Raw genomic sequence first — 72,089 nt, 5'->3', positions numbered from 1 at the left:
AGATAATCCAAGGCAGCTCAAAATTTCAATATCTACTCAGGAAGTTTAATCCTTCACCTAATAGCTGTTAGTCTGATCAGTCTGTAAATATTTTCTACTACATAGATCCTCAGCCCAACTTCACAGTAGGCTGTACAATTTTCAATCCTCATTTTAGAGAAGTGATAGTGACAGAGACATACAAAATAATTGTGTTTCCTGTGTATTAATAACCTACTTTATGTAATAGAATAATTATAGGGAATCCTTGATTCTCAATGCTCTCAAGCCACTGAGGAGACTCTTATGGGGATCTATATAATATTTGCAAATTCTACTTCACAGAATGGGGTCTTTAATTTAGGAAATTCATGTTAATGTTTTAGGTAACTCTTAAAGCATTCCTCTTAAATTAACTGGTTTATATTGTTGATGAAATAGAAAGAAATCCTTTTGCTCGTGGGGGCCGAGAGGCTTCTGCTTAGTACCGATCTATATATATATAACTTCCTAGTGAGTCCATCAATATTTATATATATATATATATTTATATATATATATATATATATTTCTGCACATGCAGCAATCTAGGTGCTACCTTTGGAAGGAATAATTTGCAAAAGCACACAAGGATCACTAAGGAATTTCATCTTACTTCAGTATCACTCTGATGCTTCACAAAGCTTAAAGCTGTATTTAATCTTTTTTAATGTTGATATTTTCATACAAAGTTCAACTCCTGGCTCTGCACAGTGCAGCCCAAGAGTCACACAATGTGCCTGAGAGCATTGTCCAAATGTATCTTGAACCCAGACAGGCTGGTGATGTGACCACTTTCCTGAGGAACCTGTTCCAGTACTTAACCACCCTCTGGGTGAAAAGCCTTTTCCTGGTATCCAACCTAACCCTTTCCTGACTCAGTCTCTCATTTTTTCCTTGAGTCCTGCCACTAGTCATGAGATAAAGAGACCTTTACCTGCGTGTCTGTTTTTCCTCATGAGGATGTTGACCCCAGTGAGGTCTCCCCTCAGTGGCTTCTCTACACTGAACAATCCAACTGACTTCAGCCACTCCTCATAAAGCCTCCCTCCAGACCCTTCACCTTGCTCTTGGCCCTCCTCTGGACACTCCCTAGTAGCTTAATACCTTTTCTGTCTGGCACCCAAAACTGCACACAGCACATTGACATCTGATGGAGAGTCCTCCACACCAAGAAGGAATTTCCCCTTATTGAGGTACAGTAATTTCTAACACCTTTCTTTCAGAGAATCACACAGACCCTTTCCTGTGATCTGTTTCGATTAATTGAGGATGATTGCTATAAACCTTTCTTGGTATGACTGATTATCAAAAAAAAGTGCTAATCTTGGATCACTGTGCTATCTTCCAGAATGAAGTGCATTTCATGAAGAGCAACAGTTTCTTGTCTGCTGTAAATTTCAATTAGTGATGGAAAACATGGCAACCACAAATCATTTTACAGAGGCACATCTCTACAATGTCTTGAGGTGAGTTACTGCTCTAACATGAAGTAAATGCTTGTGTCACTTCACTGTAAATTGGCTCACTCCATGGTTTTGTGACTAAAAATGAATCCAATTAAACACAGAGACCTAGGTAGGACCAGATGAACAATGATGGACCATGAACCCTAGGAACTGGATCTGATGCCCCTAAAACCATCAAAGGACAACAATTAGAGCATTATCATTGGTGTGAAACTCTCCAAAAGGTCAAAGAAAGAAAGCATCTCTTTGAAACACCATGTAAACCAAATGGGATTACTGCCTAAAGGCTCTAGGATTTATTATGAAATTCACTGAGGAAACTAATTTTTGGTACTATATGCATCTTAAAATGGAGTGTCACAGATAAGGGCAAAAGGCAGTATATAGGAAAGTATATAGTAAGGTGGAATAGGGAAGAAGAACCATGGGAAAACACAAGGAAAACTGTTAAAAGGAATGGTTTAACTGTAAACATGGCCTGATCAGACAGGTCTAAATATATTTGGCAGAGTCCTGTGTTTGATTGACACATTCTGTCCTTCTTAATCATATTTCAAACTTATTTTTTCTGTATGTCTGAGCAACGTGATCTGAGTGTATGTGTAGAACAGTTAGTAAACTTCAAGTTGGACCATTCAGAAAGTAGTAAATGAATCACAGTTACCAACATCTGGAGAGAGGTACCCCTCCTCCCTCAACAGATTCCAGCTGCCTTGGCAGAAACCGGGGACGGGAAAATGCAGAAGACCACAGTCTGGAGATGTACTACAGGGTAGACACAAATATGTCACCACCAGGTAACTCAATATGGTGAGAGATCATGACTGTGTAGGTGAGACTTGAAATTTATTCTAGTATTTTAGAGATCTATAAGCGCAGATATGCTTGTGAATCAGGAAAATGAGGTTGATTGATCCTGATCAGCCTAAAAATAAGCCAAACATGGCCTATCCCAATATATGCTTGTTATACATGTTTTTATCAGGAATGTGTCCTCAGCTTCACCACCAGCTGCACTGAGGAGTACAGAAACATATGTATCCAGCATGCCATGGTAGAGTAACCTTGTGTGCCTAAAAGTCCACACAATTTTACTTTATTTTTTACTGCAGTGAACTAGGAAAGAAAAATCTTCTGAGTCTTGAAGTCTTCCAAATTCAATTATCCATAATAAATCTCATCTGCTGTGAATTCCAGCTTGTGATTCAAGGAACCACAAGTGCAGAGACCATTTTAGATGGAGGAATCTCCACAGTGTCTCAGTATAAGGTGATCACTTAACATGAAGAAAAGGTTTTTGTCACTTCACTATAGACCTGACATCCTACCCATCCGTCCCACTCCTGTACCCCCCACCACTACCAAAACTTGACACTCTATCCTGTCCTGTTGCACTATCACCTGCCTGTTACAGTCAAGGATTACAGATGCTAAAGCTCATTCCAACCAAACCTGGAAGAACTTCTTAACCTAAATTGAGATTCCATTAGTTTGGGGTTTTTGTAAAAGAAAGTTCTTATTCAATGAAAGGCAAAATGTTAAAAGAAAGACTTCAGGAGATAATCAATGAAAATATTTTATGGAGAAAAATAGGATTATTGAAATGCTTTTTCTTGTTTCTGAATCTCTTTAATAAACCACTTGATATGTGTATTGTACATGAATTATTTTAAAACATTATTTACTTAAAAATATTAGAATAGTTTCATGATTAAATGTTTAATCACTTGATCAATAGAAAATATGCTGTCACAGTGGCATTAGTATCATTTCTGATTGACCCAGCCTTGGCCAGTGGTCCATCTCAGAGCATTGGCTCTCCAGAGCCACAGAGGAAGCTTCTGGCAACTTCTCAGAGAAGCTCACTCCTGTACCCCAACCCCCGCCACTATCAAAACCTGGTCATGCAAACACAATACAATATACATACGTAAGGTTCAGAAAACTGTTGATGAGACTCACAAAAGGGCTTGTAGTTTTTCATGTACTCTAATTTACATATGGAAAAAATACCAACAAGATACTTTTAATGAAGTCAAGAGAACAAAAAGCTTTATTGGCAGCTTCAGAAAATCAGAGAACTTTGGCAGAAGTTTAGAGCAGCATTAAATCAACATAAAACACTTCACAAAGCATTAACTTAGCCGATTCAACTTAGAAAACTCCAAACTCATCTAATTTTAAGTTAATCAAAACTCCAAAAAGAGGGAATTAGAATGAGAGAAAGACAAAAAAAATATAGATAAGAACAAATATAGGTACTACTCCTGCTTCCAGTGGTGTTCAGCTGATACAAAACCCTAGAGGAGGTAAAGTAGAAACATAGGTTTTCCTCCTGTCTCGCTTTAAGTACCCTTTGGCTTTCCTGGGCCCCTCCCCCAGGTGGGACTTCTACTTATTTGGTCTCTCTAGTAATAAACTGGGACTCCAGAGGCAGGTGTGGAGCATTTCCTCTGGTATGCCAGCGATTGGTGGACACTGCAGGGTTGGGGTACAGGCTTGGGAAGGTGGGGTGAGCAGAGCAGGGCATTGCCTCACCAGAGCAAGGCCTGACCTGTCCCTTCCCCCATACTCACACCCAAAAGGTTTTGAGACAGTGATCCTTCCAGTTTTTCAGTCCATCTCATTTAGGGAACTTCATTGGATGTAGTAAATTAAAGGTATATTTTTTAAAGGGCATATGCTTATGTGAATACTCTAATTTTGTTGGGTTTTTTCCTTTATTTTTAGATACTTTAGAATGATCAATGATCCAAAATGAATGAGTTAAACAATGCTATATCACTTTGCATTTCTTAGGAAGAGACACAACAGTTATCAAAGCCTAGATGACAGGAACTAATTTGGTTGTCAGTCTGAATTTTCAGGTCAACAAAGATGAACAAGCAAGGGAATTCAGTTCTCTGCAAGGAACTCTGATCGGGAGGAACAGCCATAGAGACTAAATTTTAAAATTTATTTGTCTAGATTCCAGATGCATTATTGGATATACTTTTACACATAAACTCTTATCTTCGTTTGTTCATCTATTTATGCTATCATTCTTCCTAAATATCTGTATTTACTGTGTAAATTATGCATTATATATACACAGTTGAGTGTTTGCTTGTATGGAATGCAAGTCTGTTTCTTCACTGAAGCAGAATATCCAGGGTGACATAAGTCCATAAAAAAGCAAGGATTCAGTTTAAATAGGTTCACTATAGGAAGTTTCAAATAACTCTGCTTTAAGTGGGTTAAAGTTCATAGAATCACAGAGCGGTTTGGGTTGGAAGGAATTTTGAAAGATCATCTAGTTTAACCCCACATACAGGGAAAGGTATACCCTGAAAGGTATTCTGCAAGGCCAGGATACCTTTCCCTGTTCAAAGTCCTTTCAACCTCACTGAACATTTCCAATGGTGGGGAATCCGCAGATTCTCTCGGTAACCTGTCTCATTCCCCACCATAGCAAAATTTCTTCCCTATGTCCCACCTAAATGTATCTTCTCTCAGTTTAAAATAATTGCTCCTTTTCTTGTAGCTTCTGACCATGATAAAGTCTCTCTCTGCCCTTATTATAAGTTCCCTCTAAGTATTGGAAAGAAATAATAAAATATCTCAGGAGTCTTGTCTTCTCCAGGATGAACAAACCAAATTAACTCGGCCTCTATCCATAGGAGAGATGTTCCAACTTCCAGTGCTCTGATCTTTTTCATGGTGCTCCTCTGGACCTCTAACAGGACTTGTTCTAGCAAGCATTCAAAAATGGATACTTATTCTACATATTGATTATAAGTTGATACGTGTGTCATAATATATTTCAGATTTGACGGTGTACAATATCATAATGCATGACTGCATACTGACACACCACCACAGTCTGAAATCAGGAGTGCTGTGTGTTTCCAAATCAGGAATCAGGAGTGCTGTGTGTTCCCAAATCCAGGAAATACTAAAGAATTTGGTGGTAAAACGTGTGCCTTGATACTATCGTCTGCCTACATGATTTTTTCTTTTTATTGTACGAATTTGCACAACGTATTTTAATTCAAAAATCAGGCTCCATTTCAACAAGTTCTAGGTGTAAAATGAATGTTTCACACCACTCTGCTCCTTAGCTTTGGAATAAGAGACTGGGAAGCAGAGTGTTATTTACAGTGAAAAGAAACTGTAAAATAAATTATTTGTATGAAAGCTGTATCTGTAGAGAAATATCCTAGTAAAATGGACCCTCTTTTCACATAAGCCTGACTCATAACATTCTAGGACTTGCAGATTTTATTTTTTATTTATTCACCTACAGCAAACGCAGACGCATATGAGTAAATACAGACATATATGAGTCAGCAGCGCCCTGGCATCCAGGAGGGCCACCCGTGTCCCGGGGGGCATCAGGCACAGCATGGCCAGCCAAACAAGGGAGGGGATTTTCCTGCTCTGCTCTGCTCTGCACCGGGGTGGCCTCACCTCAGTGGAGCACTGTGTGCAGGTTTGGGCACCACAATAGAAGAAAGTTATTAAACTATTACAGAGTGTCTAAACAAAAGCAAGAAGGATGGTAAAGAGCCTTGAAAGAAAGCTGTATCAGGAGTGGCTGAGGTCACTGCATCTGTTCAGCCTGGAGAACACTGCAGGGAGAGTCATTGAAGTCTCAAATTTTCCTGAGGAGGAGGGGCAGACACTGATCTGTTCACTCTCCTGACCAGTGACAGGATCCAAGAGAAGGGCCCTGTGTCAGATGTTCTGGTTGGATATTAGAAAAATTCTTTACTCAAAGGGTGGTTGGAGTCTGGAACAGGCTCCCTAGGGTAGTGGTCACAGCACCAGTCTGACAGAGTTCAAGAAGCATTTGGAAAATGCTCTCAGGCACATAGTGCAACTCTTGGGGATAGTGCTGTGCAGGACCAGGAGCTGGACTCGATGATTCCTGGGGGTCACTTCCTATTCATGATTCTGTGACATTAAAAAAGAAAAGCATTATAGAAGGGACATTAACAGTCAACAAGAAAAACTGTATCACTGAATGAATCACAAAATCCTTGAGATGTATTTTGGTGAAGGTGGTGATACTTATATTTTACCATAACTTTTTCTATGACCTTCCAGTTTTTTCCCAAAAAAGGGCTGCATATGGAAAGCTGTACATGGAAAAGTACAGTTATGTCTGAGTCACAAAATTAAGTCAATCATCTTAGGACTCTTCAGGTTCAACTACAGCTTAATAACTAATTATTTTCTAAAGGACAGGAGTGTTTTGAGATAAGGGAAAAAGTAATGGTCATGAAAAAACAATGTATGTTTATCAACTCCATTAAAAGGAAAACAAAGAGCAAAGTATTTTTGGCAATTCTCAGAAACTGGCAATTCTTTTGACTTCCTAACCAACTTAAACTTCAAATAAATTAAATTAAGACATCTGCAGTTTCATAATATGCATTTATATATTTTTCAGAAAAAGAAAATAAGGATGGTTTCATTCAAATGGGGTTTGTTAGTTGATGTTGTCTTTTCCTTGCAAGTAGTATACACTTTTGCTACACTCCTTAGACATTCAATAGCACAGTGGCAGGGCAGGTCTCTCTCAGGGGGACAGGCCAGCCTTGGATGGCTTTAGCTGGTTGGAAGCAGCTGGTTGGAACTGCCATGATCACATTACTGCTATTAGCTCAGGGATTGCAATCAGCTGGCCAGGGATGATGGCCTGAAAGGTCCCAGCGGTGGGGAGGAAAGTCTTTTGTGTCAAGATTAACTCCAGAGGCCCAGGGAGAAGCAGCCACATTTGTCATAGGCACCATGCTTCTTCTGAGAACTGCAAAGCATCAAGTTGTTGTATCCTTCCCTTCTAATAGGTAAAATCATCTGGGAAACCTAAAATTTTCAAGCGTGTTCCTAAAGAATGTTGAGAAGGGTAACCGTGATATCAGATTAAAAGAAAAAGTGGTAAGAAGATATTATGGTAGAACTATTTGAAATGTACTATGAATGAGAATTTTCTGTATTGATTTTTATATGGTCAACTGGCATTGAAACTGGACTAATAATAGCAGTTGATTGTGGTATTGACTGGACTGTAAAAACATTATATTAACAATAAATCCTTGTTCCATAAAAGTCATGCATTTCTTTTTGCCAATAACAAGATTTTGAATAAAAGACCTTATACCCCATTAGTGGTTGGTGATGTCCTTGGTATTCAAGGCCAAGGGCCTGTCAGAGCTTTAAAGAGATGATGACATTGTCTAGGCTTTGGACTGGAGGAAGGTAAGTTCTGCAGCAAGAGTGGCCTCTCACTTCTCAGCTGTAGTCTAACTGCATCCACAGTCACAAGGAGTAGGAATGGTGGGTGTATGTGGATAAGCAGCACAGCCCCAAGGACGAGAGCAGTTGACTGGTCTGGGCTATCCAGAGATGCTGCAGAGGCAAGAGTCTGAACCATAAAGTACATGGAACAAAAAACAGAGGGAGAGACTGCACTAAAGAAAAGTGGAGACCACCAATGTGGAATATGCAGGAAACATGTGGATTCCGGAGAGAGAGAGGGAAGGTTCTTATTTTTGTCGTCACAGCTGCAGCTGGCAAAGAGATAAGGTTGTAGCAACAGGTGAGACAAGATTAGTCAAAGCCATCATCAGACCCACCCGAGCCCCAGTCAAATATGGCACACTAAGAAGGAGAAGCAGATTATTCCCAGTCACAAGACAGTTTTACTCATTTGCTGACCTGACTTGGTCAGTTCCCTTCTGGCTTTGGATACTCTATGAATTTCAGTGCTTATAGAAAAGGTATTAAAAATGCATCCTCTAAATATTTTTGAAGGAAATATTTTGAATTTTTATCATCCTCGTACTTGACCACAGACTTTAAAAGACAAAAAAAATAAAAAGAACAATACACATAGAGCTTGTGGAGTGTGTATCATGTCTTCATGACAGCCACAAATTTTTAGACGTCATAGAAACAAGAAGAACAAAGAATGGCCATGGATGTGCCATGACTATCCAATAACCATTTTTCTTTTTGAGGATTACTAGTTGAATAGATAGAGCTGCCAGAGATTTTAGGCCGTAAAATAGCTCAGCTGTTATTCAATGCCTTGCAAGAAAGGCAATGAAAAGACTCCTGGCCTTGTTAATCAGCTCTGATTTGTGGGCAATGTTTTCTACAGAGAGAGATGGTTTTTCAAGCCACAGTCTCTTTTTGTTGTCTTTATTTTTCCATTTCTCAGTACAAACACATCTCATGTCATATGGACTCCTGCCACTTTTTAACTATATACATATTCTGACTCTGAAAGAATTATTTGTTCTTCCTGCAGTATTGTTCTGCATGTTGCAATTCCAGAACCTTCAAACTAAATTCAGCTGGAAGCCTTTTAACATATTTCCTACTGTGTGTAAATTTGTTTTGAAAAGTGATTAAATTGGCTGTTTAGTTCTTGAATCACTAAAAGCATTGATTCTGATGGAAGCTGAACAATAAGTCCTTTTGGAGAGGTCTGGAACATAGTCCCAGCTTCCATCTGGAGAATGGAAGTCTTCATCTGGGATTAAATCCACGTGCATTTGTCAAGTGTTTGGATGTCATGGTGGTAAAAACCATTAAAAGTCTAAAACAAAAAAACTAAAAAAACTAACAATGTCAAGTAAAGCTGAAAGCATTTATAGGAAAATATAAATCTTGTTGACTCAGAAAAGAGAATTGAAAAAATACTCAAATAACATATTTTAAAGGTAAACATCTTTATGAAAGTTTGTAGAGTAGAAAGTTGTTCAATAAAAGAAACACTAGTGATGTTTTGTATTCTGTCTTATCTAGAATTGGCTTGCAAAAATAGTAATATGAACATGAAATACAACCAGAAAGCTACTTAAATGTACAATTTTCAGGGGGAAAAAAAAGAGTGCTAAACCAAGAAAAGAGTGGAAAGAAAGAACAAGAAAGTCAATATATTATATTGCAAAGATCAATATAAAGTTATCTTTGTGTTCTTTCATATATTTATGTCATAATTACTTTGGAAAGAAAACCTCACAAGCCAATCACACTGTTTTGCTTGTCTCGTTTTTATAACCCTTCCTTTTCTTCCTTTTTGTTTGTCCTTTTTGTATACCTCCGTTAAGCACTGGAAAGATGCAATGAATCCTCCCAGGAGTCTTCTCCATACCTGACAGACCCATGTCTCCCAGCCTGTCCTCATAGGAGAGGTGCTCCAGCCCTCTGATCCTTTTCATGGCCATTCTCTGGATCCAGTCTAACAGATCCATGCTTTTCTTGAGCTGAGGACTCCAGAGCTAGAGATGAAGCACTCCAGGTGGTACCTCATGAGGCTAGAGAAGGAGAATCATATCCCTCGACCTTCTGGCCACACTGCTTTTGATGCCACCAAGGATGTAACTGGCCTTCTGGGCTATGTGTGCACACTGTTCGCTCAAGTCCAGACCTTCATCCACAAGAACTCCCAAGTTCTTCTCTGCTGCACTCCAAGGAGTTCTTCTGCCAGTCTATACTCATGTCTAGTATTCTCTAGACCAATAAGTTATGCTCTCTCTTGTGCTATCCTTCCCTTCAACTGAGATAACTATGCCATATAAGTTTTTCTGAGTTCTAAGTTTGGAAATATGTTCACAGCATTTTTAAGTGAAATGTCTCACCAAATAGGGGTTTCATGTGTTAGAGGCTTTGTGGATCAGGATCTAAAAACAAGAGAATGCTTAAGTGTCTTTTCACTTGTCCTTCTGTGAAGGTTTCAGTGAGAGTCCTGTCACAACACTAAGTCACAGAGAACCAACACCTGTTTCATGGACTAATAGGCAGTTCTACTAGATGGCCACAATTTTTAGACATGAGACATTAGAGTGGAATGTAACACCAAGTCACTGTTTATGTACTGTACATGTGTTTATATATGAAATGAAAGAGCCAGCCATTTTAAAAAAGCACAAAAAACACCAACAAAACAAACCCTTGACTTTTGAAATTAACTTCAAACTGTGAAACATACTACTAAAACATGGATATAAATAACAATAAGTAAATAGCCTCTAGCCCTGAGAATATGACTTTATTCTATCAGGCCATGTAGCACTGCACAACTAATGGAAATGCTGTTAGTGAGCTCAGAGTTCACTTCAATAAATGGTAGGTCACCCAGAATTTGTTCCCTATTGGTTCTTGTTTTCTATTAAAATAATGTAACTTCTCTAATTCAGTTGCTGGCTAATGGGGTCTCAACTTCTAGAATGTAACCTTGACAAAATATGTCATCCTGCAAGTAAATTTTCTTTCATCTGATATAATCAAACATGAAGAAAAAAAAAAAAAAGTGATGCAACTGGTTTTGTCCTGTCTTCTAGTTTTAAAGCAAAATTTTCCCTATTGTCTCTGAAGGTGAAGGCAATTTTATGTACAGGGTTATTTCGATGATGTATGAGACAATGTGCAGAAATGCTATGCAATTCTATGTGTGACAAATGCACTGCAATATTTTAAGTAATGCAACTTTGGGCTTAGACTTTCTGTTTCTCCTTAGAAAATAAGGGCATTTATAGTTCAAATTTTCTCAAGTATTTAGTCTAGGAGTCCCTCAAAAAGATGTGAACACTTTTTATTCTTAGAAAATAAGATTAGTAAATAAAATTATTTATATTGCCAGAATAAAATTTAAAATCCTTTATATCCTTAATCTGCCATCTTTATCCTTACTAAATAAAAGATTTTTCTCCAAGGAATGGAGTTGGTCTCAACCCTTTCACAGTCTGTTAAAATGGTTTGGATATGTTTCATCTAACATTTAGTACTATAATGGAATATTTGAGATAAGAGTGTGGTTGTCATAAACTCACGATTGGGTAAATGGAAAGAATTAATTTTTACTTATCTGAACTATCCTCCACAACTCACCACTTCCCGGCAAAAAATATAGTTACAATATAAGTACCTCATTTATGAGGCTCAAATTAAGTGGATTAAATCCAGATCAAAATAGTTTACTGTCTTCTGTAATTATTGTAGCATAATGTTACAGTAATTTTTATTGAAAATAAAAGAAAAGGGAAAAAAGAAGAATAAAGGAGCATCTCAACTTTTAGTAAATAAAATTCACTGGTAATCTGTAGGAGATATTAAATATTAAATATGGTGTTTGATAGTAGCAACATATGTTCAATATTTTACCTATAAAGAAAGTCATAACTAGCTGCTTTAATTTTACACATTAAATCCCAATAGTAAAATTATAAGAGGAAAAAAATAAATAGAAATTAAATATCAATTATTTTTGTAGTTTTAGTTCTCTAAAGACAGACATGTTGACTTTCGTAAGCAAATATAAGATAACTTATATAAGACAGCAAAATATAAGATCACTTTTTATATGTTGATAGGACTGAAAAAAAGAACAAAAATCATATTATTTTGTTCAAAAGACGTTGAAAAATGGTATGTATATTACATTATTAGGTACATGTCTGAAGTAATCAAAAATGAATAAAGAATGGAACATATTACATGGACATGTTATGTATTTTCACTTGAAAGCATTCAATAATCAGACTATTATTGCAATCAGAATGTTATTAATATCCATAATGTTATGATAGGAATGCTGAGAAGTGGTAACGGGAACACAGCGTATGCCTCTTTCTCTTCCTTTTCCAGTGGATTATTCACTGTAACACTATATTGCCACAGTGTCTGGTTTTTTTCCTAAGATCAGAGGTCTGTGACAGACCTAGATGTTATACAGCTAATTCTTTGTTTCAGGACCTATCTTATCTAAAATACTGATTTGCTAATATTGTTTACATACTTGGGTATTTTCTTTTTCATTCACACTGTATCAATTTTTGTTTCATAAATTTGAAATCACGTATGTTTTTCAAATAAATAATATCAGTGTCCACTATTTGTTATTGCTTTCATTATACATATTTTAGGAAATTTTCTAATAGTCTAGTATTTTTAGAATTATTTGGCTTTTAAAAATTACTTCAGTATGAGATCATAATGTCTCTAAAAATGCTCCCTCTGAGTTTTTACAGCAGGTCAAGCTTTTACTGAGTTCCATAATGGTCACTGAAAAGGAAAGATGAAGAAAATGGCCATGGCTACTATACATTCATGAAAATAATGATAGTACATGCCATAAATTCAGCTTGTTCTTTGAATTATGGCAAAATAATATAATACAAATCAGAAATATGAAGGCTACAAAGACGAAAAAAAATCCTATTTTTTTTAATTAATGAGACTAGACTAATTAATGATATCAGTCCAACTCCTGAAGGCAATGGCTTGTATGAGTTCAGATAGAAAGTGAGCTTGCATAAGTTATTCTGCTTGCATAAGTTAATTCTAAGTGATGTTTACCTTCTAGAAATATTGGGGTGCTTATTTGTTTGGGTTTTTTAAATTGTGTGATATCTTCCATATAAGGAGAGCTGTGTTGCTCAATAAAAATAGGTTGATCAATAAAAGGTTTATCTTTCCTTATATTGTGCTTCTGCAAGGGCTTTGCACATATGATTGCTCTTAGAAGAATATTGTTTCAGTGTGGCTGTTCAAATCATATGAGGTTCAAATTCCTTGAATGTTATGACAATTAATGGTAAGAATGATAAAGGTAGCTATCCATTAAATATCTTGAATTTGAAACAGAAAATTCTCAAGAATACAGTGAATTATATCTATTCTATCTCATTCTGTATAATTTTGCACATATGTTAGCAGTTGTCCCCAGTTACCTGTTAGCAGTCATTACATATAGAACAGCTTTAATAAAATTGAACACTTTAAAATAATTCAAAATACTGGCAAGAAAAAAGTCTGGAGAAAAAGAGGTAAAATAAAATTGAACCAGAAATAATTTTTGTGCCATCTAGTACATCTAATTTAAGTATCTTATTGATACTCTAATTCACAAAAGATGTGCTCCTGGGCCCAGAGCTCCATTCCATCATCTGAAATTATACTTCATGCATTGATTGATATATCTGTCTCTTCATTTGAGAAAAGATAAATTTTCCTTAGTGTAAAGCCATAACAAAAAAATATTCTTAGTACCCTCATGTTGTACAAATCTGATGGTTAGAGCAGCAAAAGAAGATGTAAAAAAGGTAAATCTCAGTTCTTTCTTATCAAAATTGATTGAACCTGTGCCTCCCATAGCTGAGAAAAGTTGTCTAAGTGCTAGATGAGGTAGGTGAGGCCACCTGAGGATCCTGATTACACTGTTCTCTATTCCTTATACTGTCTCATAGCTAATGTGGTTTCAAGAAAATTATGACTCAATGAATTCAAGAAAAAGCTGAAAAAGTTTTACTTTGGGGAGTACTTATCTGAAAAGTCTCTTCTGTTCTTCTGATTTCAAGACCACAGTTTTTTAATCTGACAGGGGTTTTATGATTTTTCAATTTAGGAATTGAGTGCAGGTTGTTAACATCAAGCTTATAATAGCTTTTTTAAGGGAATGATGGTATGGCAGGAAAAAATTAAGACTGGGGAAATACTAACTGAGAGCTCTAATGGAAATGTCACTGATCTCTCAAAAAATATTCAGAAATTAAAATTTAAATCTTTTTGTTAAATTCCATCATGGGCAAAAGGGAACATACGTTATAAGAGTGAAGCTGAATTTATTGTTAAACTCAAGAATAACACTTTAACACTTTAATTACCTGAATATGTTATTTGTATCTATTAGCCAGCTTATCTATTTGCAGAGAATCTTCGCTAGAGAGACTTTAAATAACTTAATTTTTTTTAAAAAAATTAAAAAAACAAAATCCAAGAGTGAGAATTTATTCTCTTCCCTTGACATTTTGCTTTTCCTTTGAATGTCCTTCAAAAAACTGCAGTTGATTAGCTTCTCTAATAAAGGGGAAAGAAGACATCAGTCTATCTGGAAGTTGTATGAAACTCTTTATTTAGGGCCTGAGCCCTACATTTTGGTCTTCTGAAAATATTTGAACATTCTTACTGTACCAGCCAATATTATAAGTCAATAATATATCAAGTAATTATTGAAGTAATTTGAAGGAAAAATCATAAGGGAAATACAAATTTATCAATAAAAACAAATTCCACATCTGAAGCGTCATAAAGTATCAGCTAATTAAAAATGAATCATTTCAGCCTTGTCCTTTAAAGGAGTGAAAGGGAACTTCCTTGGGAACCTGAGGATGAAAGCAGAAAATCAAGAAAATCAAAATAAAAAGACCAGTTGCTAGGAGACCAAAGCATGTTTGTTGTATTTAATAGAAACCTGAAGTACAGAAAGACGTACAGTAAGTTGGCATGAATATGTGCTTTATAAAGATTGGTAGAAAAACTGTGATGGTAGAGGAATAGACAGTAAAACTCAAAGCATATGAGGGATTCTTATATCATGAGTTTGAAGCAAGCTATAGCTCTTTGCTACTTCTGCTGGATGAACAATTCTAAAAAGATGTAGGATTATTTTACTATTATCATGTTCAAATTTGATTCCTTTGGTGATGTTTGTGTAACTGATTGTGTAGATTATTACCATGTATTTTTACTACAGCTTTATTGTTATAGCTTACACAGTACTCATTGCAATCAAATTTAGTTTCTCTCATTACACACGTGAGGCTGATTTAAAAAGGATAAAGCATTTTAAAAAGAAGACCTTAAGAGATTAGGTTTAGCAGAAAATTTAATATTATATATTAGCTCTGAAATACAACAGTATTTCTTCTGTCTCTACAAATATTTCTGTTGTATAGGTTCTAGTTTTAATGATAAAATTAAGCGCCATTGAGACAGTTAAACATGTATCTCTGAAGTTACCAATGTGAGGAAAGAAACAGAAAGAAATATTTTTCTTTTGTATATATTACCTCTAAAACTATGTATATTTCTCAGTATAATGGATAAGTTTTTTATTTCAGTTTGTCATCAGAAAGATGATAAAATATAATAAAAAAGGATATTTGTGACGAAAAAAACCGCAACAGTAATAGACTACTCATACTTGTTTCCTTCCCTTGTGTCTTTGTTAATCACAAACACTGTGCATTCCCCATGTTCCTCTTTCACATTTGTTAAAAGTCATGTTAAAAATATCCTTTCATTCCTTCACTTTTCTAAATTCACCTGTATACTAATTGCCAAAAACTGCAGTTAAAAATAATTTTTGCATGATTGCATCTTTTGTTTTGCTCCCAGGACATAAAACACTTTCAAACGAGCAAGTTATCTTGCAGTCCATAGACATTCATAGGAAAGTAAAAGTAATATTTTATTAGAAGTCATTAGTTCAATGTACCAAAGAGAATTTCTATCAAACTTGTCTGTGGAAAATATCCCAACATACAAAATATTTCAACATTTTCACTCTCAGTAGAAGTTTTATATTTGTGAAACTTAAACTTGTCTGGAAATGTCTTGAAAAGTTAAATGTATACATCTATATTTTGAAGCTAACATAGCTCCAGGCTAATATTATGTAACACTGTTTACTGGCATAAGATAGTTCTCTTAACATGGTTGGCTGCTTTTTTTTCATTCCATTGAATTTCTGTAAACTTCCCATGACTCCTTAAAATCTGTTTCTTCAGTTAACTGCTTTAGAGATGATATTTTTCTATTTTCTTACATGACAATTTAAATTATAGAACAGAATATTATCTATGGAAAAATCACCATACACTTCAAAATGTGAAAATGTTTAGCATAATTTCTAAATAAATCATAAAAAGTCATGACAGCAAAACTGTTTCAAAACCCAGTGTGTTTTGAGACAAAATCCTTATTTTTCAGTTATTTTTTTAGGTTTATTTAAGAAAAACTACCTATAAGGCCAAATCCTTGTTTCATAGAATTTTCTTGTATCAGTTCTTTTTACATTCACACATGGAGCAATAGTACTCTAAATATTGCCTTAGGTTTTTATGAATGCAGAGAGACAATTCAGCAACATGGACATAGGGTTTTATACAAATATGTTTAAAATCTCTAGATACATAGGAAAAGTGCAGAAACACAGCAAATTAAAAACAGTCATAAAATATATTTCAGTTTCTCCCATATCCACTCCAATAAATAAATATATGAGTAATTTGAAGTACACAAAAGGAAAATTCCATTAGAAAATGAGAAAAAAATATTTCAGTGTGAGAACTTCTGAAGAATTTTTGATGGTATGTGTCCTGGCCCCTGGACGGATGCAAATTACCACTTCATTTAACTGTGTTCAAGTATCCATATGCATGATCCTACACTTGTACTTATGTGTATGTAAACTGAACCTCTTCAAAAGATTGGAAGTCCTGATAAAGGCATCAGTACAGGTGATGGTGAGGGGAGACCAGTCCTGTAATGAATGTGTGCTCGCACCACATGGCTGTGGCACAGTTGTTTACAAGGGTAACATAAAGGAACTGTTGCCTAATTACTCTCTTCTGCTCCTTGGACTTTGTGCCAGGTGAGATGTTAGAGAAACTCACACACCTACTCATCCTGTGTACCTGTGGTATGGGATCACAAAGCAGGGAAGAGTGCTGATCTGACAAATGCAATTCAGTCCATTAATGGGGTGCTAAAGACTGAGCCTCATATTTAGTTCATGAGGTTTTTCAGAGACTTTGTCCTTTTTTTTGCCCTTGTCTTCCATTTCAAACAATTGCTGCAAATCCATTGGTGGAGATTGCCCTATTTACTTCTATTCAGTCTAATTTCAAACAGAGTAGGTTACCTCTACATGGTCTAATAGTGCTTGTGATAATAGTTTATTTAGAGCTTGTGGAAGAAGAATAAATAGATAAATAAATACTTTTTTTTTTTTTTCATTCTTACCTACTTCATTTAGACAAAAAAAAGTCTGTCAGGAAAACAATCAAAAATGAAGTGTTTTATTGGCATGAAATCTCATTTTAAAGTGCTATGTTTCTAATGTCTCTATATATTATTGCGGCTTTGTTCTTTTGTTCTGAAAGTTCTTTGTTCACTTTATTAAAAGGTAAAAAAGCGATACTAGAGCTTTGTGACTTAAGAGTTTTGTCATATCAACAGACAACAGAAGGAATATTTGGAGCCTGCTAGTACTATTCTTTAGAAATTTGCTGTGTCCCTCTCAGTAATGGTATACATATATATTTTTTTTTTTCTCTATGGTCTTGAAATAAATTCTGTAATGATTTTATTTTCAGGGTTTTATGGAAATGTGACATAATAAATCAATATGTAGTTTGAAGAAGAAAAAATCTAATTTTATTTATTCACCTACTTTTTCTACAGAAAATGGAGCTCTTTTAAAGAAAGTTAAAATCCTGATTTGCTTTTTCTATGTCTGTTTCTGACATTTAACTTTTGTAAGGTGATACATAAAAAAGAAAGATCTTTGGATTTGCTTTAGAACCAATTCCTTTTCCTCTGAACTACATCTTCCTGGTACACATCAAGTTTAAATTATATTGACAATTAAGAATGCAGATAAAAAAAATTCAATGCAATTAAATTCACATTAAAATTTACTAACATGAAAAGCAAAGTGTCAAGATGATGTCAATCTTAATATGGAATCCTGGCACTTTGAAAACATTATTGAATTTTCCAAAGACAGCTTTTGATCAATAGGAACATACTGATAAGTAGACCTGTGATTTTATCTACTAACTTTTGCAGTATAATGAATTTAACTTGATAGAAATTGAGTTTTGTCAAGATATTCCAGGTAATTGAATATCCAGATTTTTTGGGGGCTCAAGTGAATTTATCAGAATTATATAAATGAGATAATCAGAATTTAACTTCATCAGGTTGAGAGAGACAAGGGGTGAGAGACAGATGAGTTAGATGCACAGGTATTAAGCAGAAGTGGACTTTTTACACAGGTTGATTGGCATGTGTAGAGGAATTGAAAAAAGTTAGAAAAGTAAAGCAAAGCAACAACAATAAAAAAAAGAGTTTAGAAGACAAATGTAGAACTAAACCAGCTGAAATAACTAAGATATATTCTCAAGATCTGAACAAGATCCATAAAGTGATATAACCAGGAAAGATCAAAAGGGAAACAAGGAAGGCCAGAAAAGTAAGAGAGAAAAGAGACAAAACTTTTTTTTTTTTTCTTTTGGAGGTGAGGGGAAGGGAGGGAAGTGTATTGGTATGAATTTTGCATAACAACTAATACTTGCTGTCTTCAGTGTCTATGTAACATAGTGTTAAAGGCAACATAACGATATCAATCCATCTTTTCCATCATTACTCCCTTTCAACTAGTATGACAATGCTGAAGTAGACTCCCACTAACATGTTAGGTTAGCCATAGAATATCTGAGACTATGAGCAGATACTGGAAAGAAATCAACCATCACACAAGCAGAAAAGCCAGAGCCAATGAATTCACCCCACTCCTCCAAGTGTTCCTGAGTATATTTTGGGTTCTTCATTGCTGCATTTCTCGTGGAATATATTTTTTTTCTGCATCTTACCAAGTGCAATTAAAGGGCTGGAGTGTGACTGTCTTAGATGACTTCCATTCCAAATTTCAGGAAGTAAAGTACTTTAAAGTACATCCAATCAGTGTCATCCCCGAAGTAGCCCTTTCAAACATCTTAATCAGTTAATAAATGTCTCAAGCACATCACTTAATGGAGCTGTTTGCATTTAAACTCAGTATAATCACTGTGACACAGAATTACTATTTCTGGCAAAACACTCCAAATAGCCCTAAATCAAATGTTTATATACTTATATGTATAAACTATGCCACCATTTCATCATATTCCCAAATTCATGTACTTAATTTGAGAGAACATTGACATCAAGGTCACACATTCACTTGTATATATCAGGTATATTTGATTTTATCTGAAGTGCAAGGATTAGGAAATCCAGTTTGCATATTTAAATTAACAAGAAATTGAAGTTAATAAAAAATAATTATTGTATATGGTGTGATTTTTTGCTATTATGATAGAAAAATATATTCGTTTTTTAAACTTCCCTGTACTTAACTTTTAGTTTTTTTGTCTTATGAATTAACAACTAACAGATACCTTAGATATATTCCTGAACAAGGAATACTATTATTTTTTTGTTTACTTTTCTCTTGGTAGTTTTACTTCCAAATACATTTTTAATAAGTATTCACATTTTTAAATGGTTTTTGGTGTGAGAGATCCCATCGGAATTTGTTTACATCCATAACCAGAGTTTAAAAAAAAAGTAACTGAGCTTCTAAACATAGAAAATTTGAATTAATACTAATAATTCTAGATGAATTAACTTTACTGAGTTTTTCATGCTAAATCTGGAATTTAAATAATACAAATTCTTAGTAGATGAGTCTTGAATCATATTTCTTTATTGTTGTATAACTACACATTTTTTTTCCCCTGATCTTATTTCTACTACTAACTGACAAGAAAATCAAAAGTTAATGTCCAGAAATATATTGTATATTTGACTATAAGATGTATGAAAGGGAAATAAATGTATATGTAAATGAAAAGTCACATCAAGCTAGATATGTCTGTGCCAGATTCCAGAATGGTTGCAGCCACCACAAGAGGCAAAAAGCAAAAGAACAGTGGTTCAGACTTGACAAAAATCCCCCCAAACATTTCAGAATCTGTCAGGGAAGTACCATCAGTACAGCTGCTAAGCTTCAGTCATCCATTGAACCAATGCATCCTCCAGGCTCACTGACCAACACTGAAGTGCATTTCTCTGTTCATCAGGTTAATAGAGTCAAGATGATGAGGTCTGTTTTACAGCTATACTAGCAAGTACTATGGGGCAGTAGGATATAAACATCTCTGCAGTTAAATTGTTACTATGGTTCCTGGGATGATTTTAGTCCTTCACAATTTACAGTCTTCAGTAATACCCAGGTACAACGGAGCAGTTAGCAGAGAACAGAAGCAAAAATCTTGACCACAGGTATTCTGTCCCAAAGAATACATTAACTGTGCAGTTATGGCTAAGCCTTATCATTTAGCATCTGAGTCAGAAGAATGTCCATACCACCATTTAGCTTATTAGTATCAAAACAAACCAGAATTTAGAAAATATATTGTCTGAGGAAAATGTGAATCAAATCTACTCCTTTAAACTAGTACAGAGTTATGAAAGAAACAAAATTTCTTAAGGTGTGCTGCATAATCCTTTTGAGGAGCTGAAACAGAGCCTATTTTTAAAAATGTGCTTTCTGTTTTTTTCTGTGTTGTTATATATTTCAGCAATGTGGAGTTAAACCATTGTTCAGGCATCAGCTTGATAGTTGGGATGTCTCTATTTTTAACCTTGTTATGAAAGTCACATTCATTTAAAGGAATCAGTGTTTACTACTTCTTGTCTTTTGCTGTGCCGACCTCTTTGAACCAGCAAATAAAACCAGAACTGCTTTGAGATGGATCCTTTTGATGATACGATGTTACTGCTTTATAGTTATGACATACTCAGGGTTAGTAGCCTGTCTATCATTGGATATAGGTCTCCTTTTTTGGGGGGGCAGGGAGGAGATTTGGTTTGGTGTTTTCTTTGTTTTGTAGGGCGGGGAATTTTTTATTTGTTTGTTCTCTGTTTGGTTTTGTTTGGTTTTGCTTGTTTGGGGTTTTTTTGCATCTGGCATTTCTTTTCCCAGTAAATGTTTTTTTATTCCTGCATGGAGCCAACTTGATAGTAGACCAGCTCTTCTGAGCAAAAGAGAGAATGCAATTTGAGGAGTGCTATGGACAGAAACATAAGAGGAGTGGAAAAGAATCTTGCACAGTTGCCAAGAATAAGAGTATCTCCTTCTATTTGCAAAACTAGTGACGGGAGAGGTACAAATAAGACTCAAGAAAGATGTCACTTTATGTTATTTCATGAATTCTTATTCTTGTGCCTACATATTATAGCAATTAGTGACTGAGAAAGATCTAGGTAAACATCAGTGTTTTGACACTCTTTCCAGAATGTGTGATACTTACTAAACACCTTAAACTGAAAATCAGACTTAGTCCTACCATGCAAAATAATCTTGTCAGACAATGTATTTTATTTGTCGTCCCACTTCCTGTGCCATTCTCCCTTTCTTCTCCTTATGTTTTATTTTACAGCATATTATATAGTCACACCAAATCAGAGTTCAAACAATATTTATGCTAAATATCTTACTTATAGACTATAAAGCCACATTGTAATTTTTTTTTAAGTGGAAATGTTGATTATGAAAATAAATGTTGCAAATCTTAAAAATACTGTCCTGTGTTACTGTTCAGGCAGTTTCTTCAGAACTTTTATGGAAGTCATTAAATAGGCCTGTATAATAGATAGAATTAATCCATTTTGTTCAGTAGCAAAAGTAGATCTTCTGTTCCAAGGTACAAAGATAAACACAGATTTATTTCTTCACCTAGAGACATAAATGTGTTTCCTGGATTACAAGTAAAATAATTAACTGGAATAAAGTTTTCTTCTTTCTGAAGTGCCATATTATCTTTCAAACTGCAGCATGATAATCTTTAAAATATTAAAGAAATACCAAAATAATGTTGGAAAAAAATATTTGAAAATAAATTCTATGTTATTTCTGACTTCACAGAACTATTATGTTTAATGTTTTTCACAGTGACATTCTCTTAGCAATACTTTTAAGTTCAGAAAAACTTTAACTGTCTTGACAGCATCCTAGAATACTTATAGATGCATGTGGGGATAGTCAGAATGCTCAAAACTGGGAATCAGCTATCATTAAAAAATTAAAACATTGAAGTATAGGACCTCACTAATCACACAGGTTCAAATTTTGAACTAATCATCATTCAGGGGACTAAAGTTTAAAATACATATATTCACTTAAATGCAAGTAAGCAATTTTTCTTTCAGCTGCACCAACCATTCTCTTTTCTTCATAAGTCTGATATGAAGTGAATATCTGTGATATTGAAACACTTCTATATTGTGTCATGACATGATAATTTAGGGCTATTTGCATGTATAACAAAACCCCCAAAACTCCTAAAGAGGGGTTTAGTATACTTCTGCCTGCCTTTCCCATTCCTCCACAACTCAAAAAGTAGTATGAAAAGAGAAGGGGAATACAAAATTGCTGAAGATGACAGAAGTATAAAAGACACAGATAATCAGGCATTTGTTGGGTACATTAAGAAATTCACATTGCAATATGAAAGGGTCTTTTTCAGAAAAGATATATATTTTTATTTAATGGAGCTTTAGAAGTCTAACACAGCATCCTTTCTTTTCCACTTAGGACCCATCTGTTGCATGTTCAGCTCAGGGTAGTTAAATGGTGAGGAGAGGACAGAGTTGCAAAGGCAAGGCGTGATCTTTAAAAGAAATGTATGATCAGTCATGATAAAAACAGCAGAGTTCAAGTATGGAGCAAAGGCCCTGAGACTTGACACGGAGAGGTCATTGTAGGCCTTGATGTTAACATACCCTTGGTGCACAATAAAAGTCAAATTAGAGATGATCTATGTTGGATTGAGAGGAAGGGAACTTGAGGCAACTGCTATAATCTGTGAGTTCAAGGAGTTCACCGATGAAGGGAAGAAGTGATACAGAAAAGAAAGCGGGAATGGAAGGGTTGACTTTCAGAAGCTGCTGGATATTACAGTGTGATTGTATTCTTAGGAGAAGAAACAGGAGAAAGGACAGCAGGGCTCAAGAAGTCATGGTGTTGAAGTGTGAAGAAATGGAGTCACAGGCAGGAGCAAGGGCCAAAAGATGGAAGGAGGATGTAAGTGGAGAGGTCATGTTGGATGTCATAGATCTTTGCTAGAAACTACGGAGGTAATATAGATAAAAGGAAGAATCAATTCTTTTATATGCCATAACAAAACTGTCCCACCTCCTCATTTGGGCTACATGCTACCAAAGATTAAACATCAAAAAGAATGGCATTTGATTCACATCCTTTTAACAGCCAGACTCTATATAAATGTTATAGTATGATAAAAATAAACTAAATTTTGGGGAAAAAAATAAAATTAGCCTATAATCCAACAAAGCAGAACCATTTTTTCTGTAGTATTTGAATGGATCCATTTATGTTGGAAGGTGGAGATAGAGAAAAAAGGACCAACAAAGAAAGGAAAACACATAAGATTTCCATCCTAACTGAAGAGATATTACAAATCTTACAAAGCTTCATTAAGATAAGAATAAATTAATTTTCAAGTGTTCCTACAGTTATATTAAAGCTCATTTCTTCAGATAAATTCTTGTAAATAATAAATTTCATTGTTTCCTGTAAGAAGGTAGTACCAAATGGGGAAACTAATGGTTAAAGCCAAGAGTTATACTAATTCATGTATAGTGTAAATGTTGATGCTGAAGAGTGTTAGCTGGGGGAATAGCCCGAAAGAGTTCCAGATATTCAAGTGCCAGTTCTTTTTAATTCAAAATAGCACAGCTTTTCTCAAGCTAAATAGTGTGATCAAACCCCCAGAGTCTCTGAAGCACACAAAAGCACACAGAATTTAAAGTAGTGTATACCCTATTCTGACACAAATGTGTATTATGGGAATATTGCAAGAAATTAAATTTCTGTTTAGCACAGTGTGTGCACTTATAATGATAATGAATTTTATGATACCCATCAGAAAGTATTTCTGAAGACTTTACTGTTTTCTATTCCCCACCAGAGTGCAGTTTATTGCGAACTCCAACATTTTTGTAAATTATTTGACAGAAATAAATTCCCCAGCAGATATTAAATAGTTTGATAGAAATCTGAAAGTTTTGCATTAAACAGAAATATGGAAGAAATGAAATTCAAATAATACAGAATCATGTTAAGTCATACTTTATTAGATGATGGTGTAGATATTTGCATCTGCAGTGATTGAATGGAGCATTAGAATACTTGTCTTACCTATTTCATTTCTTTAGCCTATGGAGATTTTGCTGCAGCAGTTCTGTTACATAATGATCTCAATTTACACAATAAATAGACAACTGCTTTCAGTATTCTCTCACTGAAGCAGCAATACTGCTCCTCATAGTAAGTTCACATTTACCATGCCTATAGCACAGAATGATTAAATGCTGCATTTTGTAATATTGAAGATGACAAATCACTATTCTGTAGAAAGTAGTCTTTATGTAACACATTTTGTAAAGAGTGGTGCTAGTGCATAACCACATGCATGCATCAAAATAAGTGCAACAAATAGATTTAGTTTGGTGCTAATTGTGAAATTATATAAAAAATTTCTCAATTTTTAAAATGAATATAATTCAATTGTTGCTGTGAGGTTCTTCCGTCATATCTCTATTTACAGTTAATCTTGTGGGCAGGAGTAGATAGACTTGAAAGAAGTGCTACAATTCTAACTTAGGGGTACCAGAGCTCTTTGGATGAACTGCATGCCTTGTCACATGAAAAAAAGACCAAATTCTTCAAAAAGAGACAATGCAAATCAATCCATGTCAGATCCTCAGAGAAATCAGGACAAATGAAGAAACAAGACAATTCTCTTCTCCATACTTTCTCTGAGGGACAGTGAGCTTTGTAAACATGACTGTAAAAAATCCTCTGAAACTGAGCTTCCCCAGGTGTCCTGAGCTTCCCTACATGCAGCAGAAATTGATGTGGTGTGTTGATTATCTGTTACACACTTTCAATGAGAAATATCCCCATACAAACCTATGCCCTCAGGAATGTTGATGAATGAGGAATATGAGGTAAACTTCTGATCTCACTAGTGCAGTTTTGTAGCAACCCATTTGTAAGTCCTACAATTGCAATAAATCAATATTTCTGGCAACATGCTGATTCCTCTTGAAGTCGATGACTAACAGAGGAACATGAATGAATGAGACCACTTGCAGCTGTTTTCTGAAATAGTTCTCTTTCAATGGTGACTATTTTTTCAGAAACATCCTACATTATTCTGAAAGCCAGGAGGATGAGGATCAAAGCCGGATAAAGGTATAGGCTTCAGATATTCTATTTCTAGTATCACCATGACAATTGAAAGAGTACACCTCTACCACAAAAGTTTTGTGTACAAGAAAACTTGTGTTAAACTTTTGCTGTCCCAAATAAAAACTCTCAAGTATTTTCAATTGTTGTATAATTAGCTTCCAATGAAAATTAAAGTCTTCATACAGGCAGTATAAACCTATCAACATTAGATTTGCTTCTTAGTGTCTTTCATATATTTTTAAGTGCTAAGGAAAAAACCCCACTCTCTTATATTAACAATTCATATATTTAAACCGCTGCTCTAAAGTTAACAACAGAAACCTCAGCTTTGCCTCACAGGGCTCACACTGCCTAATGCTTTTTTGTCCTGCTGATCATGTTCTATATTCTCCTGTGAGCCACCTGAGATTAGGCTTTATCATTCCTCAAACACAGAGCCTACAGGAGGCTGAATAGAATGGAACAATCCACTGTCGAAACTTCAGTTTGCCAAGAGGATTTTGTCTTTTTGACTAATATTCTTTCTGAGGTTAGTTATAAACACACATTCTGGTTTGTATCAGAAACAGTGTGGCTACCAGGCCTAGGGAAGGGAATCTTCCCCTGTACTTGGCGGGTCACACCACAAGCAGTGTGTCCAGCTCTAGGCCCCTCAATTCAGGAAGCACATTGGGGTTCTGGAACACACCTAGAGAAGTGCAAAGAGTCCAGAACACGTGGCCTATGAGGAGCAGCTGAAGGAGGGGGATTGTTTAGCCTGCAGAAAGGGAGGCTCAGTGGGAACCTTGTTGCTTTCTACAACTGCCTGGGAGGAGTTTGTAGCCACTTGGGATTTGACCTCTTCCTTTAGGCAACCAGCAAGAGGACAAAAGGATATAGTCTTAATCTATGTCCGGAGAGGCTGAGGTTGGACATTAGGAAGAATTTCTTCACAGAAAGGGTGATTAGATATTGCAATGGGCTGCCCAGGGAAGTGGTGGAGTCACCATCCCTGGAGGTGTTTAAGGAAAGTCTGGATACGGCACTCAGGGCCATGGTCTAGTTGACGAGGTGGTGTTTGGCCATAGCTTGGACTTTATGATCTCTGAGGTCTTTTCCAGCCTAATTGATTCTGTGATTCCTTTTCAAGGATTCTGTGATCCTGTGGTTCCTTTTCAAGTTCAGCCATTGTGCTCTGTTACTGTATAAATCCTCACAAGTGTCTGCAAAAGGTCATATCTTCTGTCTCATGCAGGGAAGATGTTTGAAATTCCAATGAATAAAGGAATTGTTTTATTAATCTTTAAGGAAGATTAAGAAAATTTGCAGTGACTCTCTCTTTTCACCTTGCTACAGATTCTGGGGATGGAAATACTACATTCTAATTGTGGTAATCTAAGTAGTAAAATCTCTAGCAATGCAATCTTGACATCTAGTGACACAAATATCATGGGCAGTTGTGTTGTGCAAGTGCTAGGCTAGATTCCTTATGACATAGGAGAAAGGGTGTCTGCAGATTCCCTAGTATCCAGTTTGAGTACCATTCCATGACAAATGAATCACACCATGAATTCTTGTCTACTACATGTTTTATACTGTAAAAAAGGTCGGTTCTCTCAATGGCATTATTTCATATTCATTGAGGAAACAATGGCCAGAGAAATAAAGAGCCTCAGAAATATCATTAAGAGTAGAAATGTGAGATATAAAATCAAGGAAAAGGAAAGTGAATTTTAGAAGCATGTGATAACCTGGTAGCAAATTAGTTTATTTTTTCTGTAGATAATAAAATTCAAATAATGTGGAGAAAGTGATATTAAAAGAGACTAAAGGATTTAATTTAAATTCTTTAATAATGAAAAAACTGTTGAAGATAAAAATAGTTCAGTTTTGGCCTCCTCACTACAAGAAAGACATTGACATGCAGCACTGTGTCTAGAGAACAGCAACAAAACTGGTAAAGGGGCTGGTGCATAAGCCCAGGATCATCATTCTTTTTATATTCCTAAATTTATAAGACTAATCAGGAAACACTTACTCTATTTTACTTTCTCTGAAATTATTTGGCTTATAGTTAAACATTCCCTCTGTTGTACAGCCAGTTACCTAAAATCATGGATCTTTCAGCATCTCTTCCTTCTGATGTTCAACAGTGAGCTGTGTGTATAATTTAAATTTAATAAATGGCTGACTGTTGCCTTTCACTTCTGTCTTTTCATTATGTTGCTGAAGATGTGCTTATGTCCTAAATCATGATTCAGTGCACTACGGCCTCAATTTATTTATATGGATTATATTAAATGTATATTTTTAAAATAAACATGTCTCACTTCTTGAAGAAACCAGTGATAAAATGTAAGTCTGCAAACATGGAGGTTTTTCATATTTCCTATACTAAGATGAGTTTTAATAGCTTTGCAGCCCTGTTAGGACTCCAACAGAATACATGATTTTTTTTTTTTTTTGGGGGGGGGGGTAGATTTTTTTTCTCTTCCTTTTATGTTTATATGCTGTTTCTAAGAAAAGTGTATCCTACCATGCCTGATAGGATGCCCCTAATGTAAAAAAAGACTCCATGCTTTGCTTTAAATACTTCTTTCATATAATAGTTGAACACAGCCTTTTTTGCCTAGTGTCACTGACTCCTTGTCTTGTATTGAGTCCTTGTCTGGTGTAATAATTATGAAATTAATTGCTGGGCACAATTACATAGTCATAGATCTAACCACAGATTTGACAAGGAAACCGAAAATAGTGCTGAAAATTCACTCTAGTCTCTAGTGTAGACGTAACACTTGGTGTTTTCACTTTTTCCTTTTTTTTTTCCCAGTTGTAATCTGGGCCACATGTTTGTGTTTGCAGAGCAGGAATAAGCAATTTGGCAGCTATAAAATTGTTTCAATTATAAGTGGAAAACATCTAAAAGAAAGCTTCCCAATCTTAAGTAAAGGGAAAAAAAGGAGAACATCCTTGAAAAACCCTCTTATTCAAATTAGGCATTTTGAATGAAGATGAAATTTCATCCTCAACATTTCTGCAACAGACACCTTCAAGTGTATTATTTTCATAGTGCATTCTACTGAGGTAAATATAACTGAAATGAATCTCAGGCACTGTCACATAGTCTTGGAAGTATTTTCGAAATCTTGCATTAAAAAAAACCACAAAGCAGAGAGAAAATGTGTTTGGCTTGAAGAATTATCTTGGTCTGTATATAGAATAAGCTGCCTTCTTTTACTAAACTATGGAGAATGATTAAAAGTTAATCATGGTGCTCCACTGGAACCAAACCTCATCAGCTTTTCCTGAGACTTTTTACTCAACAGGTTCATAATATGAAAAATAAGCAATACTTTTTAAACACCTTAGTAATGTTCTAATTTTCTTTTCAATGTTTTTCTTCTTATTTAATTTCCATATACCAGTTAGTTCCCTTATCTGTACTAGGAGTTTGTTAGCAATGAATAAATTTTGCTGTCTTTTTTAATCTGTAAAAACTAAGCCAAAGTACTAACTAAAAGCAAATTCATTTGAATATATTGTGAATTCTTGCTTAACACTCAGTATGTGAAATGCAAAATCACAGATTTTAATCTCAATTTGTAATTAATTTAATCTCTGAATTAAAAGTGGCATACAAGTTTAGTATAATAACATCATTGCTCTAGTTAGTGTTTGGCTCTATGCAGTTAACCTCACCATATTTTTTATAACTTACGTATATACATAGAATTTTTTTAATTTTAGTTTTTTAACTAAGTGAAATCTAATTTAAAAAAATCTAAATGGTCCTTTTTATAGAATGTCCTATAATTTCCACCAGAGAGAGTAAGGGGAGAGTCTAGGGATAGTTTGGTACGCTGTGTAAACAAAAAAAAAAAGAAAAATTAAAAAAGAAAAGGAGAAGAAAAGATTTAAAGGTTTTATTTGAATGTATGTGTTTGAATACATATTTTGAAATGCATCTTTAACCACTTAAATTTTTTCATGGGGTGGAAATAAACACTATCAAGTAAAATGTTTATTCTCCTCACTTAATTAAAATGTTTATCTGTCTAATTAATAAAGAGAGGGTAATAATTACATGCAATATATGTCAAAATCATAGCTATTATTATTTATCCAGTGGAGAAGACCTATGCACTCTTTATTTGTTGTGCTTAATACTTCTTTGCTTTTTATTCCCAAAAGATCACCTCTGAGATCAGTTAGGCATTTGGAACCGTGTGCCATGCATTCAAGCACGCAAAGAATAATAGGCTTGATGTCACATCATGTGCTTTCCTAGTGTTCAATTATGCAATACAAACTAACTTTCTATTACATAGTTTATTAAGGAAAAAAAAAAGAAGAAGAAAACACACAAAAGACGACCATTAAGATGGGTTTGAAGTTTATTTAAAGCATTCATAGTATGCTGAAAAAAACACAGTAATGATTACACAAAAAAAAAAAAAAAAACCCACAAACACTTCTTTTACAAATAATGGTGTGTTATTTAGAAAGTATGATAATAAATAAATGATAATAAATAAATGATAATAAATAAATTTTTTCTTTGTGGTAGAAATAAAAGTATTAGTTTGAGTCCAAAAGTAAGGGATAGACTGAACCACAGAACTTTGGATGACATGGATATACTTTCCTTTTGCTGGTTATTTTGTAGTGAGCCAAATGCCTGTTCACCACTAATACAAGGTCCTGTGTGGAAAAAAAACCCCAAAAAATTTATTAATTAAAGGAAAATCTGGTTCCTATTACGCTATTTTAAAATTATATTTGTCATAAACAGGGAGCAGTGCCTGCTTGTAGGAGAAGAATTGGATGTTATCAGTATTGGGCTTTAGTTAAAGCCTTTTGAGACATCAGAAAAGCATAGTATTCTCCAGTTTCGTCAAAAACAAGAAAACTAAGGAATAACTGTTACAGTGGTAATGAGTATTTTTCTGTTATAAGTATTATAAATATTTAAAATATATAATTATTCAGTGGTTTTGCTCTATAATTTGATACAAAATATATTATGGATATATGGGTATATAAAAATAATATTATGTACATGTATATACTATAAAAATGCAAATATATTTATATAAAATATATCAAATCAATCCTCTAGAGAAATATCTACAGTCAGTTTTGCCTCAAATTTTCTTTATAAAGGTATAAAGGCACACTTAAACTGTCTACCTACAGTGTACTGAATCCTAAATCCTTAAATTATAGATTGCTGCATGAAAAAAAATGAATAATACTGCTAAATTATTATTAGTTTTTTCTCTTTTCACTTGTTAAAGGGAAATATTTCCAGTATGTATCTTATATGACTGTTGTAAGATTGCTAATATTTTTGCTGTTTTTTTAAAATTGTCAGTTGGTTTTGTACTGGAGAAAAACTGATTCAATTCATAATTTTTCCTTAGCAGAGGTTAAAAAGAGTCCAATTCTCTTACCCTTCAGAAAGAATATAATAGCCAGTTGTTGGATTGCTGAGTTCTTAAGAAAGTGTTTTAAACTTTTTGTACCCATTACTCTTTTCAAAGAGGTCCAATCTGGATATGGATTTACTCCATTGAACACATTAACATTATCTATAACTTTTTCCTATTATTATCTTGCAGAGTGCCCAAACCAGCCTTTTCTTCTGAGCTACTCTTGCTATTATAATCTGTTTAATAATTTTCTCACAATCCATTGAATTTTATTGGCAGATTGAAATACAGTTTTTCTCTCTTTTCAGTCTTGGGGAATGCATTTTCACACAGCCTGTATATATAAAAGTCTAGTTCCAAAGTCAGGGAAAATAAATAATATAATCCAGCAAAAAGTTTTGTACTAACTAGGTACCATTTTTATGTTGCTTCAGAGTCCAGTGGCTAGAGATATGAACATAATAGTTTTCTACTAAAACCCAAACCAAACAAAAAACAAACAAACAAACAAAAAAGGCAACACAAAAACGTCAAACTTCTCTTTTCACATCACCCTGGAAGTGGGATTAATTTACACCAATTTCAGTAATAAGTAAGTTTACTATGTATTCTTAGGTAAATACCAATCATCCTTCAACAGCCAATGGTGTTACACACCAGAGATAAAAAATACCCACAGAATTAATACCTTGCTGCAAAGTTTTCCCTTCTCCACTGGTTTTACAGATATCCTGCAGCACAGGTCTGAGCTGCCTGAATATCTGTGTCTGGTATCACTTGACATACATGAAGGTATTACAGATTTCTGCAGAAGGTCATTAGATATGTTAGACAGTGGAGGTCTTTTGCTTTGGTGGCCAAGGGAAAGCAAGGGACTTCTGAAAACCAGATGAGGTAACCCATCATAACAAAAATTACACTGTATAAACTTTGTGTACTTCACTGAATCCTCTGGTTAGATTTAATTGGATGTACTTAAGACCTAGATGCAATTACTGAAATTTGGTGGGATGAATTCCATAACGGGAGTGTGGCTATCCATGTCTACATACTGTTTTAGAAGGGAAAGGGGAAGAAGGGGATAAGGAAGGATTGTTCTCTACATCAGGAGATAGAGCATGAAGAGACCTGAAGGTAACATTTGATTTTATTGCAGAGTCCTAAATGCAGATGTTGCTCTGGAAAGCAATGCCACCCCGACCTTCAAAACAGTTAACATAAAGCAGGATATATCTACCCTTGTCTTTAAAGCCATCATTTACACACGGCATATGTGAAGTGTTTTGTTATAGAATATTAAGTAGGGCAGGTAGTGGAAGTGAAATGCTATGCATTACAGCCATTACCATTGCATTAGCTGTGAGTTGGCTAGCATGATCAGAATTCTAGTTTGGTAAGAACTACAATTGTTACATTCATATTCTCTGGAAAATCCCTTTGCTCAGGATTTTTCTCCTAGGAAGCTGAGAAGCCTCAGACAAAAAGGAAAACAATTTTATATCATTTGCTTCTCCTGTGGTTTTGCTCATTTGGAGATTGTTTATCCAACAGGTGATTGTTTCATTGGTCTCTGGTGTGAGTTGTTTTGGCTCTTTGGCCAATCAGTGCCAAGCTGTGTCGGGACTCTGGAGAGAGTCACAAGTTTTCATTATTATCTTTTTAGCATTCTGTAAGTATCCTTTCTGTATTCTTTAGTATAGTATTTTTTAATATAATATAGTATAATAAAATAATAAATTGGCTTTCTGAGAACATGGAGTCAGATTCATCATTCCTTCTTTCGTCTGGGAGCCTGGCAAATACAATATGAAATATATAATATCTCTAATGTAAGTTATGAAGTTTTATTTCAGAGTTCCTGGCAATGGTAGGGGATTTCTCAGAACTTCTATTTTTAAGAACATGAGAAGCATTTCTAACTAGAGTTTTGACCTGTGTAATTAAAGGTTAGAATAAAAAAAACCAATGAAACATGAAATATAGTAGAAAGAATAAAAGAGAACCCAAAGTTCAAAGTCACATATCTTCTATTTACTCTAGGGTAAACAAGTAAATGAATTTTTTCCTTCATTTAAACAAATAGTCAATATATGAAATTAAAAAAATAAAAAGAAAGAAAGTAGAACATAGGTATGGACATTATCTATGTATTACAGCAAAGTATATTTTCTATTCCTCTATAAATACAAAACTCTTGTTTCTATTTATTTATGACTGATTTAGTCTGTTACAAATATGCATCTGAATGAAACATTCTTTTGCATATTTTTTAACAGAAGATAATTTCAAAAAGAGTAAGTCTAACAATAAATAAGAACCTAATTTTCTTAGTACTCCACAATATTCTCGTCTACTAAATAAAAAAGGTAGGCTAGCAATGATGATTTAAAATTTGTTTGTTTCCAACTGTGCCTTCACATTGACTCTGATAAAGGGATTTTCCCCCTCATTTTCTCTGCCATGACAGGCCAGGGGTCTGCTGTCAGATAAAGCAATGAGACTAATGATGACTGACAGAAAACACTGTCAGCCAAAGAAAATTGTAATTATGCTTTGCATTTAAATACCAGAAGAAAAAGTATCCTAAACCACTGCATTGGATTTTTTCCATATGGGCCAGTTCTCATTGACAGAACCGCAAAATTATTAAAGATGTCAATACCTAAAGGTTGTTCATAACTATAGGTAATCCACAATAAGGAAACAAATACCAATTTAAAAAAAATCCAACACATATTTTTAGTGTGATTCCCCTGAAATTCTCTCTTTCTTCTTCAAACAAAAAATCTACAATGCACTGTGTCACCACACAATTAGACAATCTCTAACCAGTATACATCTTCCCAGTCTTTTTTTAATAGCTTCAAGTGTGTGCTCAAAATGATATTTCATAAAAGGCACAGAGTTATTCCAAATTATCTTTCAACACTATTACTTCAAAATAATTTACAAAAATATTTTCCTGTGGAAAAAAATGGTTTAGGGTTAGTCTATAATAATGAAAATCTAAATTTGCTTCTTACTATATAATAGCCTGAAGATTTCATCCAAAATAGTGTTATTGATATCTTCATAAATGTTTGCCACAAGTACATTTATGTTATGATTGGATCTTTTGCATAAACAGAAAGGCGATAAACTCCAACTAATCAAAACTCCATAATATTTATGAGATATTAAGTGTTAAGGGTAACACCCTCAGTTCAATGGTTATTTGTCAACATTAATAGCTATATTTTTAATTTGCTTAAATGCATGTTCTGTGCTCTTATTCTTGGAAGTATGACTGAAGTAATTACTTTTCAGAAAAATCTTAGAATATGTAACATATCAAAATAATAGCTAGATAGTAATGACAATTGGAAGGCTGGAATGAACTTTGTGGTTTCTTGCATCTGCGATAGACCTGTTTCATAGATGTGCTGCAAAGGTCTTGCTGAAGAGTCCAAATATAAACATTTACTAGTAAAGAACAAATAATCTGTAAATCTGAAGGGTTAATCCGATTTTTATTAGGGGTTGCACCTTAAGAGTTTCCATGTCAATATTTTAAATCTAGTGGAGAAAACATGATAAGATTCACTGAAAGACAACTAAAAGAACCAGCGCATTTGAAGACTGATAATCTAGACCTCAGTCTGTTTAATTTATAGAACCCTCTCTTGACTTGATCTGATATGTTAAGAATAGAAAGAACATTTGTGTCAAAAATGAGTGGTTTGTCTGCTTGAAGAAGTACCACGAAAGCTATTGTCAAAAGGGGGTCTAATATGAATTTGAGGAAATGCAACTTTACAGACTTTGATTGCAAGGTTCACTCTACTAATTACACACATTAAAAAGCATATAAAGAAAGATTAATTTTGAAGCAATTTTAAATGATTTACACAAAAATCATGAATGCAAAAGGGGGTAAAGGTGCAAAGTACATGGATGTAAAGATAAGGGTGCAGAAGTGTTTAGCGACAATTAATCACTGAGTATTTGACACAAAGCAATTTGATAGGGTTTACTACAAATATAAAAATTACTTAGCTGTAGATTTGAAATAGTGACATTCACACCATAATTGATTCATGTAGGTAAAATGATGTGTATGCCTCTTTGTGTGCAAAAGTACATATCGAAAATTCCTTTCAAGTTCAGCGGAATACATTAAAACCTTTTATGTTTCCCATGAGCACCTCAAGGAGTATGGAGATGTGTGCATTGGGGGGATATCAGCCTAGACTTCATCGTCAGCAATGACCCTTTGTGTATTGCAAACTTAAAGTTTTGACAGCTCTGAGAGAGATCAAATTCAGAGGGATGTGCTGGCCCTCCAAGGGCCTCACTTAGGATCACTGTTTGTAGGGTTGCAAGTTGATTGACTTCAGTTATCACTACATTTCCATCCTGGCCATAATCCAAGTTACTAACTACTGCTCTTTTTCCCTCAAGCGCAGTAACAATAGTATCATTTCACTGGGGCTACAATTCACCTGGGCTGTGATTTGGGTGAGTGGTTTGCTAAGGCTTCAAAAGATGTTTGCCTGTCCTTTCCGTCCTACCTCAGTAAGGCAGCTGATGTTTATGGTTTTTCCCATCTCCTGGTATGAACAAGGGAGCTCTTCATGGCCTAACTGGCGCAGTCAAGGGATGCTTTACCACTCAGCTGGCTTGGTCAAGCCTTATCAGAAGTTTATGAGGTCACAAAACAGGGCCAATGATTTGTAGTCAGAGAGGGTTATACCTGTTTAAATCATTGAATAAAGAATGGTCATCACTATTGCCTTTATTAATATCAAGAGTGATTAAGTTCTTAAGTGGAACCCACAGTTAACACTTCAAGCAAACCAGATGGATCTAAAGCATTTTTAATTTTGTATGACTATTTTTTGTAGATTACTTGACAGATTTCTTAAGGTCAATGGTGGTCTTTTGTATTTTCTTGAATTGTCTTTATTTCATTTATAACTTTCTTCCACCCTGAATTTAATCAAAGTTTTTCAGCTAAGTGAAAACAATGTTTAAAGGATTTCTAACAGGTTACTTGAGTCTCAAATAGACCACTCAAGTTTTAAAACTGAAAAGACCACACTACCTGACTTTCTATCTATATTTGTACTTTAATGGTGTCAAGGACTTAACAGAATGGATGTGTTAAAGTTAGGACTTTTAGGCCCAAAATCCATGAACTTCAGACATTTTAAATCTTGTGTAGATGTAAGGAGGATATTCTGACTATCCTTCCAGAAAAAGCAAAATCAATCCTCAGAAAACTTGCCAGATGGATGACCAGATCACCCTAAAATAAAGATTATGGCTATCTTTAGCTAGCCTACAAGCTCCCCAGACACTGCTGGGTGTAAACAAGACAAAAAGATAATTTGGCCAGCTGATGTATAGCAGGGTGCCCTGGTCTCTGGTGCCCACCATAGAGGTGTGAATTCTCCACCAGTCTTGCATCCTCAGATCTGCCAGCACTGCATGGATACTACAGCTTCTCTGTGGTATCTTATATAATGTCAGACGTACACATTTAGGCAAATGAACCAAGCAGTTTTATTTTGGTTCGGTGGCCATAAATTCTAAGGGGAACTTGAGGATCTAGTTTAGGCATTATGAATTTAGACACCGCTGTCTGCATGAAAGGCAGAGGCACTTTTTGGATGGACTGGTTGAGCTGGAGGAAAATAAAATGCTTAAATCAGGCAAACTGGATTGATTTTCCGATTACTTCTCTCTGTCACTAATAATTCATAAGGTGATTGCTTTTCTTCCTACTTTAGTTAAATAAGACTTATTCAGAATTCAAAGCAGTCTTAGATTTCTAGCCTTGGATCTGAACACATAACACCTTTGACTAATGTCAGACCTTCATCAGCTCGGTTAAGCTGAACTTTGGAGATATTTTTCTCAAAGAAAACAAAAAATACCCCAAAAAACACGCCCTGACACACAAAAAGAAAAATTACCCCAAACAACTCAATCCTATTTTTTTAAAGAATAAGCTCCAAATTCATCAGTAATTCTGTAGAAAAGTAATTCTATTTTTTCCTATTTGAAACAGAATAAGAAGAAATCCCACACCTTTGCTCTAATTGATTTGAACTGTTACAGAGGATGAGTCAGCAATAATGTGTAATACTAAGAGGAATTTAGTCTCTATTCTTGTGAAGTAATATCCAAATACATGAGATATACCTTCTTACTAGAACGCTTTGACATACTTCTACAAAATTCTCTGATAAAGCAAGATTGCAAGTATTTACCCATTGTTTCCACTACTTAGCTACTTCTTTCTAAACTGTGTGCAGAAAAATAACTGCTCACTTAAAATGGTTCTTGTAAATAAACCTTAACCAACCAGACAACCTCACTCCCCTATGTTTAAAATGGAAAATTGCATTGGCAACTTGTGATTTTTTTTACCTGTCAATTAATTTCAAGATACACTGTCACTGTAAAAGGGACAGAATTTTTAAACTAAGCAATCTATTTAAAATTGATATAAAATGTTTACATCTTCAATTTACTTTTTTATCTTTTGTATTGCATCTCTCACTCCCCATTTTCATTTTGGCCTTACCTCTCACATGCATGCTTGATCCATATAAATGATTATTTTTATTGGGTGATTCTGCTATCTATCTCACTAATTCTGAGCTGAATGCAGGGAGAACAAAAGATCCACAAGAAACATGTACAGTTTCATCTTTGGAATATGAATTTCTTATAGCCTGGGAATAGTAGTTAATTCTCTTTGAACTTTTTCTTTTTCTTTTTTTTTTTTTCTTTTTTTTGGCCTCCACCTCACTGAGCTTTGCCTCAGAGACTTTTGCACGTCATAAATGATTTGCTTTGAGACATCGATATGAGAACTATTTCCAAGGAGTTCTTGATCTAAGAACATATAAAGGACATATTTAGTTTTAGGGTATCTTTAAAGGTCCTTGTTAAACAGCAGGTATCCTTTTGTGAGAAAAAGGTAGTTAAAAAAGACACAGTTGGAGACCCCGAGGTCTTCAATGTTGACCATGTGACTGAACCAACACAAGTAAAATATGAGCACAGTTTCAATAGTACTATAAAATGTAACCACTGTGCTCTTCATACAGCTATGCCATTAAAAAATAAACTGAAGATGTAAGCTTGTCATAGGGCTATGCCATAATCCAGAATGGATATCACTGTGGAATTTTTGGAGCAGACAGGCATAATAAATGAAATAGTCAAATCCACACATCTAAGGAGAACAGCAATTATACCATACTGATACTCAGTATGGTATAATTGCTGGTTTTTATTTGTCTTTTAAATCAAGTTTGTAAATATTTTGCCATCAGTTCTTGCTGAAGAGGGTGTACTTACTTAGGTAGCTAAATCTTCTTAAACCTTGAAACTTATTCTTAGTGACTATGATTACAATATGGCTTTAAAACTCTTTAGATCAAGCTGAAATAGAACTTCTGTGTTATGAATGACTTACAGATTGAGGGGGAAATTCAAACTGTAAATGCTCAGAAATGGTAACTCATGGTCAAGGAATGATTTGGCATGGAGGGCCAGAACACCTAATGAGATGATGAGAAAAGATACACCACAATATTTTCTTGCAGCAAGTATGGCATGCCGGTGTTCAGGAGACACCCAGTTGTACTCTATGAGAATCAAGATTTTTTTTTAATAATCAATTTATTATTGCCAATCAAAAAAAGGAAGAAATATACAGAAATACAAATATATCTTGTAATGTCCTGTGCGTTTCCATCTTTTCTTCACAGAAATGTAAAACTAAACAAATAGGTCTGGTCTGCTGGTTTTCAAGGATAAGACTTGTTTCCCATATTTGAATGTTTATAATTTAGTTCTGAATTTGCCATACAATCAACAATGTGAAACAGATACTCTTAGTAAATTATCTGTCTGACATCATTTGAACCGTCATTTTGGGATAAGGTGAATCATAGTCTACAAATGCTAATTCTTGGCATGGTCTGTAAAGGGAGGACCTTGCCTAGCTCAGGTATGGACATCATATCTCAAATGACTTGCCTGAACAGATTAATCTAGTGCCATAATACTTCAGATATCAGAAAAATTATATTGCTTCCTTTGATCAAATGAGTGCAAATTCATGGTTAGAATACATCAAATATGCCTAAATCTATATAAGGCTTCTATTGCACTGCGAGATTAGTTTAACAGTATGGATCATATTTCTGAATCCTGAAGTGCTAATTTTACTTTCAAATGCTAAGAGTTCTCTTTAATTGCCCACAAGCAACCTTCAAAAGTGATCCTCTTAGTTATATACTTAAGGACTATTTTTTAAATGAAAATAAGTGTCTCTAAAAGACAGTAAATATGCAAAAGACAATATAACTTAAAGAAAGAGCACAAAACTTTGAAATCTTTTCATCATCTTTTTTTTCAGAAGGATCAACATTGTAAGTTTTCTATATGCCATAAGTCAAGTGTTTTCATCTTATATAGTGATTTCTTATTATTTTCTTCAATGCTTATTTGTTATTATTGCCCTTTTTATTACCCTTTGTTATTACCCTTTTATCATCTTTCAATATTATTATTATTAAAAATGTAATGCTTGAGTATAAGGGCTAATTTTTAAATTTTATTTATTTATTAGTGTTGTTAGTATCAGTAGAAATAGTAAAAATAATAGTATTTTATTAGAACACTTATAGTTCCTATATCTGTAATACTAAAATATTACAGTTTTATTTATTATAAAAATAACTATATTAGTACATCATCAAGTCAAATTTCCAAATGTGAAAGGTTTTTAAGGACAGTCAAAGAAACACGAAGTCATGTGTGCTAGAATCACAAGTACTCTGAAGAAAAGCTAAAAATGACTGTACCTATAGCATACGTCCTTATTCACTGTTGCTATTACCTTGGATGAAATATCTCATTATGTGCCATATATATCCATACCAGTATAAATCATGGGCAAAAATATATATAAGTTCAGATTTCTTTCAGTAGGTAAAAGATAACTTTAATCAGAACTCATGTAATCAACAGATATAATTAAAAAAATTTGGCCTAGTTCACTGATTTAGAGCAGCAATATATTTCATCTGTTCATTTTTCATTTATATATCATAGTTTTGTTGCAACAACCGTGAAATTCTTGGACAGATATGCGAGTCCACGTTCTGTAAATGCTGTATTTTATTATCGGTTATTTCTAAATAAATCACAGAATCACAGAATTAACTAGTTGGAAAATACCTTTGAGATCATCAATGATTCTATTTGTATTAATTTCAGCACAGTCTTGTCCTGGTAGTAAGAAATAGCACTTGTAATGAAACATGCCCTAGTGAAATTTATAGTATTCATTCTTAATGATTGAAGATAGAGATAAGAAATTCTGTAGAAACTTTAAATATAGTGTTTAATCTCTTAAGATGATAAAATGTTGCATTTCTATTGGTATATATTTTCCTGGTGCTCACTTATTACACATGTAAAACTTCATTATTATGATCCTTTTTTTTTAATGCCTCTTCTCTCTTCTTTATTTTTTTTTCAATCTACATTATTTGTCGCATTATTTGTAGGTTCCTGCTATTACATTCATAAGACTGGCCTTTTTTTTTTTTTTTTTTTTTTTTTTTTGCATTTGATAGTATTCTTAGAACACTTCAAAGTCTAGTTTTAAATAGAGCATTTGATAGTTATAGATTATCATCCTGGTTTAAGTTAGCAAATTTTGTACTTATTAGCCAGATGTCTGCACAGAGAAAAGCAACAAAAAAAATGATATAACAGAATATTCAAAGCAATTATAAAAGATAGCAAAATATAAGAGGAAGGTATATTGGGAGAAAGAAGCTGTTTTGTGTATTTTACACATTCTAATACTTGGTGTTTAATTTTTCCTTCTGAAAAATTTAAGATAATGACACTGGATACGGTATCAACTTGGATGCTCAGGGGTTTTAATCAGAGATATATAGGATGTAATCACAGTTACAGATACACAGATATAATCACTGCATTTTTTTAAATAATTACCTGACCCTTCTATCCCATATGAGAGTCGATGGAGTCCAGCAGAAAAATTGGTGGATGTTGCCACCCTCAGTTTGGCTTCTGGGAAGTTCTTGAGACTTTGTGGCTTTTACACTGACTAGCAGGTTGGGTAAGCTCAAACTGTGTTTCCAGAGGGTTAGGTTAGGTTTGTGTGCTGTCAGCTAGGCCCAACTCCTGCCAACAGTGACACCCATGAATCCTCTTTTGTTAAATGTGAGCACTGCATCAACCTAATTATATTGCTAAATTACTCAAGTGTAACTTACAACATGTCTTGGTGAAACAGACCTTACTCAGGTGTTCTTCAATTCTCTGACACTTCTCTACTAAAAGTGCATCAGCAGAAAACAAGAAACCAAAATTGAGTAAAAAAGACAGTGTCATCTGTTACCTGGCTGCAGAGGAAAGATGTTCACTCCTAACTTTAAAGTAAAATTGTGATACTATTCTTGGGAAATCTTCGGAGTTAAAATTTCATATTAATCTTAATCCTGTAACAAGTCATCTAAATGAAGATTTCAGAAGACACAGTGTTTTCACCTTCTGAGAAGTATATATTTCCTCAAATAATAGAATGGTTTGGCTTGGAAGAGACCTTAAAGATCACTTAGTTCCAAACCCCTCTTCCACAGATAAGGATATCTTCTAGTAGAACAAGAAAAAGCCCCACCAAACTTGGCTTTGAACTCCTCCAGATTGTTCACAACTTTTCTGGGCAACATGTTCCACTGTCTATTCACCCTTACAGTAAAGAATTTCTTCTTAATATCTAATCTAGATTTAACCTTTTCCAGTTTGAAGCCATTTCTCTTCCTACATGCTCTTGTAAAAAGTCCCTCTCCAGCTCTCTTGTACGCTGCTTTTAGGTAGTGAAAGGTTGCTAGAAATTTTCCCTGGAGTCTGCCCTTCTGCTGTCTTAACAACCACAGTCTGTCTTCATAGGAGAAGTGCTCCAGTGCTCTGCTCATCTTTTTGGACCTCTTTGGAACTCTCTCAAATGGGTCCAAATCCTTCTTTTGTTGGGGCCTCCACAGCTAGATGCAGAACCTCAAGTCTCACAAGAGCAGAGTAGAGGGGGAGAATTACTTTCCTCGACCTGCTGGACTCAATTTTTTGGATGCAGTCCAAGATGATGTGGGTTTTCCAGACTGCAAGCATGCATTAATGGGTCTTTTTTGAGCTTTTCATCAACCAATGCCCTAAGCTGTTTTTCCTCAGGGCTGCTCTCAGTGGCTGACTTCATTCCAGGGTATATTTTGTATCTGTATATGTATGCAGATACATATGTACACATATATATATACTTTCTCAATACATAGTTGTGTATGTAAAATCAAGTTCATATAATTGCTATTTTACACATACGTGCGCAAGTATACGCACATACATGCATATATCCATTGAAACTGGAATCCATAATTGTGAGTTCTCTGTTCCTTATGTATTTCTTGCTAGCGGGTTGGATCAGTACTGAATTTTCTCATGAACTTGAATGATTACTGACAAATTTTAGTGTGATGGAAAACCAATAGCATATTTTTTTTAATAGCATGGAATATACACGTAATTAAGTTTCCCTCCCTTCACATTGTTTATGGGAGGGAGAGACAGTTAATGCATCAATAATCCCACTTAATTCTTTAGATGTTTGCAGATAGAGATGCCATCTGTTTTGCTACTAGCTTTTCAATTCCTGTTGCTCTGCATGCCTAAAAATGGTGAATCTGTGTAATATCTAAGGTTGCTTAGGGTTCATGGGACAAATATTCTCTCACACAAAACTTAAGAGGGTCTTGATCTGCTAATTATTCTCAGAGCTCTCTGAGAGAGCTTGCTGTTGCTTGGTTCAGAAAAAAAAATTGTACTTTCAGTAAACTTTTAATAATGCTTGCTCTTTTCTCATGCAAACTTATTTCATACCTAATTGGCAACGGACACAATGGGAAGGTACAGTCCGTATTTCTTTCCACTACTGGAGTTTCAAACATTTAATTTGCAGTTTTATGAGAGTAACAGGCAAAATATAAGGTGGGGGTACAGGGAATGTAATTAGAGGGTAAAAAACTTGCAGTTAAAGGCTTTCTTTTGTGGAAGAAAAATGCATAATTCTTAACTTCAGGAAGCTAGAAATCAGCAGCTAACTCTAGCCTGGCACTATGGAAACAGCAGAAATGTTATTGTTGAAACCCTCAACACTGTTTGCACACTTTTTTCCATATCTCCTTACTGCAAAATGCACAGAGATTTCTTGGAGAGAGGGTTGTATTTTAGCCTTTTCTTTCCTTTGGTAAGGTTCTTTATACCTGACTTTCTAATTTTTTTAAATTTTTCATACCTAATCTCTGTGTATAAAGATCTACTTTACTCTAAATTCTCTGCAGGTTTAAAAATTAGTGGTAATAATAATGTCTTTCTAATAAAATAGCCTATTTTATTCTTACGTATGATAAAACTCCTTCCAAAATTGGAAAACACATAAATTTAAATAGCAATGCAAGAATTAAAGAGTTCAGAAAACCAGTGACCAGATAACAGACTAGTGAAAACAAGTGTAGTGAGGATACATGGAAGTTGTTGGAGTCAGTTCAGACCTTCTGGTCTGAACTTTTACTTTAAAAATCCTAGATGTGGTTGTTCACAAAACCAGGTAAATAAAAACAACTTCCCCTTCCCCCATTGTATTTATAATTGTAGAGTACTTCTTTGTGGTTTTCTGAAAGTAAATAATTAGATTAAGTTAGAGCTTCCTTCATTGTAACTTGCAAAATTATAAATCACTATGTAGGACAGTCATAATACAGTTTTAATTTGCTGATTTACTTACTTATACTAATTTTCTACAACCTTCAATGAGGCTTAGCAAAGCAATCAGTCATTTATTTATTTACTATAATATGTTTGCCTTGTATGCACAAATTTACACATTGTCCAAGTTTACTTTGATTGCATGAAACTACATGTATTATTCCTATAGTTTAAAGGAACTACTTCATTTCCAGGGAAAGAAGGTAAAATTAGTTATATAATTTACCTGGCTTTCTGTAAATTTGTATTGTGGTTTCAAAAAGCATGTGCATAAAAGAAGACACACCCAAACCCTGAAACATATAGGTGTTTCAGAAAAGGTATATAGGTTTAGTGTATAAATGAGAAAAGAACAAAATCCTTGTGTATCCAAAAGAAAAAAGCTATGCTGCACCCTGGAAATAGCAGAATAAAAAAACATCTGCAGAACAGTCACTATTTCCAGTTGTATGTACATTTTTTTAAACGCAACTTTTTTCAGCATATTTTCTAGCAGATAACATTGGAAGTGATCAGAAGTTGAAAACAGCACTTGTCAGAGGCTGATTCTTTAACGATTGTATATGTTATGTCTGTTTGTTTCAGTGAAGTAGGAGAAGATAATTATGTTGCTAGGAAAGGTGCTGATCCACCTTCAGCTGATGTAAATGTCCATGCTTGTTGAAAACATGCTGGCTTATGCAGACTGAGGATCTGATCTTCAAAATTTTATGATCTTTTTAATAGAAAAAATGCAGTTACATACTCAAACACAAAGATATCTCAGGAATGCCATTTCCCCCCTATATTTCTGGGGGAAGTTAGGGATAAGGGAAAATTTAAAAAAAAAATTATCTAAAAATGTAATACATCATTTATCTGAGAAATTTGGGAATTCTGTCTTGAAACTGGAACCTAAAAACATTAACACATCTGTCACATTCTACATGCTTTGAAAATAGAATAACTCTTTTTAGAATATTATACTGAGTCTTTCAGAAACAGCCACCTCTGTTGTTCAGGAAAGTTTCATAGCCAAATATTGTACTTCTTGCTAAGTTAGATTTATAATTTTTAAGGTCAATATACTAACACATGTCCAAACTGAACAAAAAAGATGTTGTTGAACATCTTTGAAATTGCTGTTGTTGAGATATTGATGTGATTTCACCACCAATAAAAAAGTGAATATCTAGTCTATGAAAATACATTAGCATGTGTACATTAGTATTGACCCTTTCAAAGTCTATTTTACCCCAATTTTTCACATTTGAGTAAATTGATATGATATATAAATTATTGTCCAAATTATACTTTTTCATGACAAAGTTGAACATAAAGCATTTGATTCAGTGTCAGATGAGCATACAAAAAAAGGAAAAACAAAGAGGAGAGGAGAGGAGAGGAGAGGAGAGGAGAGGAGAGAAGGAAGGAAGGAAGGAAAACTTGTAACATAATATCAAATAAGTAATTAAGTTTTGAGGAATCAAGGCATTGTATGAACCCAGAAAATTTTTCAAAAAATATTTATAACCTATGAGAAAGCTAGTAAAGCCTTCTGTTTTGTCAATAGATAAAGAAAAATCTGTCAAAGTCCCATGTATTCTGTTGTTTCATTACTGAGTACGTTTTCCCACAGAGATCCACAGTTAGGCCTACTTATAGACAGAAAAATGAAAATCTGATCCTGTCTGCTTTAAGGGCTTCCCTCTCTGTCTGCTTGTTCTGAGAAGAGTACATAGAATGTATATAACAAAACAGGGAGTTTCACAACATAACAAGAACATTGTGTTTCATTTTGAGAAGTGGTTATATGACCTCTAAGGCATATGTGAGAGTAAGTTAAAAACTCCTTTGGTGGGTTGACCCTGGCTGATACCACATGCCCACCAAAGCTTCTCTATCACTCTCTTCCTCAACAGGAGAAGGAAGAGGAAATAAAACAAAAGGCTTGTGGATAGGATAAGGGCAGGGAAATATCACTCAGCAATTATCATCACAGGTAAAACCTGTGGGATCTCAGCACATCACTGTGGATGTGCAGAGACACTAGGGGAGCCCCTGGGGGGCTCGGAAACCCTGGAATGCTGCCAGAAGGGTTTGGTGGTTGGATTTCGATCCATCAAAAGGAGAAGAACTTGTGAGGGAGGAAATGAGAGCTTCTTAGGTGTGAATGATACCTTTATGGAGGGAAATATAAATTTTAGAAAAATAGGTACAGGGGGGTCATGAAGGCAAGATGGAGGATTCAGGGCGTGGTCCTGTGTTCTTTCTTCTTCATGTCTTCCATATTGTGTGGTGATGTTGGCACTTGGGGATTAGTTCATGGTGAAGGTATACTTATCTATAAGGATGAATAGTATTGGGAAATAAAGGTAAATATGTCACACGTAATTTTTACTATAAAAGACACAACCGCCCTGTGGGCGGAGGAGAGTGCACTCGACTGTCCTGCTGAGCAGACCTCGGCTGGGCAAAGAGAAAACTTTGTAGATAAGAGATAATAAACAGAACTGAAGACCGAAAATTGGAGAGTCCAGACTCATCCTTCGCAATCGCGGCCGCCCAGAACCACCTTTCCCTGTGTCGGGGCAGAGACACATAACAGCGGACAACATGAGGAAAAATAATTAAATTTATTACCAATAAAATCAGGTAAATCATGGACAATGAGAGTAAAAAATAAATCTTAAAACACCTTCCCCTTCCATTCTTCCCAGGCTCAATTTTACTCCCAATTTTCTCTACCTCCTACCCTTCAGCAGTGCAGGGGAAATAAAGATGGGGTTTTAGATTCAGTCCATCACACATTGTCTCTGCTGCTCCTTCCTCCTCAGAGGGAGAACTCCATGCTCTCTTTCACTGACTCACTATGGGATCCCTTCCATGAGACACGTTTGTTCATGAGCTGTTCCAGCACTGGTCCCTTGCATAGGGTGCAGCTCTTTGGGAACAGAGTGCTTCAGTGTTGCTTTGCCCCTTGGGGTCACAAATCCTGCCAACCGACCTGCTTCAGTGTGGGGTCCTCTCTCCCTCTCTTCTTTATTTCCTTCTGACAGCACTCTGAGGTTAAGACTTCACTCATGGTACTCAGCAAATCATTTAATCTTAGTAAATGTCACAGTGTAAATGAACTTACCAAAGTTAAGATAGGGATGAATAAAAATGGAAATATATAGAAATATGGCATATTTTAACTAAAGTTATAAAAGTTATAAAAGTTCTGTTTAAAGTAGACTTTATTCTTCCCTTTGTCATGGCACAACAATTTAGCAGTTCCTCCAGCTCTATGAAAAGGGCTGCTTGTTATTCTGTTCAGCTAAAGACAAGCTGAACTCAGAAAGGGCAGAGGAAACATGTTACTTGCTCAACCTGCTCACTTCTTTAGCAGTATCCAACATAGTGGCACATGCTTCAGGCACAAAAAATACAGCACTCCAACCAAGACCAGGCCAGTTCTGACTCAACTGACAGAATAATATATCTGAAAGAATATTAATTATTGTGGTTTTGCCTTTCACACCCATCAGCCCTCAAGCTTTACAGGGTTTCTATCTGAAATAATTTTGGCCATATAGTTTTCATTAACTAGCCGTTGATGTCACAGAATATGGTACCAAAGGAGTCATCACTTTTTTCAGCTGATATATTCATATATTTGCATATTTTCAGCAAAATATATCATTTATTCATGCTTCTAGCCATAGTTTGACAAATTGAGTTAGAATTGCCAACTCTGAAAAAGGGAGATAGAAAACACATTGCAGGGGGTGACTTGCTTATGTTCAGACATTAGCAACTGTTTAAAAGTGGCAGATGGATTTACTCTTCTAAGCAAGAAAGTCTTCACAGAAGAAAATCTAATTTCCTTTCTATCTGCTTTGCTTCATGCAAACAGTTCTGAGAAGAAGCAGATCATCACTATGATCAAGACAAGAAATACCAACACAGAGTTCTGTAAAAGCCGGGGAATGAGGAAGAACACTGTAAAGCTCTAAAGAATGAAAATTAAGTTCGGACATAGAATAGATTGGGTCCCAATTCTTACATATGGAATTTGATTTAAAAAAAAAAGTTGGAATGATGCTGATATATTTGGGTATCACAAAAAATCTTGGGAATATAAAAGGTCGTATGATAACAGTCTAAAATATCAGTATTAATTAAAAAAGTAATTGGAAACAAATCTAGTTTGGTATGTATTATTAGATTTTTAGGCAGCACTACAAAAATTAAAGCTATCTGTAAAGGTTTTCAGAGTATGTTTTACTAACCTAATAAATGCTGAAATGCTGGTGCTGCAAGCAGTCTGATAATAGAAGAAAATTCTCAAATTTTTTGTAACTCATCTTGTGCAACATGTTTATTTATGCAGAACTAGAGAATATAATTTGCTTTTTGTTTTTTTAATATAAAAGCAGTTAGAATATGCTTTATGCACATTCATAAAATATTATTTGCATTTATGTTCAGATTAATTATCTTGAATATTGTTTTTTAAATATTATAGTTCTCTACTAGGACTAATAATTTTAGCACCTATGAGAGCCAAACCTTGCAATTCTAAAGGTGATACATGCCAGACTGGGAAACACTTGAATCACCTTGATGAGTTCTCAGTTGAGCATGCGGTCTTATTGATCCGTTTATTTAAGTTTGTAAGTACTCAACACAATTGCACAATATATCACTGTTATTTCTGGCTCACTGATGTCTGCAACCCCTTGGTCTGTTGGCATGACTTTGGACACCTTTACTGAAAGCTGGCATTTATACACACACACATGCACACATTGCTTTTTCCTTCTTTTTTTTTTTTAATCAAATTCAGCTAAGAGGGTGCATCTTGAGATCTGCAAAGGACTTTGGGAAATACGTGAGATCAGAGAAATGTACCGATACAGCAAGTGTTACTAAGACTGCAGTAAAAGATCCTCCTTCAAACCCCTCTCTGAAGAGTTATTTCAAAGCAGGAACACTGTACTGTTGATCTTCTGCTAGGAAAAAAAAAAAAAAAAAAAAAAAAAGTGAAGTTAAACTAAACCAAATTCAAGCAGTTACAAAATGAGAATTAAAGGTCACAGTCTGAGGTGGCAACTGCATAACACGTCCTATTTAGAGATGGCTTATGCAGTTATGACAGCTATACACTACAGCATCTCAGCCAGTTTTGAAGGAACTTTTTTGAGGCTTCAACTTGAAGATCTACCAATTATTACAAACTGGTGTGTAAATTTAGAAATCTTCATTGATCAAACTTAAAATTCTGTACAATATACCCCATAGTCCAGTGCATGCATATGTTATTTGAAACATGTTTAGGAAATGAAATAAAATTGACTACATTTTCAAGAATTTTCAGATATCAACAAATCCTTTTAAATTATTGAAAAAAATACCCCAAAGGCCTTCCACTGGGAAGAAAAAAAAAAAAAAAAAAAAAAAAAACAACTTGGTATTTGAGTGCTAAAATATTAATTTAGAATGTCATTGAAAGTGCCTAGGTTTGGGAAAAATCCCCCAAACAACCAAAAGCCCCCAAACCCCCAGCCAAACAACAAAACACACAATGAAAAAATCCCCACCCACACTGTAAAACAAAAAACCCAGACAAACCATTTGCTGTTAATCAGAGAAACTATACAGAAATAGTACAGAGATATCATCTTCTTTTTCTTTTTCCTCTTCCCTTTGGAGAATTATTGATTGGACTACTTTTAATAAAATTATCAACTGCATTTCATGTAAGGTGTACCTCATAAACAAAGCTATATATTATCATAGTCCAATATCAAATAAAGCAATGGACAGAAATTTTTATTCTTGACTATCAATTTGAAAATATAGTAGAATAATACTTGGTATTATAGTATTATAGTAGTGATAATACTTGGTAATCAGCAACTAATTCTTAAAATGAGTCAACTTACATTGAAGAAGTCAAACTGCCTTTTAGTTTTTTTCCGTTTATTCTGGAATCTGGAATAAAGTGTGACTTTACTGGAAATATGACCTGTCTTTGCATTCCTCTCACTTTTGGTACATAAACCACAGAGATAAAGAAGGTTGTAAGATAAGTTGTAATCAGAGATAGCCATTTTCCATGGCTATCTCTGACTAAAACTTAATTTCTTTATATAAGCACCTTAACTTTCAAATAGCTTTTTTGGGTTTTTTAAGAGCATTTAGATATTTTAGAAAATAAAATTAGCAGAATAGCTAATTAAAGTTCAACAATTTTGGTATAAGTGCTAAGTTTAATATTGTACAATAAAAATTATATATTACACAGAAATAAACCCTGAATGCCATTTAAAAAAATTGGATTTCATAACAGGGGTAAAATAATATCTGTTCTTAATCAAAATTCACTGATTTTGTTACTACAAAATCAACAGTTTCTTTCAAGGCAAATCATAAATATTTTTTCCCTTGTTCTACTGTGAGCTGTTGCCCAACATAGGAGCAAAGAGTATCATGCACAATAAAAGCAAATCAGAAGAGAAAGAAGAGTGGCCACCAGCCTGCTTCATCCTCAGCTTGTGTCATTTATGATCTGATCAGCTTGTCTTGAGGAGGAGCTACCAAGGACTTTCAGCCATCAGCACAAATGGTTGAACATGAGCTTCATGATATTGTGTACTCACACGTAACCTAAGAAAATATTGCTGAATAATGGTATGTATAGTGTCGTTATAATTATAATGTGTAATGTGTATAAACTGATCCATAGAACAACACGTGCTGCAAATGAATGAATGCAGCAAAGTTTGGTTTCAAGATTTAAAAGTTATTAATTTTTTCAATCTTTTAAACACTTCCATCCCCATAAACTTTGATTCACCAACAACATATATTCAGTCCCAACCTTTCTGATATATCTTATGCTCATGAGGTCTTACACCGTGAACTGAAAAGAAACCTACTGCACTGACAAAATACTCTTGTCTTATGATTCCAAAGATATCCCATAAAGCTTGGAGAAAACCAAGAGGCAAGTGACATACAGCATATTATGGCTTTTGAAGAGGCTTACCATGACCAATTAAACACAAGCCATGGTAGGCAATTTACTTTGAGACTAATAAGTGGAGCAGACCAATATCTCTGTGTAATCATATAAACCAGTTTCAAAACCACTAAATATATAGAAGACCAAAACAAGTACTAACTCAGAAATTTTTTTCTAGAGTGGATGCTACGGTTTTGAAAGAACAGGTCCTTTAATTCCATTATGTTGAAGTATTGTTTCTATTGCAGCTATAATTCCTGGAAATAATGAAAACTTGTGCACCAAATAGGAAGGCTGTCTATTGTAGCATTGGATGGGGGCAGGAGGAAGATGATTTCAACATTTGCTCAAAAACCTAAGCCTAGGCTAGATTTTTTACAAATTTTTACAATTCACAAGGAAATTGTGTTTGCTTACACTAAAATTAGAAAAAATAATATTGTTGTTAATATCATAATTAACTTTATTAAACAGTCAAATACTCATTTAATCATTTTCACCTCCTAGCCAAAGCACCCCAGCAAGACCCCAGATATTTAACAGGTACTGCGTATTACATATTAATTTAACATTACAAAAAACATACACTGAGATTTGAAATATGCTGCAGTTTTTGGGCAGATGATTATGGTGAGATGATTAAAAAGAGGTTTTATTGGTACTATTTGTCATACAGTAAATCCAATTGTAGTAGAACAGCACAAAACTTGTACATAGCAGGCTTAATATTGGGTTAGTTAGTAGTTAAAAACACAAGAACAATCATATTAGGGCAAAACAAATGCTCCATGTGGACCAGGATTTTATTTTTATCTTTGATGTACAGTGTCTTACAACATAAATGTAAGAAAAAGGAGACAAGTAAGTTTCTGGTCAAAGTATCCTCCAAGCTTCTAGTCATTAATATCTTGCTGACTATAGTGTTTACATGGACTATAGCTTAAATCAAGGAATTTCAAATTTGCACACTTTATTTTTGAATGCTTCTACAGTTACTTGCCAGTGTAATTCTTAAAGTAACCTTCTTTCCTATATATTGCCCTTGGTTTTACTTGTAACTATTTCATATTTGTTTTGCTGTGGTAAGAACTTCAAGTGATTTTCAAGGACTGTATGCCTCATAGGTCTCTATGGGAACAGCATCCTGTTATCTATTCCATTCTTTTCATTTTCTAAGACATCCTCACATTATTTGCCAAGTAGATTAATAATGACCATTTAACAGACACTTTTGGACAATTATTTACAAAGACTCCAGGTTGTGTTCTCATTCTTCTAAAATAAACTATTTAGGCAATAACAACCAGTGCTTTTCTCTTCTCTGTGCACTTCTCATGAGATTAATGAAGCATGGAATGATAAATATGGTTTTAGTGGTCAAGAGCATTTTTGAGCTTTTGGAGTCTTTGACTGAATATAAGCAATGCTATTACATTCCTGAACTGAGAATACTTTGTGATTTTTTTCTGAAGATAATTAGTTAAGCTATATTGTAAATTCAGAGTGCAGGGAAATCTTCCTCCTAAATAGGAAAGGAAATGTTAGGTAATTTAAAAAGTACTTTTGATAAATTTTCTTACATTATTTGGTAACTGAGCAATATTTTCATTCAATGAAAAAAATGTTTCAAAGTTTCAGTTGTTCTCCTGTCACAGAAAAAAAAAACCAACCCAACAGTTAAGTGAAAATTCAAAACTAATAAGAAAAAAAAAATTAGTCCCATTTATTGTTTCAAAGTATTACATAGAAACTAACCTACAGCTCTTTAGAAGCTTTATAAAGGAGTACTTGTAGTAGCTTTGAAGGACAATAAGCCACTGCTTTCCAATTTGTATGGGTAAAGAGAAGTCCAACAAAGAATAGGTTTGAAAAATAAGAAAGTTAAGGACAGGTGATGAAATAACTCAGTCACTTTTGTTGCCTCACAGGAACAATAACCCTACACATATTGCAGAGGAAACAGTACTTACCTTTGAATTTAATAAAATAAAAACAACAGACCTAAGAATCAAGGCTTCTTGGTTATACAAGAATGAACACCAGTAGATGATGACTTTTTTTTTTACTTCAATAAGGGCTGAACAAAATGTAAAGCAAAAAAGCTAGATTAAGAATGGTGCCCAGGTGTAGAAAACTGAATAGTGATGAGCTTTGATCTTGATGAAATAAAGATTTTGTGAACTATATTGAGCATTTTTGCAGACTATCTGCACTTTTAATCAGAATTTCTTTGATACAGTCTTGCAATACCAGTTCAGAGCACTTCCATTTCTCCAAGAAGCAGAAGTTCAGATTAAAATTTTAAACAACAGATCCTTTGAAAAGAAGCTTAGATATATTATTGACAGCCATATTCTGTAAATTCTGATTGTAAAATATGCCATCATCACTCTTCGTGACATGTATGTTAATACTAACAGCAAACAGCTTTCATACAGCTGGACAGTAATTTGGATAATCTCTTCATGCTTAAGAATAATTCAGATTATGAAAAATGTATTATCCACTATATGTGCTACAAGGTTTTCAGTTTGTTTTCCTGGATTTGCTCTTTTTCCTCTTACTGATTTAACTTCCACAGTAAAGCTACTCTCAAATGTCATAAAAATTGTAATATCAGGTTTTTATTTTTGGAGGTGCTGTAATTTAAAAATCTACTTGCCATGAATTTCTAAACAGCAGAATAAGTTTTAAAATAATGAAATAATTTGTTGATACATAAAAGTAAAACAATCTTTCAGATGTTTCACACTAGGCAGTGGAATGTAAGTGGATTGCCTATTGTCTAATTCCTAAGCAGAAAGATTTCATTAATCTAAGCATAAGAATCCTTAGAAATTTCCCCATCTGTAAAGAAAAAATATATATTCTGTATTATTTTAGCACACTATTTCCATAACATACTCTGATATGCAAGTGGGACATTCTAAACTGATGATATGCTCTACATGCTTATTGTGGTGTTGCTTCATATCTTTTTTTTAAATCTTGTTTTTAGTAGAAGACAACACACTTTTTTAAAATTGTACCTTTCTCTAAGAATTTGCATCAAAAACTGTAGCAAAAAGGGTGGTGGAAAGTCTGAAAAACACAACCAATGTGCTCATGTCTCATTCATGCATCTACATAAAGATTTAATTTTAATTAATTTCCCCTCTCCATTTTAATGAAAGTAAGTAAAAGGATTAAATATAAATTGGAGATTAAAGGAAACTTTCAAATCATCACATGCATTTCATTTACACAAGTGAAAAGAGCAAAGATGCTAAAAGTTACTGTCTTCTGAAATTTAATGCAAGTAACAATTGAATGATGACAAAAACATTTTTGATGGGATTAGTCTTTTTAACTTCACTTGAAGCCAAGAAAAAAACAAATCACTTGAACACAAAATAATCTTCCAATACATAAATTGGTTGACTAGAGAGGTAAATCATATACTTAAAACATATAGTTAGTATGTTTATTGATTTGAGATCTGAAGAAATTTAACTGCTTACTCAGTAGAGTGTGTTTGATAAACATCAATTAGTTATTGCTTTTATTTAAAGACAAAGTGACTTTTGGTTAAAAATAAAATTCAACATAACCAACAGCTATTAATATCAGATGGAAATGAAATTAAATTATCATGTTTGGTTCAATTTTCTGACGAAAAAATAAAAGTACAGGTAAATCAGTTTGTCATCTTCACAGCTTTCAGAAAAACTTTAAAAAAGTAATTTAAATAGAACCCTGCTTTAAAAAGGCCATTTTCAACTCACACAGTGTAGAATTTTGGGGTGTCGGACTGTACTTAATCCAAATATACTATGTGAGTTTCAATAATAATTCAAAGAATAAAGTGCTTTGTTCAGAAATTTTATGCAACATATGTTTCCTTTGAATGAACAGAATCTGTGGAATTTAAGCAATCCATTGAATATACAAAACATTTCTAGATGTTATCTAAAAATCCCTATAAAGTTAGTAACTTTTACAGAATTTTCCAGTATTATATTCAAACAGATTCCATTCCATACAATTCTAGCAGTGGTCATTGAGATATCACTACAAGTAAATACTACATTCATCCTCAACCAATATATAATATTTGTTACCAGGAATGTGCAAGGCATTAAAAATATATAGTGGAATAGATTTTTTGCTTCTCAGAAACTTAAAAAAATCTGAAACCAATGGAAATTGCATGTTTGAAAACACAGGAACTAGGTACCAAATTTACTTTTTTTTAATACACCCTTATTAGTAGCCGTATAAATATATTTTTAAGGCTCAATAATGGACTCCAGCCTTGTAATAAAGGCACTGGTCACTCTAATTCTGCTGGAGAGGAGGCAGAGGTGGGCAGGTTCATTCTGCACATGGAAAGGACAGCCAAACGTGTGGTCCGGATGGTAGGCTCTGGCGCTTTAGCTTCATCTAGCTAAGAATGAAACAAATAGAGCCAGACCCCCAGCACCCAGACTAAACTATCTATTATCCTGATTATTTACTAGAATGGTTGCTGGTGTGCTTTCATCCCAAAATGGCAAGCACTTTCCCTAGACATATTTCAGGAAGCACCAGTAAGTAGCCATTTCCAATATACAATTTTTAGTGGTTGCAGTAATTGGGAAAGCGAGAGAATTCAACGGTATTGTGTGAAAGATTAGTGTCAGTACAAGAGAATAGTTTAAGATTTGTTTAGTTTACTAATCTACAGAAAGCCAGAAAAAAACCACATGGTATCCCACAGATCTTCCCTTAATTAAGAAGCAGCTATTGATTTTAATAATGCTATTTATTTACCTTTTGAATCACAGTAAACTTTTTTCTACTGTAGTTTTCTTTTTATATCAAAAAAACTCTCCTAATTTATTGACACCAATAAATGTGGATGTGTGGATCATCTGTTTTTTACTTATGAAAGATTTTCTGTACCTGGCCACTTTTATTAGTGCTACTATCTCTATTTATAAATATCAAGTAGTACAACAATTTATTTTTTATCTGTAATTAAGAAATATATATGAGATAGGTTAAAATTCTCACATAATCACCTCAAATATGTCAAGATGTGTAACGACAAATTATTTCAATTTATTAACTGTCTGTCATTGTGGGAAAAGGACATTGCTAAGATGAATATATGAAGTGGAACAGGCTGGGTAAGGAAAAGAATTTCCCTTACACCGACATTCTTACAGGAACACACATACATTGGCAGCTGATGCAGGTACCTGACACCTGCCCCAGTGACCACACCAAAGAGTCAGACCAGGCCAGCCTGGGGACATGTAACACTCACTCCCCCTGTCTCTGAATCAGGCTCTGGGCAGGGCTCAGCATCAATACCTTCAGTCCCCAGCTTCTGTGTGTTTCAGGATGGTGTGACAGTATGTGATTGTGTGGGTCTATAAGCAGATTCCAGGAAGGTGATCAGCCAAATTGCTCCATGATGGTCCCACTGGTTGCTTCCACGATTGCATTGCCCTGTCATCCACTACTCGCTATATTCAGCTATTCAACTTTCGCTTAGCAAGGTCATAACACCAAGATCATCAAGTAAGCAGAAAATTATTTAATAGAAGCTTTATCCTTTGACCTACCTTATTCTTTTTTCCAAAGATTACTATTTTTTAAATTTCTTATAATCAGCACCTAGGCTGAAAATAGGATGATTAGCACAAAAATCAGTGTCAAATATCTGCTTAAATATTAGGTTTTATTTGGAAACAGTCTTTCCAAAGCTTTTAAATATGTCTTTCAAAAAACAGACTAGTGCTTGATTGCTTCTCTTTCCATGCCTTAAGCATGAAAGCTTGCTTGACACTTCTTTTAAAAACTATGAATCAGAGTGTTGCTCAAAAGAGAAAAGCATTCCTTTCCAGAGCAATTTTAATTCATAGAGTTTGGGTAGATTAGATCTCTCTGTACCATTTGCATTTGTTGTAATTAATAGTTAGAAAGCTACATTAACCTAAATAGAAATTATATCTGGAAAAACCTTCTGTAAAGCAAGGAAAAAAAAACCCAAACAATCTATTTCTAGTACCTATTTAGATGCAAGATAAATATAAAGAACTTTAGTAATGAACAGAGAAAGGAAGAAAGGCACAACTCATCTATACTATGGTCCCTTTTATGCTAACACTTTTACACTCAACACCTTATAGACAAGAAGTAGAAAAGACCTCATATATGAAGTCAAGATTTTTTTTATTAATTTGAGCAAAGTGTGACTTACATATAATAAATTTAGTAATAGCAGCCCAGTTACTGTGGTACTTTGAAGGGTATTTTGGAGGAGAGAGTGAATATTCCACTAAAGATATTTGATCAAGGGCAGTTTAAACGCAAAAAGGGAATAGAGAAAAAAAGGAAGCCGTACATGAGAATTTATATGGACACAAACCTCACTGACCAGGATTAGAGAGACAGTAACAGGCACTAACAAGACCCAGGCCTGCTCACTCTAATAGAATTGTGTACAGAATTAGGGAACAATTATTTCAGTAAGATTAAGTGATGAACACCTTTCCAAATGGGATACTGTGGAAAAGGGGAAAGCCATAAACAAAACATACAGACACAAAACTGACAATCAATGTGATGAAGACAAACACAAGAAATTAACATCCTCAGTCACGTGGGGATCCATCCTCAGTCACACCCTCAGTCATGGGCTGCCAATGAACTACAGGACAACCAGGACTATGTAACTTATAAGGAGGGTCCAGGGCATTGGAAAGCGTCAGAGTGGCTGTGCTAACTGATGAGAAAATGTGCAGGGCAAGGCACTCTGTGGGATCAAGACAGGAAATGCTATGAAAAGGGCTTGTCTCATGTAAAACATGATTCTTCGATTCTATGATTAACAGATAAACCTTAACTAATAGAAAACACTAGCATCAATGTCACTTAATTAACGAATATCATGGTAGAAAAAGAGAGACCATGAAAATTGACACCATCCTACTTTTTGCTGATCAACTGTGAGATCTAACATATGCTAAGCACTACTGATACAAAGTATACTTCTTAGAAAAAAAAAAAATAAAACCAGCAAAGGAGATTTTGCAGCCTACATAAGCAATTAATACTGTTCTTAATACAAAATTGCATTTGACGTCCAGGTGAAATCTTCTATAGTTCAATATGCTATTATATTCTATCATCCACACAGAAAATACTTCCACTTTTGCTATTTAAGTTTTAAAATTATTATAGAAAAAAAAAACCAAAATAAACAAAAAAACCCCAAAAATAAATCACAAAAAAAAAATCACAAAAACTCCAACAGCAACAAACCCCATGAACTTTTCAGCTAAATTCTAAGCACTACTAAACATTTTCTTTTTCTTCTTTTTCTTCTGGACTGGATTACATTGAATCTCTTCGTGCTAGAAGTATGTCAGAGAAGGCAGCACATATATTTCCTTCCTATCATGGTCCTACCAGTGGTGAATAAAAGATTGTCTGTAGCTAGAAACCTTATTAACTGAAAATTAGGGATATCACCTGTCATACTCTTGTGCTTGTTTCAGTCTAAAAGTATTACCATCAAGTAGTCTATTAATGATTTTGAAGAGCTAATATTGCAAACAGTTAAACGACTATGCATTGCCATGCTTTCAGAAAGGATCTTTCTTTCTTTCTTTTCTCTTTTCTTTTCTTTCTTTCTTTCTTTCTTTCTTTCTTTCTTTCTTTCTTTCTTTCTTTCTTTCTTTCTTTCTTTCTTTCTTTCTTTCTCATCCCTCCCTCCTTCCCTCCCTCCTTTCCTACTCCTTTATTTACTTTTTTCTTCCATCTATTCAAGAAATTGACTTCATCTTTTTCACTTCTCTGCTCATCACTGCTTTGGCCTTTGAAATGAAAGTGTATTTTTAATAACAGCTTCAGAAGCATGGGCTAAGGTTTCTTCTACCACTTGAAAATTTGTGGCAGCATCCATGATTTCATCAATGAAGATAATCTTATCTAAACAATTAAAAGTGATTTTTTTCTTGTAAAATCCATTGACGTACAAAGACTGGAAACAAAAAAACAAAACAACCCTATAAATTCAATGAGGAAAAATATTTCTATATTTCATAATAGAAATATTAGATACACCCCCAACTTCCTACATTTTGTATTTCATAAACTTTGTTATTTATAAAAATGTTGTTGTAATTCTTTCTTTCACAATGGCTCATGGATTTGTATCGGCTTGTGAATCAATACTCTGTCAGAATTTAAATGTTTGAGTAATTTTCTAATGAGAATTGTTTCCATAAATGAAATAAAACTGCCATAAATGTAGGTTTTACTTAGAGTAGGGCACGAGCAGATAAAAGTAAATTCAGACCCTCATTTGTCTCCTCTAATATAATATATGCTAAGTATGTAGAATAAAAGGATTGAGGATCAGGGTTATCAAAATTAGCATTTCACAAAAAAAAATTATTATAAAAGTAGAAGCTTACAAAAAACATATCTAACCACTATATCTATTGAACATGCAGCCCTAAGTAATATGCATTGACAAAGAAATATATCTTGATTGGAATTAACTTACAATGAAGGTTTTGATGAAATAACAGCATAAATGAAGGCAGAGAGAAGTCAGAGACAAGTGATATATGCATCTCTTAGTTTCTAGGGGGAAAAAACCCCCACATACGACAAGTAACTTCATAATTTTCTTTGTATTGGACTAATAAGGGTTTGACACAGTGAAAAAAATATCATTATTATCTGACTCTCTAAAAGTGGTAAATTGGTAATGGCTGTTGCAAAAAAATAAAATCCATGTATAAAACTGTTTATAAGTATTCAGCATTTAAGACACAAAACAATTTCCTTGAGAAAGCTACATGTAAAAACTATTTTTAAAAATCTCTGAACAAAAGGACCTTAAGAATTCCTGACACTATATAAAAGATATGGGCAGCCTGTACATTCACTTAGGGTGTAATTCCCTCTGTGAAAACTGTCAGAAACCTATAAAGCATTTAACTCCCATTTACAGTCTATTTGAAGTTGTTAAATAGGACTTCAAGACTATCTGTGCATCAATCTGATGATCTTTGCCAGAACACAGGGCCTGATCAACAGGCTGATTCATACAGATGTACTTCTCTATCCAGGAAAGTGATTTAATGGGGCTCAGCATAGATCCAGAGACATTTATTATGGATGCATCAGCCTAAGGGAATCACGGACATATTCTTCTGAAAAAGTTAAATTCTCACAGACTTCATAATTCTTGAAGTTCTGGATCGACTTTTAATGGAGACTATGTTGTCCTGAATTCATTAAAAAGACATCATTAAAAGTCCATCCCTTGTTGATTTCAATAGGTAACATAATATATGGTTATGCAATGTGGCAAGTATCCCCACTTTTTCCAACTGTGTTATGTATCTTAACCTTTGGAACAAAAAGAAAAACATTAAAAATTCACACCTTAACATCACAGAATAATCAAACAGTTATCTTCCTAAGAAAATGTTGGAAGTCAAGGAAGCAGAAATATTTCCTTCATTTGTACCTTTTGTTTTGTGTTTATACGTTTCTTTGTTCTTAATACAGGTTAGGTTCTTTCTGTGTTTTTATTCTGCTGTAGTTATTCTTCCTTTCTGTGTGCAATTTATGCAAAGAACTTCTCTTTACCCAAACAAGTTCAGGGACAGTTTGTGCTAAATGTAAAAAGCAATGCTAATATATTTTCTGCCCACCACTACCACTTCAAAGGTCACTAAAATGAAAGAAAAGAGTAAGGGTTATTTTCTATTCCATGCAATAGTCTGGAGATAATGCAGCCTTCTCACTTCTATATGCAGTGGTTTGTTTAGGAAATGACAGCCTTCATGAAAAGGAAAAGCAGTTCCATTAGGAAGTACAAGTTTACATACATGGTATGGGTTTAGTGACATTGGTTTAAGGGCAGACTTGACAATGGTTAATTGTTAGACTGGACGATCTTCAACGTCTTTTGCTATTTAAATTATTTTTTAATTTTATGATTCTATATGCCATCTGACTTCAGAGGTCTGAAGATACTACCCCTAGCTGTTTGTTTGTCTATTACACATAAGCAATTTAAAAGACTTTCAGTTGTGGCTTAGAGAGAAGAATTATTCTTCTCTTTGTTACTGGCTTGTTCAGGGTCAAACTCTAAAGCCAAATTTTTCCTCGCTGGATATCCAGACCTAAATTAATAGATTTAAGTACAAATACCTCAAAGTTTGATATACAGAAAGTGGAACAAAGTAAGAACCTCAACATGCTGGAAGGAAGGAATGCTAGTCAGAGGGATCTTGACAGCCTTGAGCAATGTGCACCTACAGCCCGGAAAGCCAGCTGTATTCTGGGCTGCATCAAAAGGACCGTGGCCAGCAAGTTGAGGGAGGTGATTCTTTTCCTCTACTCTTTTAAGACCCCACCTGGGTCAGGGTTGGGGTCTCCAGTGTAGCAAAGGAGGGTCATGAAGATGATCAGAGGGCTGAAACATCTAGACACCTCTCTTCTGAAGACAGATGAGAACTGGGGTTCTTCAGCCTGCAGAGGAGAAAGCTGCTTGGAGACACTATAGCAGCCTTCCAGTACTTATAGGGTGTTACAAGAAAGGTGGAGAGAGACTTTCTACAGGGACTTGTAGCGGTAGGACAAGGGGGAATGGCTTGAAATTGAAAGAGAGTTGGTTTAGATTGGATATTAGAAATAAAGCATTTACAGTGGGGACAGTGGAACAGGTTGCCCAGAGAAGCTATGGATACCCTGGGAGTGCTCAGGGTAAGGCCGGATGGGACTTTGAGCAACCTGGTCAAATGAAAACCATCTCTGTCTTCCAGCAAGAGAGCTGCAACTAGGTGATCTGCAAGGTCCCGTCCAATTCAAAACATTCTATGACTTTATGGTTCTATGATTTTATGATTCTATAATTTTTAATTATCTTCAATTTAAATATTAAAAAAAAGAAATTGCTTGTCTTTTCTTGTAAACCATACATGTAGTAAAACCAAACACTTACCTTTGTTCAGAAATGGTCTATCTAATTACAAAATTTTATGTTTTCCCTCTTGATGACACTTATTTAATAACTTAGACTAGTGCTTGGTTTTCAAGCAAATTCATTCCAATATAACATAAATTTTCTGCATCTGTGTATAAGATGTGGGCTGCCCAAACCATCCCAGGACTCCTCCACCCCTGCATTCCGCAGGTCTCCAGCTTCTCTCAAGCAGCATGTCCTCCCCCTCCCCACCCAGACACAGCTGGGCAGGGGAGAGGTTTGATCTGCTCACCTGCCGGACTCCAAAGAGGAAGTCACTCGGGGAATGCTCTGCTTTTAACCCCTGTGTGTTCTCAGAGGTGTATCCAAGTCCCCAGTGGCCACACCAGGTGCCAATTTCAAATCTGGCCACTGATTGGTTTGACCATAACTTTCCCAGAACCTCACTTCCTGGTCAAACCACGACAAGATGACACTCTTATAGATCAATATTCACTAAATTGAAGAATCATTATGCAATATTTTTGCCCCAAATAAAGGTACAGATGTCCCTTAAAAGAAAAACAGAAAATCAGCATGTGCATGTTGTTTTTACCAGGACAGTTTCTGTTGGACAGCTTTTTTTTCTTTTCCCACCTTGTCTTTTCTCTGTACAACTGCTTTGTACTGTCCTGTTGCACCACTTTCCAAGGTAGTTGCTCAAAGTACACATTTCCTGGGGTTTATTTATTTATTTATTTATTGTTAGGTTTAGTCAATTTTTCTGCTAGAAATAATTAATTAGGCAATTTTATCAAAGTGATTACAAAGCACTAATACATTTTCCAGTCCTCATTCTTTCAGAAGAAAAAAACAACAAAATCAAAAAATGCTAAGACAGTCTTTCTCCATTCAGTTTGTCAGTATCTGGCTCAGCAAAAGAGCTCTTTAGACACCGCTGAGTGCATTTTGTAGGAGGTTTGTTTTGTTGCCTGAGCATAGGCATGTGATCCAAGTAATTATCATCTAATCACAGCTGGTTTTAGGTCTGCCTCACAGGTCAGGGTCATGTGTGCCTTGTAACACAACTGCTAGGTTGAGCTGAACACTTTGGATGTAACTCAAATGGCAGTAGCTGCACCAGTTCCAAATTAATTAAGTGATGGATTTGAATCCTATGCTTACACATTAGTGCAAATGTACCTGTATATAGTCTGGAATTGAACTTCTGAACTGCAGATCTCTAAATTTAAAATTTAGTTTTATGCCTCTAGACCTGAATTCCAGGTGAAATTTTCTTGTAAAACTAGAATGCCTAAACCCTCAGTTTACATATAAAATTGGCCTCAGTCATATGCAAAACGCAAATACATGATGACAGGTCAGGATTAATCTAGATGTAGCCCAAAGCTGTTAGGAAGAAGTGAAATAATGACATCTGGGAAAAAGTTAATGTGTTTTGTAACACTAATGTGTTCTGTCTCTAAAGGAATCTTAAAATACAATTTTATACTTCAGTGGGAATAAGTCAAGTCTTAATTTGATCCTAGTCCATTAGATTTTTCAGTTTGTTAGAAGTATGTTTGCTTGACATTGAAGCTAGTCATTCTAAGCTCCTTTCTTAGTCACTGGAGAGAAATAGATATTTGTTCAAACATAAGTATCTAAAATAGGTCAGCTGAATGAGACCTTCTAAGTGCCTGTTCTGTCTATTGATTATATGAGTGTTTTACATGACTATTTCAGATAAAGATTCTGTGCTGTGGACAGCTATTAGGTGAGATTAATCCACCCTGCCAATTTATATTTGTTTGGTGAGATTAATCCTTCACTAAGGATCTGAGTTAATATTTTCCTTTTAGAAAAGCAAAGGAAATGGAAATTAAAGAGGGCATTATTTACTTTCTGGAGAATTTTTCATTCAATATGGCAATAAGTAAAGAGGCTTTTTTATAAAACTGAAGGGAAATATTTTCACATATTAATGAAATTACTACCTATCAATGGCAGAACTGTGTTAAAAGGTGTCAAATTTGGTGGGAATAGCAGAAGCTTTTCTTCTAGCAGTCCAGCACTCTATTGAAACGAGTTTAATTTGTTATGATGTGATTCTGAAGATCTATTCTGAAGATGATAGGAGTTGATATGTAACTTAATAAGCAGATCTGGTGCCAGGATCATGCACAGAGGAGCATTGTAGTATGTGCATGGCAAGATTTCCCAAAGTGAGGAATCCTCAGAGGAGCAGAGAGAGCTGCCTGAAGGCTGTAGCTTGCATGACAGTGGCTGATGGAACTTACCAGGGAGAGGAGCAACAGTGGCCGAACATGCCTTTGCCCTCAGCAAAATAAGCCTCTGGATACCACAGGAGACCAGGAGTGCTGAGAACAGAAAGGGCAATTCAGATGTGGCACATCAGCGAGGGCATGGCACGGCAGTTTACTCAGAATAAGCTGCCACAGAAGGGCGTGCAGCAAGAGGATTGTAGCTCTGCCAGCTCAGCCAGGGAGCAAAGGCATAAAACTGCCAGCGGACCATGTCAGCTCTAGGCACTGCGCCCATGGTGACAGACACAGCTGCCCAGAGCTACAGTGGGAAAACACCTGGGTGTCAGGATGCAGGGTGTGCTCTGCTTGTGCACCAGCACCAGACAGCACATCTTGAGAGGTGTGCCCGGGCAAAGGAACTCCTCCACTTAGTGACACTGACTGGGAGGAGGAGTGTGGGTTGAGAGGCATCAGGGAGTCTGAGGGAGAGATTGAAACTGCACTGAAATACTTCCAAATTGCACCTTAATTTTCCTGGGACAGGACTCACAGGCAGACAGGAAACATGATAAGGAGGATTCCTCTATAATTTCTCCACCTGGCTGAATGTGGAGACTTAAAAGTGGAGAGGGCAATGGGAAGTTTCTGCCTGGGACAGCAGATGCATGTTCTCTGTCCTGCCCCACCTTCCCAGGTGCCCTGGCAAGTGGAACCAATGACAAGGACAATGGCTCATCAAGGTTGGAGGTATCTCCAAGTTATGTCAGCCCAAAACTTGTGTCAAAACTGCTTCCATGAAGCAAAGATGGTTCATTGCCATAGGGGATTGTCTCCTGAGGGCAATAGAAGACCTAATATGCAGACCCACATTTTAAGGAAGTTGATGATATGGCAAGAAAGCTTTCTACACTGGTACAGCCATCAGATTATTAGCTTTTCAGGTAGACAACAACTAATTTGCAGCTAGAAGTCCAAGGGCAATGGGTTTATAAAAGGCAGGTCATGTTTCACTAACCTGATATCATTCTACAGGAAATGACCCACGTAGTGGGTGATGGAAAGTGGGTGAACGGATATGGTTTACCTGGCCTTTAATAAAATCTTTCACACTGATTTCCACAACATTCTCTTGGAGAAATGGGTTGCTCATGGCTTGGATGGGTGTAGGGCACTGGTGAGGCCACAGCTTGAATCCAGTGCTCAATTTTGAGCTCCACACCCCAGGAAAGACATTGAAGTGCTCAAGTGAGTCCAGAGAAAGGCACCAAAACTGTAGAGGGGTCCAGAGCACAAGTCTTATGAAGAGTGATTGATGGAAGGGCAGTATTTGGCTGGGAGACAAGGAGGCTCAGGGCAGAGAGACCTTACAGCTGTCTACTGTTACCTGAAAGGAGGTGGTAACAAGGTGAGTACCAATTTCTTTTCCCAAGTAACAAGTGAAAGGGAGAGAAGAAGTGGTCTCAAGTTGTATCAGGGGAGACTTAGATTGGATATTAGGAAAAATTTCTTCATAAGAACAGGCTTCCTGGAGAAGTGGTTTAGTCAGCATCCCAGGGAATATTTAAAAGTCATGCAGATGTGGGGAATTAGACACTGGAGAGTGCACTGCAATAAAGGACCTGGGGGCCCTGGTCAATGGCAAATGGAATATTAGTCAGCCAGGAAGGCCAAGTGCGTCTTGGGATCCATCAGGCACAGAATTGCCAGCAAGGCTAGGGAGGTGATTGTCCTGTTCTACTCTGTGCTGGTGTGGCCTCACCTTGGGTGCTGTGTGCAGGTTTGGGCACCACAATACAGGAAAAAAAAAAAAAAAAGCTATTAAAGAGGGTCCAAAGGAGGGCTTTGAAGACAGTGAACAGTCTGGAGGGGAAGCCTTATGAGGAGTGACTGAGGTAATTTGGCTTTTTCAACCTGGAGGAGACCGAGAGGGGATGTCACTGCAGTCTACACCTCACATGTGAAAGTGGAGAGGCAGGCACTGATTGCTCACTCTTCTGGTGACCAGTGACAGGACCCAAGGGAATGGCCTAAAGTTGTGTCACAGGAGGTTTAGGTTGGATATTAGAAAGAGGCTGTTCACTCAGGGGATAGCTGGGCACTGGAACAGGCTCCTCAAAGTAGTGGTCACAGTACCAGCCTGATAGAGTCTAAGAAGCATTTGTACATTGCTCTCAAGCACATGGTGTGATTCTTTGGGCTGTCCTCTGCAGGGCCAGGAGCTGAATTTCAGTGATCTTTGTGGATCCCTTCAAAATCAGGATATTCTATGACTCTATGAAAGTAAATTGCCTCTGTGTGACATTTTTATATAACATTTGTGCTTGTGCATGTATGTAATTCAAGCCGGAGTAGTTAGCAAGTAGATGACAAGAAAGTCCAGGAGACAAATACTGGGGAGACCTTGGATCTAGGAACTTGATAATGGAGTGGGGCTATGGGTCGTGGGCTGTTGTACATTTCAATGCGAACAGTTTGAGAGGTCTGGGGATCTGGAAGTAACCACTAGGTTGGCTGATGTCTACAATTTATAATGTATATAAATATCTGTATAAGTATAGGTATTCTGTCAGCAGATTTCAACCTTATTCAGGAAAGAAGAGACAGCTGTCAGCCATGCTTGTTTGAGTGCTGTTTTTTGTCTCTGCTGATCCATGTGATTAGCCATGTGTATGTATATTGTGTTTGTGTGTACTCATGCATGCTTGCCTATCAGGAATTTGTGCTCACCCTTGCCACTGGCTGGACCTGAGGACAGAGAACCACAGCACTCTCATACTCATCAGGCTATTGGATTCAGCAACCTCTCACACTTGTTCTGTTGATGCTGTCAAAAACCCTTTTTTATACAACATCCTCGCACTCACTACCTCATTTTGACTGCAGTGAAAAATGGGGAGTGTGATAAACCATATGTCTGATTCCAGGGGTTTTTTTTTATTGTGCTCATCGTCAAGATTTCTAATTTAAATCTAAAATAACAGGTCATGAGTTGAATGCTATCTAATGATTTAATCCCTTGAGCAAAATATCTGGCTAGAAAAAAATAATTATCTGTATATAAGTGGCCCATTCCCTTTCTATCCCAAAATAAAGTGATGTGAAAAATCACTTTTTTTTTTTTTTTAATTTTTTCTCCACAGAATGTCCGCAGAATGCTGTTTCTCTCAAGAAATTCCATAAACAGTGAGGCTGTTGTGCAGAGAGTTTACTGCCTCTGGCATGCCCATGTTCCTCTTTGGGATCCAGTGAAGTGAACTGGAAGAGGATGAATGAATTGGGCACAGTGATGATGTACTCCTGGTGGGTCCATTCATAGACAGAGCACAGCAGTCAAAAACATTATTTTTCAGGCATAGCAAGAAAGATTAAATCTGTTAGGATTTGGAGGAACATTTTCTCTACATCTTCCCTTAGGACAGTGACATTTCCATAACAGATAGAAATGGGGAAAGGCATTGCTCATAACAATGCTTTGCTACAATTATCTTATCAGATTATCATGGACACAAAAAGAAAACTGATTATTCACATCTCCTCAAAACAGGAGGTAAATATTTCCAGTGAAGAGCTATCTATCACTCTTTCTTTTCTCCTAGATGAATGTTTTAAATATTGTCAGAAAGTCTGAATAAGTTATCACAATTTATCTGCTGGGCTTCACTTAAATGGTAATGTCCTTGCCATTCCAGTATTGTTCCTCTGGGGAGGAGAGAAAGTCTATGCACATCTATTTGCTAAAGCAACATTTATTTATACTTGATAGCATGAAAAAGGTCTTTGATAAAATGAAGAGTGTTGCTTAGAAGTAAATTATTCTTTAATAATACTAATTAAATCTTCAATGACACTGAGAATGACACCTGAAAGCAAAATATAGCTTGTAAAGCACTCAGGAAATAATTATAATATAAAATCTGTGGCTTTTTCAGACTGGAATATTCAAAAGTGTTCACAGGAAGACGTTACTTTTAATCCTTGTTTCTAACTTTGGCAGTTTCAAGGAAGTTGGCATGTAATTTAATAGAAAGCTACGTAGATTAATTGCAACAGTAACAGGATTAGTTTGGATATTCCAGGTAATGTACAGTGTTTCACAGCATAAAAAGTAAAAACTCTTCTGGACTAATCAATCCTATACTTCTAATTCTAGCTGACCTTCTGAAAAAGTCAGACAAACTTTTCTTCAGAATATTGGGAGAGACTTTCAAAAAAGGTGGAGCTGCTTTGATGTTTGAATCATGCACAGAAAGTTGAATTAGCCAGCTCAGTGGTTTAGAATAGCTGTAGTTTCTCTCCTCTGGTAGACATGTCTCCTCGGGGTTGAAGCATGGGGTGTCTAATTAAATAATTTCCTCATTCAGCTCAAATACAGCAAATATGTAGTTCAAATCCAGAATATTCATTGTGATTGTTCATCATAAATATTAAAGATTATCATTAAATCCAGGAATTAATTTTCATTGAAAATAAAACATTAATATTATCAAATTTGTCTTTCAAGTCTCTGTCGAAGTGTTACCTAAAGAAATGTATAGAAGCGAAGTTTATTCTTACAGGTTTGTTAGAAATGTCTCTACAGTTTCAAAACATTTTCCCCTTCTTTCTTCCCTCTTTATATCACATTTCCTCTGTTTCTTCTGAACTCTTTATTGATGAAACTGAAAAGTCCTGAAAGGTTTATCCGTCTTGCAGTTTCAACAGTTTTGTTCCTTCAAAGCACAATAGAAGGGTAATAGGAAAAAGAAGGCTCAATATTGAGTCTTCCTTTCAGAAAACTACTTATCCTTCCCCCAAAACACATCCTCCCAAATTAATTTGACATCAGACAGAACAGTTAATCCTATTATTGTTATATACCACCTCCATGTGCTTCAGTTGACTGTACTCCAACACCAAGCAATGCTGCTGCATAATCTTGACTTAAACTTCTGGAAAGAATTTTTGCATTGTGACAAAGCATGTGGACTAGAGCCTTGAAAGATAGGAAAGATAAAATTTCAGAAAAAGTTAGTTTTTGAGATTTGTATAACTGGTAGGTCAGGGACTCAAGAAAAAAAAAAAAAAAAACAAAAAAAAAAACCCAAAAAAAAACCACAACCAAAAACCAGTGGCATTAAAAGGGAGAAAACAAAAACATTCAGAGGGTGGTTACTCAGCAACATCCAGAGTCAAACTCTTTCAGGGATCTTTCTTTCTCACAAGGCAACTGCCTAGCTAACAAAGATCTCACTGGATTGGTGAGAATAATAGTGCTGAACATTCTAGCTCATTAGACTCAACTTCATATGTAGCAAATAAGTAACTTGCTTTTTATTTTTAATTTGTGCATATCGTTATGCAATCTCTCAGTAAAATTGTCTCAAAAAGACCCAGAGTGGGATGGTTACAAGGTAAGGAGAGGTCAAAGAGTTTTTCATTTGTATCAAAAGGAAAATGCTAAAGAGGTAACAGAAGTATAAGAAATGAGGAGGGATATAAAATCAATGTGCTTCTGAAATGGCTGATCTAATGAAGTGCTTTTATTAAATCAGTATTTAACAAGATAAATTGGAAAGGTACACATAATTCCAAAGCAATAAAGATGTTGTGAATATACAGTTTGATAAGAAGATGAATGCTGAACTCTTAAAGGAAGAACAGTACCTCTACTTGGCCTGGATTACTTGTGCTCCTTCATCTCAAAAGCTATTGAACCACTACCAGTATTTCTGAAAGTCACAGACAAGTGAAGATAAATCTATTGTTTTTCTGGAGGAGAATCACAGGTTGGAGTTTATTTTCAGTAATTTCATGTAGACGTGTATCACTGATATTTCATAATGGGTCATAACCATGGGAAGAAATGCAATATGTGCCAGCAGTGCATGTGTTTTAGCTAATGTGCAGCAGCCAAGAGTGCACCAATGGGCAGACAACTTTTTGGATATATTTGCTCAAAGGGTAGAGAGTTGTAATGACTAGATTATGCAAAAGAAAATGGGCTTTCAAGCAATATCTTGAATATTTCAAAATTTTAAATGACCTTTGATTATTTGGACCTTTGATTCTTGAAACTGCATGTAAGGATGGTAAAGTATCCTTGCATTGGTTCTTGCTGTGTAGAAAACATGTAGAATCCACACTTTCTCTAATAAAAGAAAATGACACCCAAGAGTTCAGATGTCTGTTATGATGAGAGACTTAAAATCCAGTTACCAGGAGAGTTAAGAAATCAGCTTAAATTGAGGAAAATCCCATCTTTTTGATAATTATACATATCTCAATAGATAAATATTGAGACAGACAGAAGTATGAGTATTCTTATCTTAACAACTACGGCATTTGACTGTTCTGGTTATTCTAGTATGTCTAACTTTTTACTGCTCCAGTCTTCATTAGTCCTTGTGCATACACTATAGAATTTGAAACTATGAATCCTGCAATAAATTATAACTTAATTGCGTGGGAAACATTAGAAATGAATTATTAATTATGCAGTATATGTGATATAATATGCATAATAGAAAATATAATTATATTAATTATACAGTGAGTGGAGCTGTTTTCAACACCACCTCCACTTCAATTATCATTGATTCTAAGGAAAGAACTGCATATAGCCTAAGACCTGCAAGTGTAGAAAGAGAGGAGGAAAAGAGATGGCAGTAAAGAAAAGGAGTAGAAGAAGGAGTAAAGAAATGAAATAAAGACATTGGAAAATAAGTGTCTTCAGCAAAATCAGATTTGGAAGTGGCTGGGTTTAGAGTTTCTCACAAGTGCCCTTTCACCTTTTTTTGGGACTCAGAGATTAAAAAGAAAAAATTAAAAAAATAAAATTCTACAGAACTTCTAATTGCTGAGCAGTCATATATCCTTAAAAATGAGAAAGTACAGTACTTGTAGTAAACTAAAATTTTAAGCATTCTTAAAAGGAAAAGAAAATTGGATAGACAAAAATGATAATTTAAATGGTAATAATCAGTTTCCATGGAAGACTATCTAGGCTTAATTATTTCTTAAAATAATGTTTGAAATAGTTGAAGTAGATGTAGATTAACTAAATGAAATAAGATCAAAACCCAGTGACCTTTCAGGGCTATCATATATGCTAAATGCTGACTATCTGCACAGTTGCTGTCAAGCCAGTGTTTGATATCTGCCTTCAGGTTTAGTTCAATATGTACTAAATATTAATTTATGACAGAGTAATGGTCACTTAACAGAACTAAAGTTATTTATTCAATTATTTAATAGCGAAAATCTCATTGACATATGAACTGTTCCATCTTCTGTTTAAACCCTGTCATCAATTTTGTATCAATATTTTCCAGAAATAAATGATTTAAATCCACATTCTTAATATAGAACTATTATAAACTTCCCTGCAGACAAAACTTTTAAAACTCTTGAAGTGTCTTTCATACACAAAATTGTAATAAACTCCAGATATAAACATTATTTTGAAAGAAAGCTCCATTAAAGAGGTTATGTTTCAAACACAAGTTATAAGTAGTCTGAAAGAGCAAGCAGTCATTTTTCTAAAATGTAACATGAGACTGTACACAGTGTTAAATGAGCTCTAATCAAACTTTCCTGTAATTACTTTTCTCTAATTTGTTAGCACAGACTTTAACCTGGATTAGAGTTCAATGTGATGATAAACCATGGATTTACTTTCTTCCCAAAGGTAACTTTTTAATAACTAGATACCTCAAAACATTAAACAAAATGTTAAATATCAATTTTGTACACATTGCTAGTATTACACCTGACATCAAAAATTACATTATTGACATTGATTTAAGTGAATTTTATGCTTGAAAGAAGGATGTAGTGGTGAATTTTATATTATAGACTCTGTGAAGGACATGTTATCCCAGTATTTAATTTAGAAGTTATTATTACAGTATTTATTTTTTATAAAAGTAGAATAAATAAGGTGCAGAAGCTCTCTAAACTCAAAGGAAATAGGCATGATTGAAAAATAACTAGGTTGAGTGAAACCAGATTATTTAATGAACTCAGATTTGAAAATACAGTAAAAGACAGGCATGGTTTATATTTTTAAGTAGATAACTAAATCAAAAGTGTTTCAAGTTTTGAAACACTTGAAAAAGTTTCAAGTCAGAAGAATATTCCCCATCCATCCTTACAACTTTGTAGCTTCAAAGGTTTCAAAAATATAAATGACTACAGCATGATATGGTGGGTGAGTGCATGCATTCTTCCACTCTGGAGTTTAAGAAACTATTAAAACA

This window comes from Onychostruthus taczanowskii, unplaced genomic scaffold (genome assembly GCF_017590055.1).
Source record: "Onychostruthus taczanowskii isolate IOZ18803 unplaced genomic scaffold, ASM1759005v1 scaffold77, whole genome shotgun sequence".
Lineage (NCBI taxonomy): Eukaryota > Metazoa > Chordata > Aves > Passeriformes > Passeridae > Onychostruthus > Onychostruthus taczanowskii.
Note: the sequence above shows the minus strand (reverse complement) of the source record.